The sequence below is a fragment of the Bubalus bubalis genome, chromosome 3 (genome assembly GCF_019923935.1).
Source record: "Bubalus bubalis isolate 160015118507 breed Murrah chromosome 3, NDDB_SH_1, whole genome shotgun sequence".
Lineage (NCBI taxonomy): Eukaryota > Metazoa > Chordata > Mammalia > Artiodactyla > Bovidae > Bubalus > Bubalus bubalis.
In genome coordinates this window covers 27,180,031-27,240,978 of record NC_059159.1, presented here as the reverse complement: position 1 = coordinate 27,240,978, position 60,948 = coordinate 27,180,031, and the positions used below count along the sequence as shown (strand labels likewise).

Sequence of the window (60,948 nt, the reverse complement as noted above, 5' to 3'; positions counted from 1 at the left end):
CACCTAGGCGTGAGGTGTGGCCAGGTGGTCTCCCTTCCCCACCCCCAGCCTGGCACAGCAACTTTGGGTTCAGCAGTTGCCCCTCTGTGAATGGCAGTTGGCCTCGGCCCTTGAGGTGATTAATATTCAATCAGTACAAGAGTCCCTCTCACAGTTCCCCCTTTTTCTGGACTCTCCTGGGTGCACGGGAGGCCGATACTTGTGAGCTCATCAACGAGTGGGCTTTTCCTTGGCCGCAATCCCACATTCTTTGTCCATTCTCCCCTCCCTCTCGGGGTCTTGGGCTCTTCTCCCTGTTCACCTCGCCGCTACGCCCCCAGCTTCGCTCCCCTCCCCCCTTCTCCACAGTTCACCGCCTAGACCTAGAGTCGGTCGCCCCAAACCACTTCTGTCGCCCTCTCTGGCATGTCTCTCCCCCAATCCCTTTCCAAATTTTCTCTTAATCCCGCCCACAGTGTCTGGAAGATCATCGGTTCATTGGCCACCCTGGAGACCAAGAGGTGTGGCCTTGCCCACCCGGCCCTCCGCGGCCTGTCAGGACTTGGGCAGGCGGGACTTGACCAATGGCGTCCGGGGGCAGGGCAGGGGCGGAGCCAGCGGCCTGGGTCTAGGGTACCCGGTGGAAGGGCGGGGAATGGTGACGCCACCCGGAGCTGTGTGACGCGGGGCGGGCGCGCGCATCCCTACGGGAGGGGATGGGGGTGGGGAGGAGAATATAAAACGAGAGGCGGGGCGCGCGCCGCAGCAGAAAGAGTGAAGCTCTGGCCCGGCGCGGAGTGGGCGCTCTAAGGGGACACTGGACCGGGCACCCTGGGCCGGGCACCGGGCTGTGTGGAGAAGTGAGCGGGCTCGCCTGACCCCGTCCTTGCCACCCCGAGCCAGAAGGGGCGAATTCCTGAGGCCCCGGTCCTCCGCAGCCTCCTCCCGGCGGCGTCGGCGTGCAGTCTGCCCGGTCAGCTCGTCGCCGCCGACCCTTCCTTGCCCCCGCCCCGCCTCCCCTTCTCCGCCCAGCGGCCGGGTCTGTGGTGGAAGCAGCCCGTAAGTATCTAGGGGCGGCGGGCGGGGTTAAGAGGAGGAGGGGCTGCAGCGGCTTCGAGCCCCGGGCCCTCGGGGCTTGGGATGGCGGCGTCGCGGCCCGGGCGCGGTGGGGACCGGCTCCCGACACCCGGTCGGAGGCGGCTCCTAGGGTCTCCGGCGCGCCCCGGAGGCGGGGCTGGCCGGCGAGTCGGGATCGGCCGGGCCGGGTCACCGGGGAAGGGCTGTCCGGGGCGAGCTGAAGGGAATCGGGTGTTGGGGCGCCCAGGAGCAGCGGCGAGCTCGAGGGGAAAGCTGGAGTCCGCGGGGCCGCCGGGCCTGAAAATGGTGCCGAGGAGCTGGTGCTCCCCGGACTCTGGCTGGGTCCCAGGAACCTCGGAGTGGGGGGCAGGGAGCGGCGGGTCGGGTTACGGCGGGGGGAGGGGAGCGGCTGACCTGGTGCGACCGGCGCCGCGACCCGCCGGGTGTCCAGCCCCCGGCCCCAGTGGTCCCTTTTCCATTTCTCGTGGCTTTCCTCCACCACCTCCTCCTCTAGCTGCTGCTGCTGTAGCGCTTGGCTCCGAAGGCTGTGAGCAGAAATCTAATGAGACCCAACTGGCTGTTTATGTAATTCTTCATGCTCCCGTCTTTAAGGCGTTGCTTTGAAACTACCTTTCACCGAGCCTGAATTTCGCTCGACTGCACCTTCACGCAATTTGGCTTAATCAGCTGCCTTTGCCAGCACACGAGCTTGGAAAGTGTTTGTGGTTTCGGGGCAGCCTGGGATTCTTTTCCCTTTATCACCACGAGTATGGAAAATGAAACAGATGGGTTAATACCAACTTGATTTTTTTTAATGTCCTTTTAAATCAACCTAAGTGTACAGATAGATCCCTTTTGCAAATATCTTGTTTGCCCTTGATCTTTTCTTATCCCCACCCAGTGCTGATCCAGCAAACGTTTAAAGGTCGACCTTATCGTACATGCCTCTTCGGCTGTTCTCTTATCGTGAGAGAGGGAGTTGTTTTTGAAAATCAGAATAAAACTCAGAACCCCTACCCTTTAAACAGAAAAATCAGTAGAGTTTGAAGTTAGTTGTTTCTTTTGTTATACTTGATGAACAAGAAGTATTTTCAGATTTAGAAAAATACACATTAAATAGTATAGAGAAAAGGTTGTATCATGTACTTTGAAAATTTTCCTTACGTCTCACATTTTGGGATTGTTTGATAATAAAGCAGATTTAAGCAGTATATGTCCAAAATTAACTGAAATACAGAATTCATTTCTAAGCTAGTGAATAGGAGTATGACCAACGTTTAAAACAAGCATATACAGGTATATAGACAGATGTGCTTAGTATGGTTTCCAATAAATATTCTTTGAGAACTGCAAGAAGAAAAAGAAGGAATATGCTGTATATTCTGAAAGTGTTTTTCCTCTTAGAACTCTATTCAGAAACAAAGTAAATAATAGGGTTTTGTTTTGCACATTTTAAACTGTAGATCTTGTTTTCCCGAGATTTTGGTCTTCAGTAGACAATTTTCTATTGGTAAGTGTTGATTAGATTTTTCAGACTTTCTAGCTTATTAGACTTTTTCGAAACTGAAATTACTCTGGGGGTAAAAAAAGGTTGTGGAACTTAACATTTATCTTACGTGGACATGTTTTCTTTTGTTTTCTATGTTTTCTTTAAGGAACAAGACTGCTTGAGGTGAAGGATATCTACTAATACCAGCACTTTGAATGAAAATTTGTTTTTCTGCCACAAACTGAACTTTTTTGTGTGTGTCTAGGGGGGAGTTGAAACAAACCTAATTTTGTGGCGTAGCAGCTATGCAGCTTGAAATCCAAGTAGCACTAAATTTTATTATTTCATATCTGTATAATAAGCTTCCCAGAAGACGTGTCAACATTTTTGGTGAAGAGCTTGAAAGACTTCTTAAGAAGAAATATGAAGGGCACTGGTATCCTGAAAAGCCATACAAAGGATCAGGGTTTAGATGTATACATGTAGGGGAGAAAGTGGACCCAGTGATTGAACAAGCATCCAAAGAGAGCGGTTTGGACATTGATGATGTGCGTGGCAATCTGCCACAGGATCTTAGTGTTTGGATCGACCCGTTTGAGGTTTCCTACCAAATTGGTGAAAAGGGACCAGTGAAGGTGCTTTATGTGGATGATAATAATGAAAATGGATGCGAGTTGGATAAGGAGATCAAAAACAGCTTTAACCCAGAGGCCCAGGTTTTTATGCCCGTAAGTGACCCAGCCTCATCAGTGTCCAGCTCTCCATCGCCTCCCTTTGGTCACTCTGCTGCTGTAAGCCCTACCTTCATGCCCCGGTCCACTCAGCCTTTAACCTTTACTACTGCCACTTTCGCTGCCACCAAGTTTGGCTCTACCAAAATGAAGAATAGTGGCCGCAGCAACAAGGTTGCACGTACTTCTCCTATTAACCTCGGCTTGAATGTGAATGACCTCTTGAAGCAGAAAGCCATCTCTTCCTCAATGCACTCTCTGTATGGGCTTGGCCTGGGTAACCAGCAGCAGCCGCCGCAACAGCAGCAGCCATCTCAGCCACCACCACCACCGCAGCAGCAGCAAAAAACCTCTGCTCTCTCTCCTAATGCCAAGGAATTTATCTTTCCTAATATGCAGGGTCAAGGTAGTACCAATGGAATGTTCCCAGGTGACAGCCCCCTTAACCTCAGTCCTCTCCAGTACAGTAATGCCTTTGATGTATTTGCGGCCTATGGAGGCCTCAACGAGAAGTCTTTTGTAGATGGCTTGAATTTTAGCTTAAATAACATGCAGTATTCTAACCAGCAATTCCAGCCTGTTATGGCTAACTAAAAAAAGAAAAAAATGTACAAGTTAAAATGGTTGGGCCCAAGGGGGATTTTTTTTTTAATAACCTCCTTGAGTTTTTTTTTTTTTTTTTTTTTTTTAAAGCTTATAGTAAGGATACATTCAAGCTTGGTTACAAAAATAAAACATGCATCATTTTTCATTGCCAACCAAGCACAAAGTTATTTTATACTGACTGTATATTTTAAAGTATACTCTCAGATATGGCCTCTTACAGTATTTAAGATATAGCAAGGACATGGCTGATTTTTTTTTTTATAAAAAATTGGCACTAATAAGTGGGTTTATTGGTCTTTTCTAATTGTATAATTTAATTTAGTACAAAGTTTGTAAAATATCAGAGGATATATATATTGTTTCTACGACATGGTATTGCATTTATATCTTTTTACTACAGTGATCTGTGACAGCAGCTTCATGTTGTATTTTTTTTACTGAAATTGTAAAATATCCATCTCAAAGACATCACCTATTCTAAAAATTGTGTACAGGATACTCCTTTAGTGGTGGAATTAAAATGTACGAATATTTGCTTTTTCAAAAAAAAGTATTTTCTGTTAAAGGTTTAAAAATTTTTGCTATATATTATGGAAGAAAATGTAATCGTAAATATTAATTTTGTACCTATATTGTGCAATACTTGAAAAAATGGTATAAAAGTATTTTGAGTCAGTGTCTTACATGTTAAGAGGGACTGAAATAGTTTATATTAAGTTTGTATTAAAATTCTTTAAAATTAAAAACATTTATTGTGGTCTTTGTTTTTAAGTCTTTGCCAAAGATCTAATTCTGGAATTATGTTGTAAATGCTGATACAGCAGAAAGATCTGACTCATTGGATCACAAAGTTATAATGGAAAGCAGAAGCTCTACTAGGGCACAGATAGTAGCTTACCTTATAAAAAGTTGTGCTTAACCTGAGCAACGCTTGGGACAGCTTTTTTTTTTTAGCAACAAGGGTGGTATGCTTAAGGCAAGTCAACCTTATTAAAATTGTGTCACACTAACATCTAAGATGGAGTCAGGTGATAAAATGAAATTCTCTCATGTAAACTGAGAGGATTTATTTGAAATGTATATGGAGAAAGAAAGCATTGGATCAATTTTCTTTTTCTGCATGGGAGATAAATAGCTCAGAAAACTTGCTTGACAAAGCAGCTCACCTGACTGCTTAAAAAAGATGATTTAGGTCTGTTTTTACTGATCCTTACACTTAAAGACTAGACATTGTAACTGAAGAATTTATGATTAACATCTATTCAAAATTGGACAGGTTGTTAAATATTAGTATTTCTGTGCATTTTCCTATCAAAGTTTACACACAGGTTTTGGGTTGGTTTTTTCCTGGTTTGGTACTTCAAAGTCATAATGTGTCAAATTGTAGTGGCTCCTTAAGGAGGGAGGTGGTTTTTTTTTTTTTTTTAGCCCATGAGTTGCAAGGGTGAGACACATTGTTAAAGTAAAATAATGAGTCATTTCACTGAATGTCCATTGATACAGTGTTGACATTAGAAAATTGTCTTGAATTGGAATAACTTTCTCTGCTTTTTTAGTGAGAAACCAGCACTGTCCAGGTTACTTGTGAAATAAATTTGGTCTCAAATGAGTTTTTTTTTAGACACCAGTCTACAGAAGCCTTTTGTCTGTTACCCTTGTAATTTAGAGGAATAAAAAGTTTTAAGGAAACAAGCCCTGAAAATAACAAGAACTAAGCTGTTCTGTCAGCTCTATGGTGAGGCCTTTGTCCATTAGTGGACAGAATGAGGTTATGAAGAAGTATTGAGATAGTGACTGGAAATGGGAGAGATTTTTCTTCGTATGCTATCTATTATGTGCTTTTGTGATAGAGTTTGAAAAGCTGTAAAAGAACGATCAGATTAACAGTTTTAAATACTAGTTTCTGCTAGAAGCTTTTGGATAAAGTTATAGGCTTAACTTGGAAGAAAACTGGTCTTTTTATAAATGAAGAAAGGCTCAAGTTAACTTTTCTAAAAGCAACTGGCCAAGAGACACAAAATAGTTTGTAACAATCAAGAACACTAATACACATATTCAGGGCTTCTTCCCTGGTAGTTCAGATGGTAAGGAATCTGCTTGCAATGCAGGAGACCAGGGTTTGATCCCTGGGCAACCCACTCCAGTATTTCTGCCTGAATTCCATGGACAGAGGAGCCTGGTGGGCTACAGTTCATGGGGTCGCAAAGTCAGATGCGACTAACACACATAATACGTATGTATTCATATCTTAAATAATTGAACTTAATGTATGACTATCTTTCAGATCTTAGGTATGCGTGCACTGACAAAAAATCTGAGGGAAATTTCATATTGGTGCATACATTGGTTTGGTGCTGAAAACATTAACTCAATTTTATCATGATTGGGTTCAAGAAAATTAGTTGATTTGAAATTGATTTGAGCTTGGTATCCTTGAGGTCTTTTTTTTTTTTAAAAGAATGAACAAAGGCTCTCTGTTTTCATGCCCTTTTTGTTCATGAGGAATGGAAATTTTTAAAGGTGCTTTTGTTTAGCACAACTTAGAAAACCTCAGAAAAGTTTACATCTTAGTCTTTTTTCCCCCACTGCCATCACACTTTTTGACCTTATGTGTGGAGACTTTTAGCTGACAGTTTTGCTGAGTTAATTATATTAATAGATTTGTCCCTTTTTTTTGGGGGGGGGGTGGCTCTTCAATAAGTATACTGTGGCAGCCTCTGAATAGCCCTATCGTGGTGTCTAAAATGCTGCTTTACAAAGTACATAGATCATTGATGAGTCAAGATGATGATTCCAAAAAGTAGTTCTCTGATTTTAGAATATTCCTTTATTGTCCATTTTCTAAAATCAGGTGTATTGTTAAATCTCCTTTGGATAACTTTAACCTATCTTAGATGGCAAAATGAAGCCTTCAGTCAAAATGCCTCCTTAAGGATAATAATCTTGGACTTGCCTGGTGGTACAGTAGATAAGAATCTGCCTGCCAATGCAGGGAACACAGGTTCGATCCCTGGTGGGGGAAGATCCCACACACCAAGGAGCAACTAAGCCTGTATGCCACCGCTACTGAAGCCCATGAGCCTAGACCCTGTGCTTTGCAACAAGAAGAACCACCGCAATGAGGAGCCCATGAATCAAAACTGCAGAGAAGCCCCTTCTCGCTGCAACTAGAGAAAGCCCTCGAACATCATTGAAGACTTAGCACACACACACAAAGATAATAATCTTTGCTTACTGTGATTAATGTCTTAACTTTTGAAGGTGAACTAAAAGTTATCCTGAGTGTAAAATGTTTTTCCAGTGTGTATCAGTGTTATTCGCATGTTACCCGTATTATAATTGACTTAATCTAACAAATGTCCAGAACTTAGGTTATTTTTTAAATGTCAGTGTAATGCACAGAGAAAATGAAGTACAGTTGAGCCTTGAACAGCATGGGGGTTAGAAGCAGCAGCCACCCTCCACTCAGCGGAAAACCCATGTATAACTTATAACTTATAGTCAGTCCTTCCAAGTTCACAATGAGGATTCAACCAACTGCAGATCATGTAGTGCTATTGAAAAAAAAAATTCCCATATAAGTGGACCCACACAGTTCAAGCCCATACTGTTCAAGGATAAACTGTACCTCTTTTTGCATGTACTTAAGCTAATGAAGTAAAACGCTGGCTGGAGACCTTCCTACACAAACAATATAGCATAGACATTCATGCCTGCTCAGTATGTGTGCTCAGTGCTCAATCATATCTGACTATTTGCAACCCCATAGACTGCCAGGCTCCTCTGTCCATGGAATGTTCCAGGCAAGAATACTGGAGTGGGTTGCCATTTCCTACTCCATTGTCATTTCCTACTCCACAGGATCTTCTCGAGCCAAGGATCGAACTTGTGTCTCCTACATTGGCGGGCAGATTCTTTACCACTGAGCCACCTGGGAAGCCATAGGATAGGCACAACACATCAAATATATTTCATTGCCTGACTAGAATATATATACCTGTCAGAAGGAGGATGACAATACTCTAGGGCAAGATCAGATAAGGAAAAAGTCTGACAAGGCTGTAAAATCACTGTTGCTTAATAAAACCCATTCTATTGTTTAGTATGCCAATCAGCTGATGCTTAATCAATTTGACCCAGGAGTTCACTTTAGATCAGAGTTCTTCAGTTTTTTTTGTTATATTAAGAAGATATCTTCTTTTTTGTTGTTCAGTCACTAACTCATGTCAGACCGTCTTTGCAACCCCATGAACTGCAGCACACCAGGCTTCTCTGTCCTTCACTATCTCCCTGAGTTTGCTCAAACTCATGTCCTTTGAGTCAGTTATGCCATCCAACCATCTCATCCTCTGTCAGCCCCTTCTCCTCTTAACCTCAGTCTTTCCCAGCATCAGGGTCTTTTCCATTAAATCAGCTCTTCACATCGGAGAAGGTGATGGCACCCCACTCCAGTACTCTTGCCTGGAAACTCCCATGGATGGAGGGGCCTGGTAGGCTGCAGTCCATGGGGTCGCGAAGAGTCAGACACGACTGAGCGACTTCACTTTCACTTTTCACTTTCATGCATTGGAGAAGGAAATGGCAACCCACTCCAGTGTTCTTGCCTGGAGAATCCCAGGGACGGGGGAGCCTGTTGGGCTGCCGTCTATGGGGTCGCACAGAGTTGGATACGACTGAAGCGACTTAGCAGCAGCAGCTCTTCACATCAGGTGGCCAAAGTATTGGAGCTTCAGCTTCATCATCAGTCCTTCCAAAGAATATTCAGGTTGGTTTCCTTTAGGATGGACTGGTTTGATCTCCTTGTATTCTAAGGGACTTTCAAGCATCTTCTCCAGCACCACAGTTCGAAAGCATCAATTCTTGGACACACGGCCTACTTTATGGTCCAACTCTCACATTCTTACATGACTGCTAGAAAAACCATAGCTTTGACTGTATGGACCTTTGTCAGCAAGGTGATATCTCTGCTTTTTAATATGCTGTCTAGGTTTGTCATAGTTTTTCTTCCAAGGAGCAAGCGTCTTTTAATTTTTTTCTTAATTATCTTTTATTTATGTATTTATTTTTTAGCCATACCACATGGCTTGTGGGATCTCAGTTCCCCGACCAAGTACTGAACAGGAACCCAGGACACTGCTTCAGAATCTTAACTGCTAGACCACCAGGGAACTCCCACAGGAAGATATCTTCATGCTTCAGGGACCTAGGACCAGGAATTCCCTGACAGACCTAGGGAATAAAGGACCCAGAACCAATGTGCATACAGTTGGAAAATTAGTACAACACATACTTTTTTAATGTTTTAAAGTTAACAGACACTTACATATCACTTTCTGCTGCGCATGGTTCTAACCCAGTTTACAGAAGCGGGCTATGCCATGTGCTCAGTTGTGTTCGCCTCTTGGTGATGCTGTGGACTGCAGGCTGCCAGGCTCCTCTGTCCATGGGATTCTCCAGGCAAAATACTGGAGTGGGTTGCCATGTCCTCCTCCAGGGGATCTTCCCGACTCAGGGCTCAAACCCGTGTCTCCTTTGTCTCGTGCATTGCAGGTGGGTTCTTGACCCACTGAGTCATCCAGGAAGCCCAAAGGAGGGCTGAGGCACAGCTTGATATTGCATGGCCAATAAGTGGCAGACTTCGGATTCAAACTCAGGTAGCTGTTCCAGAGTTCTTGCTCCTTAAGCTCTATGCTTTCTTCCCTCTCCCTGGTAGCTATTCTGATTTGAAGTTACAGGAACAAGACCTTTTTTGATATATTAGCCACATCACTTGTAGAATCTCTCTACAAGAATGTCACTGAGAAGAGGCTAGTGGAAGGCTCTTAGCCATACTCCAAAGTCATGATTATGTCTTGAAAGATATACTTTGGAAATCCAGTGGCCATAAACTATAATCACAGTCTATCTGGCAATGTTTTTAGAAATCATTGTTATATCAATTCTATAATTTTTATTTTCTTAATTTAGTTGTGTTTACTTCTCTTATTTTGGAACCACTGGTGATGATTCCTTCAAATAGAGTAAGGGCTGTATCACTTCTAAGTAAAATTGTGAACATTGACCTCCTGTAGCTATTTTCATACACATTCCTTACCTGTGCTATCGATAAACAACATAAGGAAAGACCACGTAAGGTATCAAAATAGTCTTCAACAATGTTTCTGCTGCTGCTGCTGCTGCTAAGTCGCTTCAGTTGTGTCCGACTCTATGTGACCCCATAGACGGCAGCCCATCAGGCTCCCCTGTCCCTGGGATTCTCCAGGCAAGAACACTGGAGTGGGTTGCCATTTCCTTCTCCAATGCATGAAAGTGAAAAGTGAAAGTGAAGTCGCTCAGTCTTGTCCGACTTAGCGACCCCACGGACTGCAGCCTACCAGGCTCCTCTATCCATGGGATTTTCCAGGCAAGAGTACTGGAGTGGGGTGCCATTGCCTTCTCCGAATGTGTTTCTAGTACCTATGATTTAAGTTACTTTGAAAAACTATCTTAAGGCATACCTTTGTAGTATACATGACTTCTATATGTATAGATGTTGTGATAACTAGTCTTTTTGCTTTTAGTTTTTAACATTAAAGAAACCAGATGACCTCATTTTGAACTGATTCTGAAAGATTTTCTTTAAAAAGATCAATATATTTTGGTTTAAAATAAGAAAGGGGGCTTTCCCAGTGGCTCAGTGGTAAAGAATCCACCTGCCAGAGCAGGAGACACGGGTTTGATCCCTACTCTGGGAAGATCCCACATGCTGTGGAGCAACTAAGCCCATGTGCCACAACTACTGAGCCTGTGCTCTAGAGCCTGGAAGCCACGACTGCTGAAGCCTGAACCCATGCTGTGCAGCAAGAGAAGCTGGCGCACTGCAGCTGGAAATAACCCCCAACTGCCACAAGCAGAGAAAAGCCTGAGCAGCACTGAAGACCCAGCACTGCCAAAAGGAGATAAATTAAAATTATTTAAAATTAGTGGTTACATTTTAGAAGGATAAGCTATTATGGAGGAGCTTATATTCCCTTTATTGTTTTTTGTGCATATGTGTATGTTTTATTTTAGGCCATGCTCTGCAGCATGTGGGATCTTAGTTCCCTGACCAGAGATTGAAACCATGCTCCTTGAATTGAGAGCACAGAGTCTTAACCACTGGACCTCCAGGGAAGTTGCATATATTCCCTTTATTGTTGCTATTCATTTTGAACACATTTAAACTGCACAATAAACAAAAGCCCACTTAAAAAATAGCTCAGAAGAGTTTCTGTAATTTCTATATGTATTAAATCTTGTTATACTAAAGGCCTAGTATTTTGATTTGGGGTTAAATTTAATTGGACCAAATATTGCTGAACCATTAGATGGGCTTATGGAGGTTTAGATTGGGCTAAAAGTCTTGTCAGTAATGGTATTTGACTTGTGAATAGTGAAACCTCTACTAACCATTTCTCAATGTTTGAGTTTTAAGATTTATATTTAAGAAGACTTGCTTTATACATATAATCTATAAGTGAAGCTTTGAGATCATCTTATAATTAGGCAAAGCTTAGAAAAAAGGACATTGGGAAGCAGCTCATGTCTGGAGGCAATTGAAAATTATGAGTCTAGTTCCTTTCTTAAGCATATTAAGAAATTTGACTCAGATGGCTCAATTTCTTCATCTGCAAAGTAAGTACAGTGATATCAATACACTTCCCCAGAGAATTATGAGGAAATAATCACCTTCTGTCAGGAATTGTAATGCATTCTTGGAAACCACGAGGTCCAGAATTTTATTCATATTTGTTGTGTTGCCCCTTGAAAGCAAGAATGTAAATTAAAACCATAACTGTCTTTATTCAACATTTTGTTGTCCAGTCTATTATTTGCATCAACAGAGAATTAAAATTCTACAGTAATATCCCAAAAGCTATTTTATCCATGTTTCCATAACAAATACCACTGAGTTTGTATTTCTAGTTTTGAGTCGCTGATAGGGAAACCCGTGTTTCAGCATTCTTTTTTATACAATCAGCAAGTTGATTTAAACCTAGTGTACAAGTTGGCATTCCCTTTTGGGAGCAGTCAAAAATGTTTGCTGAAGTGTCCACACTGTTGTGAAAAGTAATGAAGTGGTTGATCCTAAAGAAACAGGAAGAGTTAAAATGTAGCTTTGAGGGTAGATGGGTCATGTGGATAATGTCTCTAGCTTTATTTTAGTGCAGGTAGAAAAGAAGAGGAGGTTTGCTTTACAGAAGGGAAAAACATTGAGGACTTGGAAGGAAAAGCACATTCCTCATCTGGCATTATGAGTACTTTACTTCACTGATAAAGTATGACCAGTGTGCAGAACAGAGAACAGGTGTAAAATATTTTTAGACAAATCTTGGCATATGCTGTAGGTCGCACCCCTTCTGTCTATACACTCAAGTGTTTCAAAAATAATGTGGAAAAACCACATTAGCAAAATAAGATATTGCTTTTGTGGGGTTTTTTTGTACAAAATGTTAAAGTCAAACATAAGCTTCTATCCCAGCCATCAGGTTGCAGCTATTTTTAAACACTAGCTCTCCACTGCCCTTTGACAGCTTTTGAGTCTCCTTTTCCTTCCTTAGTGCTGTTGAGAGAGCCGGGAGAATATGGTTTCATAGCCTCTTTTGGAGCATGAAAGCTAGGTTGTGATATTTCCCCAAACCAGATTAGTCTCAACCACTAATTCAAAACAATTTTGAACGTCCTTTAGCCTAGAAAGGTAAGACAAGCATGGACATGGCATTGTCTAGCTGGGTTTCTAGCAGGTGAGTATAAGTTGATGACTTCTGGATACTGATAGACAGGAATACTGATATTCCTTCTATCAGTATGGTTTAAGAAATGGAATCATAGGACCCTACAACTGTCTCTTTTAGTCCAGAGTTCAGAGGTTCTGTGACACGAATTCAGTAGTTCTAGGGACAATTCCTTTTTCTGTTTTGAACTGAATGCAAGCACTCCTTTCAGATGGCTTTTCCTGGCCACCTCTCCAAAGAAACATGGATTCATTTCTAGTAAGGATGAAGGCTGGATTTTTATTTGTTTTGTAATAAGTATGTCTGCTGTTTCTTCACTGATTCTTCAGATCTGCCTACTGATCTCAGAGCTCTTTTTTTTTTTTTTTTTTTTAAAGAACAAGCACCTTCCTTGTTTTGTACACTACCTGCCATCATTTTTTTTTTTTTTTTTTTGGCTGCACCTTGCATGAACCTACACCCCCTCCAGTGGAAGTGTGGAGTCTTAGCCACAGGGCTGCCGGGAAGCCCCAATTCATTTTCAAGTTCTATAGAGTTCTGTGACTGACTTTCTGTTAATTCCTTTCTATTTCCAGGAAACATGATGGGTATCCCTAAACCATTTCAATCCAATGCTTAAGACAGCTGCAATCCCTGGACAGCCTTTCTAGAAACTAAGGTGTCACCAGGGGCCATTTAACTAAAGACTGAGAACAACCCAGTTTCCATAAAGATATAAAGGGTTTTGAACCCGAGGCTCCTGCATTGCAGGCAGATTCTTTACTGTCTGAGCCACGTAAAGAGATTTAGCTGGAGAAATTTCATGGTTTTGAATCTTACAATAGATTGGAAAATAGATTGGAAGAAAGGGAGGACCATTTTTTTTTTTTTAACTTAGGAAGAAATATTTTTTGGAAGGAGACTCTTATTTAGTTCAAAGAACTTTTGGGGTTCTGTATAAAAGGAATAGAGAAATAAGACCTCATCTCCCCAGGAGCTTCTGCCAGAGGAAAAGAGTCCAACAGCAGATAGAAAAGGGTTAACAAATGTCCCTTCCATCTGCCCTTCCTTCAGGTGTGGGAAAGGTGAAAGAACAGTAAAAGAGCCTGTGTGTGTGCAGCTGCGGGACTCCTCCTGAAGACCATTTCCCTTGATGGATATTTTGCAGAAGTTTGGAGACCCCGGACAAGTCCCCTAGTGCAGGTACACCACACTCACCTGACGATTACAAGTTTTCTTTAACAATCAGTGGGTAGTGGCACCGGTACTTTGCATGCTACCTACTTGAATGATTTTGATACTATCAAAAGTCTTGTGGAATTGAAGTGATAACCAACCTCAGAAGGTCAGTAATAATCATCAACATTTTATAGTATTTACTGTGTGCAGAATATTGTTCTAAGCAGTTGTACCTTTTAGCTCACTAAATTTCATAAGAAGCCTCTGAAGGTTATGCTATATCCTCATTTAGGGAGGGAAGTGGAGTTTGGGACATAGTTACTGCCAGTAGAGTCAGGATTCGAACTGTGGGAGTCTATTTCCAAAAGTCCACGATCCTTAACCACTATACTATACTACTCCTTTGACCCCCATAGGCAGGCTTTATGAAAGAACCACACTAGATTACGTGGGAGACAGTATCTAAACTATGCTTTGTGTCATTTCCCTCCCCAAACACCTGGCCTGGTCCTTTAAGTGGTCGTTTGCTCAGCAACCCTAAACTTGTGTTAATATTAGCCTTTGCCAGGCATAGTTGGGGAAAGAAAATCTGCTGCAGAAATACAGCGGGGAGTGGGTTGTAAGAGTTTGCATGTCATGGGCTAGTTTTCAGTATCCACATCCTGCTGCTGTCCGGGTGCTCAGATTCTCTTTGAGGCACTTCACATACCTGAAGTCTTTGGTCCTGGGCTTTACTAGTCCTTACAATAGACAGCAAAATGGTCAGGCTGACTTGACGGTCAGATTCCATTCAAGTTTTAAATTGTATCAAAGTGCTGCTGCTGCTAAGTCACTTCAGTCGTGTCCGACTCTGTGCGACCCCATAGACGGCAGCCCACCAGGCTCCTACATCCCTGGGATTCTCCAGGCAAGAACACTGGAGTGGGTTGCCATTTCCTTCTCCAATGCATGAAAGTGAAAAGTGAAAGTGAAGTCGCTCAGTCGTGCCCGACTCTTAGCGACCCCATGGACTGCACCCCACCAGGCTCCTCCATCCATGGGATTTTCCAGGCAAGAGTACTGGAGTGGGGTGCCATTGCCTTCTCCTGTATCAAAGTGAGGTAGCATTAAAAGAGCCCCTACGTTCACCCAATCAACACATTTATCGAGCATCTACTGGGTTAGGAGCTGGTGATACATATATAAGCCTGGAGAATCCCAGAGACAGAGGAGCCTGGCGGGTTGCTATCTATGGGGTCACACAGAGTCGGACATGACTGAAGCGACTTAGCAGCAGCAGCAGCAAGGGCTTATACTCTAGCAAATAATTACACACACACCAAAATAATCATACACAGGAGAATGTGGAGGTATGAAAAAAACAGAGAGAGATGACATCTGTCTGAGGGATTCTAGCCTGGGAAGGAGTAATCAAGTTATGAAGAATGGGTCACCTGGGGAAGCATGGGCTCTCTCAAATCCCCAGCCCCAGTGGAGGAAAAATTTGGTCCTGGTTCTTTTGCTTTATCTGATGTGTCCATAGTGGGAGAATTTGTGCTAACTCTTAGGGAAAAGAGCGGAGGCATCTGAACTAGAAGGCTTGCTACCAGCCCCGCACTCCTAGGAAAAGCTACTTTTAACTTTGGGTATTGTCATTTTTTTTCATTGTTCCAAGCTTTGAACAGAAGTACTGTGAAAGAGAGGTGGTTCGAAATTTATTTACTTGTGAGACCCAGGGGTGACATAGGGTGGTGAAGGAAGAAGTCCAGGGTAGAAGTGGCGGTAGTGAGGAAAGAAAGCGCAGGAAGGGAAACTATCCTGGTTTCAGCTTTAAATGCTCATCCTAAAAACCACGTCAGGCTAGAAGCTCCCTCTAGGGGTCACCTCATTTGTTTTCCCACCTTTCGAGACAAAATTTCTTGTTTTTTGTAATTATCAGGGTTCAGAGCAGGCAGCACCCTTCCAGAAGCTGGAGTGGGTAGAATGTGTGTGCTCACTGCACAAATCCAGACACCCCCAGCTCACACCCGCTCACTGTTCCCATCACCACATTGTACTCCTGGCCAAGGTAGCTTGTGTTTTCAGAGCTCAGCTGTTTCACTTTCCAGCTTGGCTTTTTGGTTGCTTATAATATCTTCCAGTTTGAGCATAAATCATAGAAAGAGGCTTTGGTGAGGAAGCTTTATAATTTCTAAGCAAGAGATTAATAGCCGCAAATAACTTTTCCCCTGGGTCACTTTCCCTGAGCAATGCCTTTGCCAAGTCTCCCCTAAGTTCCCTTTATGGCTAAGCACTCTCTCATCCTCTGAAAATACCACACACGCTGGCCAAACCCCTTCACGTGACGTGGGACTGTCCAGAGAATGTTACTGCTCTGTACGAAGTTTGGCTCTTGCTTTGGAACAGAAAACACCAGTCTCACCCCAACATCACCAGTATGAAGAGAGAGGTCTAGGCCCCACAGGTTTCCCTCCAGACTCCTTGGTAACTGTTAAGAGCTAAGTAATTTTCTACAGGAGTGTAGGGACTTCATTAAGCCTCCAAATAAAATGACTCCTAGTAACCCTGTCACTAGGCTTAGACAGCCCTAGGGTCCAGACTTCCAACTGAATCCCAAACTCACCTTGGAATAGTTGTGCCCCATGAATCTTTTTCAGCTTCAGATTTCCTATCTGAGAAAGCCTACTTGTTACAGTTAGTGTGAGGGCCACTAAGGCATATGAAGCATTGACCGTAATCCTCTTCCCCACAGGGAATGACCTGAATACTCTCTACTCTTCTGTGAGAGGGGCTTACATCCTCTCCTCTTTTAAACATGACTTTTCATGAGAATTCTACACAGTGAAACTTCCTAGTGGATTAGCAGGGAGACGGGAGGAAGCAAAAGAGAAAACGAACGTACTTCACTATTCTTGACTCTGTGGTGAAATATACATGTGGTTAAATGCATGGGCTTTGGAGTCACAGAGACTGACCTAAGCTTGGTTTCGCGCTTGGCCAGGGGCCTTCAGCAAATTAATCAATCTCTCTGAGCCTCAGTTTCATCATCTCAGAAATGGATGACATGCACACCAGAGGGTTGTAAATATTTAATGAGATAGTGTGTGTTGAGCACGTACTAGGTACTGCAGGCTATTAATAATGGAAACTACTAACCCTGTTCTCACGGCATCTAGGAGGTAAAGAGCAGGGGTACCTTCCATGAGGCCTGAGGTGGGGACGGGTCACCACCTGTCTCACTGAAGCTGCATTCTGCTCATCCACGAGCACTGGCCTTTCCTCTTATTAGGGTCATAGGTGAAATAGTTGGTTGTGATGATTGAGAAGATTACTTGGAGTCTGAATTACTGGTTATAGCAAGACTCTGAGGCTGTTTCCCCTTTTATTCTTTTGTCCTTTTTGGTGCATTGAGAAGGCGAGTGGTGCTTGAAATAAAGGACCAGTAAGAACTCAGCTCCACGCTTGAAGGTATTAGAGCTGGGAATGGTAGGGAGATGCTCTTAGGGCCTTCTTGGAGGTCCCAGATGTTCCCCATCTCTACCCCATTGCTACACTTACCTCTCACTGCTTCCAGTACAACTCAGGATGTGTGTCTCTCTCTCCTCTCCTCTCTGGCTACCCATATCCTAGACTCTTCCTTTGTCAGCAAAGGAGACTGTATGTGTTCTTACTTTGCTATCCAAGGACAGCTCTGGAGAGAAGGGCCTGTTCTCATCTCCTGGTTCTTTCCGGCCATGAGTGGGAACATGCAACAGCAATTATCTCCAACCAGCTGGAGCTACCAGGCCCAGGGCTGACTCCTACTAGAGAGGCACTGTGGGAACAGTTATTATTCATTACTTACAGATGAAGATACTGAGGCATGAGAGCTTAACTTACCCAAAGTCACAGAGCCAGTGTTTGAGCCCAGAGAGTTTGACTCAAGAGCCCATGCTCTGTCTGCCATGACTCTGGCCTTCCGTCATGGCCACTCACCCTGTATACCATGGAAATTGGAAGGCTTAAGGCCTAAAACATCTGGTGCCTCTTTTATTAATAATAGTCTTATGCAATTCAGTTCTAACAGCAATGGCCATAACAAAATAATTCTTAGACCTTTAGTCAGCACTTCCATGGCATCGCTGAAGACCTGTGGAGTACCTGGCCCACCAGTGGGAGCACTTCACCATTGTCATGGGCGCCGTGCCATGCCATGAGCATATTTAGTCGATAGCCCCTGCTGTCTGCCTCCTATCAGCAGCCCTTCTCCACCATATTTAGCCAAAGTTTTGGTAAATTCATCTTCTCCTGAGCGCCACACTGCTGGGGCTTGGTGTGTATGGACTCCCTTGTTTGCCTGTTTTGTGTACCTATTCTGGGATTACTTTGGCGGGTGGGGGTCTTCACTGCAGTACACAGGCTTTCTCTAGTTTTGGTGCCTGGGGACTTCTCTCCAGCTGTAGTGCATGGGCTTCTCTTGTTTCAGAGCACAGGCTCTAGAGCACGTGGGCTTCAATCATTGTGGCCCACAGATTCAGTTGCCCAGCAGCATGTGGGATCTTAATTCCCCCAACCAGGCTCAAACCCGTGTCCCCTGTGTTGGAAGGCGGATTCTTAACTGCTGGAGCACCAGGGAAATTCCAGGGAAATTCAGGAACTTCATTTGCAAGAAGGCTTACAGGAGACTTCTGTGAGAAAAGATGAGGGGTTTTTTTTGAGGTTGAGATCAGAGTCCAGAGACAGTGGGGTAATTCCACAAGCCCCTGTGGGACTAGGACCCATGAGACTAAAACCAGGAGCTGCCTAAGGAAGCAGGAATCCCGGAGTCCTTGGCAGGACGGGAGCCTAGAGTCAGGACCCCCACCCCTACACAAGATTTCTGAGAAAACAAGAATTACAGTTTAATCCTTTGTAACAGTCCTATCCAACAGAATTTTCTGTGATGACTGTCCAATATGGTAGCCACCAAACACATGACATGTGACACTTGGACTATAGATGGGAGGCTGAGGAACTGAATTTTTAAATTTTATCATTATTTCCTATGAAGCCATTTACATGAACTCAATACTGTTGAAGGGTGCAGTTTTATAACTTTCTGTACAGCCTTGGCACTCCTGGAGGAGTAGAAGTGGTGGTTATGGATGTTCAGGAGGGGCTTGGCCATTAGGGGCCCTCAGCCTTAAGCCAAATGGTTAAAATATATATGTCACCCTGGAAAGAATATGGGCACTAAAGTCAGACAGACCCAAGATCCACACAGATCCTGGCTCTTGGGTAAGTTTCCTTTAAACATTAAAGGATTAAGGATTAAACTGGACAACAAATGTGAAGTGCCGATCAGAGTTGTTCGCACTTGGGGACTCCCTGGTGGTCCAGTGGTTAGCAGTGCGTTCACTGCTGGGGTCCCAGGTTCAATCTGTGGTAGGGCACTGAGATCCCACAAGTCCCATGATGCAGCAAAAAAAAAAAAAAAAAAAAAAAGGACTTCCCTGGTGGCGCAGTGGATAAGAATCCTCCTGCTAATGCAGGGGACACAGGTTCAATTCCTGGCCCAGGAAGATCCCACATGCTGCAGGGCAACTACGGCCGCGCGCCACAACTTCTGAACCCGCATTCTAGGGCCTGCGGAGCCACAACTAACGAGCCCGGGTGCTGCCACTACTGAAGCCTGTGCACCCAGAGCCTGTGCTCCACAGAGCAGACCCCGCAACGAGAAGCCCATGCACCAATGAAGAGTATCCTGTGTGCGCCACGACCAGAGAAACCCGCTCACAGCAGCAAAACCCCAGTGCAACCAAAATAATAAAGAAGAAAAAAAAAATTTTTTTAAGGGGTCCCTGAAGAGCAGCATTAGCAGCCCTTGAAATCTTAAAAAAAAAAAAAATTGTTCCTGCTCAAATGCCCACCTCTTCTCTTCTAGCACCATGCTCCCCCACTGCTGGAGGTCCTCACTTCTACCCCAGGCCTTGTCTCTACTTCCTGGGTGTTCACACAGAAAGAAGACAAAACAGTCACCTTCCTCTGCCAGATCTGGGTGTGTGCCTCACACCAAGACAGAAAACAAATGATTGGGGTGGGTATATCATCATCCTGTCAGGTCTCTGGCGGCATCCTGAAGACTTGAAAAGGACAGGAAACACCCAGATACCTCATCTCACCTCAACAGATGCGCTGGGAAGAGGCCCTACCAATGGGAGGGTCCAGTCCTCAAAGTGTTGGGGATGAGGCCTGTTTTCCCCTTGTCTGGGAGGCCAGGGTGTGACTGGAGACCTGGATGCCAGAGCTCCACATCCTAGGGTAAGCTGGGGTAGAACACGGAGACTTCATCACAGCCCTAGAATAGGAGCTAGAGAGGAGGGAAGGAGAGGGTGGTGGGCTGCCCACCTGCCACCCCTACCCTCTCCCTTGGGCATTGCCAGCTGGAGGGTTAAGCTTCCTTCCTCCTGACACACCGCTTGAGTGAGGAGTGTCGCTTGACCTCAGGGCACATTCCAGAATAAGGTCACAGCCAAGAATAGGACAGGGGAACCCTGCCCTCCATCCTGCCTGTATTAATCACTCCCAGAGCCAGAGGGAGACTTCAGACTCCTTGAAGAGGTGGGAGGAGGAGGAGGGGACAGTATCAGGAAGCAGAGCTGGGAAAAAGGAGGGAAGACCCCAGAGGAGCCCTTCACACTCTCGCGGTTGTCCGGTGCACCGCCTGGCCCTTGGTCCCAGGGCCATTTGTTCATCCAGTGAGTCCTTCTGGAACTCTGTGAGCTGGGCCCACGGGCCTCCCAGAGCCCTAAGCCGTGACTCTGGCCAGGGAACAGTGCAAGTGTAAAGGGAGACAGAAACTCGGAGAAGAGTGTTTGTGCAGCCTGGGGACAATGGAGGCACCCAAGGAGCTGAGTCCTGAAGGATGAGTAGGCTCAGGAATCTAGGCCATGACTGCTCTTGCGTGTGATAGAAATACCACGTGACACGTAGGATCATACGCATGGGGTGGTGTGCATGAGGCTGACGATAGGCAGGCTCTTTGGAGACATTTGAGTTCCTGATGGGATTCCACACTGCCCAGCCCAGAGCTGTGTGTGTGTGTGTGTGTGAGAAACAGCATAGCGTGAGCACAAGAGCCTAGAAATCAGACTGCCTTGGTTCAAGTTTTGGCTCTGTCCCTTAATGGCTGGGTGATCTTGGGCAAGTTTCTTATCCTCTCTCACCTCAGCTTTCCCACCTACAAAACAGCATTCTGTCTCCCACGTTTGTGATGGAGATGACAAGAGAAGACACCCAGTGCCTGTACTGTGTAACCACCCACTCGATGCTGAAGTTACAGAAGGACAGCTGGACACAGGGCATCCTCCTCAGCCTGAGGAAATTGCGATGTGGCTGTGTGTTTATTCTCCCCCTTTCTTCATCAGGTTCTGCCCCTACTCCCCGCTCTCTGGCCCCCTATCCAGGGGATGACATCAGACTATGGAGCAGCTGGGCAGACAATGGAACGGAGTGTCCTAGGAGATCAGAGGTGCTGGGGGAGGCAGAAGGTGGAAAAAGCCAAGCTGCCATGCCCCAGAGGCCTCAGAGCTGGTCTGGAGACAGCCAGCACCAGAACAAGCCTCTGAAGAGGCAAATGGAGAGACCAGAGGAGGATTGCAGGGGGTGGGGGGGTGCGGGGCAGACAACAGATGCTAGGAGGGGAGGAATGAATGTCCATGTAGACAGGAAAGCAGGTGAATCTGACTTCAGACCTGAAGGAGGGCTCAATCCCCCTATGTCCTGGGGCCAAATCTCCCAGTGGGGCAGCCTCTCGAGGTCACTTGGCAACCAGGCCCTGGGACTTCAGTTCTTCCTGCACTGAGCACCTTTCAGAAGTCAGTTCCTGTGTAAGCAAGACACACAGACTGGTTTCAAGGACAAAACAAATGCCATGTGGTAGGTCCACAAGGATGACTGACTCTATACCACCCTTTCCCCAAGTACCTATGTTTTACAAATCCCAAACCAGCCTGTGTGGAGCAGTCAGTTCTGAGCAGCAGAATACAATATTTGAAACGCTATGGTCTCTGAGCCTGCAAAAGTCGCGATCTGGGTGGAAGAGCAAGGGGAGGGCTCAGGTCTTGGGGGCCTGCTCTCAGCCAGGGAGCTGCTGAGGGTGTGGAGGGGCCCAGGGGCAGCATCTGTGCCAGGTTCTGTTTTCTAGGCTTTGCAGTTTGACACATAATATGGTCGAACTCCCCAAGTCTCTGTGGTGTTCTGTCCTACAGATGAGGAAACTGAGGCTCAGAGAGATGGCAGATATGTGTCAGAGCCCAGATTCAGCCTTAGGTGGGTCTGACTCCACAGGCTGGGCCTTCTCACCCTGCCAAGGTGGGGCTGGAGTGTGACAGGGACCTTAAGTCTGTGGCTATGTGTCAGCAGCGAGCCTGTGAGAGGAAGCCTGAGATTGGACCCCTGAATCTCACACCTCCACCACATAGTCACGGGGCTCAGCCCCACATCTATGCAAGTGGAGGTGACTGATGCTGGCATGTGGGTGCTTGCCCCCTCAGACTCGAAGGTGATGTGCTATTATTAGGGCACCTGGACCTAGAAGCAGGTACAATAGAGTGTCCTCACTCTGAGGGAGGGTGAGGAGCCAAGTCCTCACCCAGGTTTCAAGACCTGCATGGGTGGGTCCTGAGCCTGTGCTCACACCTTCTTGGTTAAGTTCTATGCTCAGCATTTTCTTGGTGGTGACTTGAGAAGCTCCCATTCCTCTGGCCTCTCTTCTCTCTCAGGGAGCAGCTTGTCTTCTTGATCCCAACCTCTCCTCATTGCAGGGAATTATCTCTACAGAGGGATTGGCCTGACTGGGCTGAACTGAGCCTGAATTCTTCCTTTGGGCTGTGGCCCAGAAAGACCAGAGAAATGCAAAGGGATCAGGTGTCCCTCGTGCTGAGCTGGCTTCCAGCCTTGGGGACAGACAAGCTGGGGTCATGCCCTGGCTGCAGGCTCCTGAGCACATCCCTGGGAAGGGGAGCAGCCAGGAGCCCCTGAGACCAAAGGTGCTGCTGCTGCAGACTGGAAACCTGATCACATGCTCTGAGCACCCAAGGCTTTGGGATCAGGCCTTACCCAGAGACCCCCTAGGGAGTCACAGCCAGACAGAAAGGTCCTCCTGCCCACTCCTGTCTCCTCCACTTTCACGGCCCTAAATTCATCAACAGTGGGGTCTGGAATCCACCATGACCCACTGTGCTATTGTGAGGGGGCGGGGGACTGAACTGAGTACAAAGCAGAACACCTGGGCTTCCACCCCATGCCTTCCTGCCCAAGTTCCTGGCTGAGTCACCTGGCCTCAGCTCCCCTGTGCCTAATGCACAAAGCTTCAGTGAGCACCACAGTCAGGAGTCATGGAGCTGCAAAATGGGCCAAGTGTTAGCAGTGTCTCTCCATCACTCAAATGGGATCCACTTGGCTGGATTCCCCCTGTGCTCCCCCCAAGGTAGGTCACCAAAGCAAATGACACTGCCCACCACTCCCCTCTCCCATCTACACATTAGCCCAAGTGACTCACACAGGAAGGGCTGTCGATACTATGGGCTTTTAATTGGTGTCTTCCCCCTACATTTGAGGAAGAAATGAGAATGCCCCACAATGATCTTCTTCAGCTTTGGAGGAGCATGGACATAATGAAGGCTGAGGAGGATTGAAGAGGAGTAGATGAAGAGCTGACAGTGCCTTTCTCAAATCCTATATCTAGTAGTGGGGTAGCGGACTTGTCCTGGAAGTCCCGAAACAGAAATCAACAAGCTGCCACATCCTCAGACTGGCCCTCCCAGTCCTCACCTCGAGTCTCCCTCCAGGTCCCTGCAGCTCCAAAGACCACCACCAGATGGGAGCATCGAGCGGCATTCATTTCCCTTCCCAAGCCTACCTCCCGGTCTTCCCTCTTCTTTCACCAACCCACTTCCCTGCCTTGCTTTTCCTCTTCCTTTATTTCTCTTCCCATCAGAACAGATCCTGGGGCTTCTACTGACTTTATGTCTGAGGAAGCGAGGGGCAACTGAGAGCTCACTATCTGTTGAAGGGATCTTTTGCCAGCTGGGAGCTCCAGCCATTAATCTGCTGCTGGGAGAGCCCTGGGATCTAGACATTCGTGTTCAATCACTGTGAGCTGGGCAGTAGCTAACATCTCTCTGTGGTCCTGGCACCTGGCACCCAGTAAGTGTTCAGAAAACATCCATTGACTTGGACTGAATAAAACTGAATCAATAAATCAATAATCAATAAACCAATCAATAAACCCAGGGAGAAGAAGCATGACAAACATGTTCTGCTTATGCTGTGGTGGCCTCAGAGACCGCTAGGCCAACATGATCAAAGCACAGGCTGGCCACCACCCAAAGGACTTGCCTGGCAGCCTCCACTTAAGGCAAGCTGTGTACTGGGCTGGATCATGCCTCCTGCTTCCTGCTTTCCACAACCCTCACCATGAGGTGGTCTCTGTTCATAGTGCTCTGGAGGGCTGTGGGGAGTTTATCCAATTAGTTCCTGGGCCCTCCTTTCTATCCCCACCTACCTTTTTAGCAAACCAATTCATTCAATTTTTCCTGTTACCATCCTGCAGCCAGCCGCCATCTCTAGAATCCTGCCTGGGAGTCTGGCTATGGGCAGGGAGTCTGGGAGAGCCAGGGGAGGGAGTAGTCAGCCATAAGAAGATAACAAAGTCAGAGGAGACTGGTCATCAGGAATAACCTGCAAATGTTGGTTGGCTTCTTTTGTTCCCCCCAGCGCCCCCACCCCATTATCAAGCCCAAAGAATAGAAGCTGATTTAAGATCCTCTGGTGACTTTTTTCTGATGCATTGACTTCTATTCCCCTGTTGGCCTAAGACTGTCTAATCTGACCTTGCCCAGTTTGCTGACTGAGGGGCACCAGGAATGGGTAAATAGAAGAGGATCAGAAAGAGGGCTGGGGAGGAGCAGAGGGCTTCACTGCAATCCTGGGAAGTCCTTAAGGACATCGCAGGTTTTCTTGTGCATGACCTCACGCAGCTTCCGAGCCCGCCGGGTGCTCGAGGCTCCCACAAAGCTGTCGGGCCGCAGCATGGCCATGCCGCCGTCCACCTCGCCCATGATGATGAGCGGCATCTCGCCCACTGTCACGTTGGGGCAGGGGCAGGTCCAGTCCATGTGGAGCAGAGTGACCTCCAACGGCTCCTGACCCAGGAACTTGAGGCCCATCTTCTCATCCTTTAGGACCTCGTCCACAGTCACCAGGGCACGGCCTGAATCGGGCTCCTCGGTCAGCTCAGAGATTCGGCCCAAGATAACAAAGTCACTCCGACAGAAGCTGGTGACAAGCTTCTGCCTTGGCTTGCAGGCCCGGCAGCGCTGGTTCCCCCGAGGGAACGGGCAGGACTCCTCGCAGTCCTCACGGCTCTCAAAGTTGTTGCCGTTGCCCTCGCAGCCGCCATAGACAAAGGACTGGCACTGGCCTGTCTGGCTGTTGTAGGCCCAGCGGGGCGCATAGGCCTTGCAGGGCCCCTGCAAGGCAGGCAGGCTGCACACGGCCAGCGACCCACTCATGCAGGCCAGCATGCAGGCCTCATAGGTCTCAAAGTGGTTGCGGTTGCGGTGGCAATGGCCGAAGGTGAAGGTCAGGCAGTTGTTGGCTTGGGCGTCGAAGTACCAGCGGGTCTGCTCCTCACCGCAATCATCGCTGTCAGGGGGCTTCAGGCACTCAGCTGTGGGGAAGGCCGTGCCATTGGGGCTACTCTCTGCGGTGGCTGAAGCCTGACCCCCACTGACCACCGACAGTGGGAAGTCAGCACGCAGGACGCCAGCAGCGTTGCGGGCTGTGCAGGTGTAGATGCCAGAGTCCTGGGGCTGGGCGTTGTAGATGACCAGCTGGCCGATGTTGGTGACCACCACGTTGCCGCGCACGTGGTTGGGTCTCATGACCACATTCTCCCGGTCCTCCAGCTGTTTCTCCCAGGTGATCTCAGGCCGGGGCCGGCCCACCACATCACAGAGAAAGCTCACCGTCTCACCCACAGTGACTGACTGGTGCGCAGGGTGGTTGAGCAGAGCTGGGGCCGTGGCGTCCAGCCCAGGGGTCTCTGGAGGAGCCGTGGTGGGGTGCACAGTGGTCTCGGGGGGTGAGGGGCTGGTGTTGGGCCAGGTGAAGTGATAGCGGCAGGTGACGACAGCCAGCGTGATGCCCTTGGAGCAAGCTTCAGCGTCCATGTAGCAGCGGTTATAGTAGGTGAGGCCATCGGAGGCGCAGGTAAAGCTGGGCTCCTTCTCACAGCGATCTCTGCATTTGCACACTGGCTGGCCATCCCAGATGTCACATTCAGAGCCCTGCTGCAGACACATGAAGTGGTCGCATGTGGCCTCCTTGGGCATGCCCACGGGGCCCTTCTTTCCCTTCACATCCATGTAGCGGGCTGCCACGCAGCTCTTGGTCCCACACACGTTGGGGCAGCACTTCTCATAGGTCTCACACTCCTGGGGAGAGCCAGATGGAGAGGTCTGAGCAAGGAGGAGAAGGAAGAGAGCACAGGCTTCCCCCAACTTCCCCCATGGTTTACAGGGAAGGGAACTGATATGTGCTCACCTATCATGAGAAAATCATTTTGATATAATAACTAATGTATTCGTAGCACCCACTTTTTGCCAGGCCTTCTTCTAAAAATGTTTACAACTATCAACTTATCTCATGCTCATTACAATGGGTATAACCATCATTCTCACTTCACAGGCAATGATAACTGAGGCACCGAGGGATAAGGTAACTTGCCCAGGGTCACACAGCTAGCAGTGTGGGAAGAGGCAGATCACATACCCCATGAGGAAAAGTCTTCCTACTACCATGAGATGAAATGAGAATGTGAAGACTAAGCGAGGTGACATTCAAGCCCTCAGAGCTGGGAACTGGTGGGAAAGGACTTCAAGCTCCAGGTGGTGGGATTCAGAAATGAGAGTTTTTTGTCTGCAACTTATCATTCCCACAGTGAGGTGTCACCTGGAACAATTGAGCCCGCCTTTGTGTCTTTTCCATTGGGAATGCCCTGGCCAAATGCTAAGAAGGAAAAGGCAGACACTGCTGGGACAGCTGCTCAAAGCTGTGCATGTGCACAAGACATGCACGTGTACACACCAGGCAGCCCTCATGCTGGCCCCTGTTCATCCAAAGCCTAGAGGAAGGGCAGGCAAGACAGGCCCAGGACATCAGGTCTCACCACTGTGGGCTGTGCTAGTTCCAACATGTGAGACTTTGCATGGGGAAATCAATAGCAAAAAAAAAAGTCCCCTTGTGTGGCAAAGGTCAGCCAGGCCGTCATCGAGGACTTGCCAGGCTGTAATTCCTTCTGATTCTCTGTGGAGCCATGAAAGGCATTAGTCTAATTCCTCAAAATTAGCAACATGCTCTGGGGCTGACACAAACAAGGATTTCACGTGGTGTTTTCTCCAGGATGTGGGCAATGCCCCTAATCCTGAGCCCTGGTCATGGCTCTGTGAGCCGCTCCCCACCAGGGCCGGCCTCATGCAGCCGCATCAGCTGAGGGCTGCATGGAGCCTGCCTACTAGACTTGTTTACTGTTTTTCCCTCTCGGCTCAGAATGGGGACTTTGTTTTGCAGCCCTTGCTTGGCATAGGCTTCTAGGCCACACCAGGGAGGCTCTAGGGCAGGGATGGACAGATTTCAGAGCCGGGTTCTGAGGGAGAGGGACCTAGTGGAGGTGAGGGCAGGAGGGGGCTGAGCAGCAGGAGAACCTGCTCCTTGCCGGAGCATCCCTCGGTTCCTTGAAGACTCTGGCCTAGGAATCTCCTTCCGGACTTGGAGGTCCATGAAAGACCAGGTGCTTGGGGAAAGGGAAAGGTACTTCTGGGCACAGAAAACCTGGAGGGAATTTTCAGAACAGTTTTTGCTTAAGGGCTCAGAGTGTATCCATAGGCTAAATCCCCAGCCTCACAGAGGAGCTTCTCCCCAAGACATAAAATCAGCCAGAATCTCACTGTCTCCAAGCCCCACCTGATTTATCAGGCCAGGCTGTGCCCCTGAAACAGACTTGCCTACAAATGTAGCCAACTAACCACCTGACCTCAGCCGGATAGGAACACTTTTCCACCCCTACCCAGGCTTTATCTTCCTTTCCCTCGGCTCCCTCATTGCTCATGAACAGCGAAAGGCTGGGATTGTCCCCTGGGCTCTCTGAGGGACAGGCCACTCTCTCTAGGACCAGTCTGTGCTCTCATAGGTTATGCACATTTGGCAGAGGGAGCACCCTGGTGATGCCCAGACTGGCCCGAGCCCAGCAGCTGCCAGACTGTCAGGAATTACCTCTGCCTAGGCAGGTGCCAGGTACTAGCATGCACTTCACCCTGGGAGAAGTAACAGGAACAACCCTTGAATGCAGGAGCAGGGAGAGAATTGTCCTAGAACCAGGTAGAGCCAGGCCTGCCCTGAGCACTGGGAGGATTGAGGGATCACCCAGGTTGAAACCTAGTCCCCTTCCCTCTCGCAGACACCCAGAGAGTCTATTCAGACCCACTCCTGCCCACCCTCCCCATCAGCCTGCACTGATCTCAGGGTCAGGGTTCTAACCCCAGAGGTGGCCCAGAGGCTGGATGAAGCATCAGCTCTGTGGTCAGATGGATGCGGATCTGACCTCCCTGGCCCTGGAGCCTTGTGCTTGTCCTGAGTTTCTCTCTCACCTGTTGACAGGGTGCGGGTGGGTTGTGCCAGTCTCTCTGATGTGCCTGGCATAGCGTTGGCTCAGAGCAGCCCTCAGCAGACCTGAGACCAGGAATCTGAGGATTTCCAGTCCCTGAGAAATTCCCACATCACGCCCATCTCTTCTTCCAGGCCTCGAAGTTAAGACATCACACCCTGTTTATGTCCGTGTGGCCCAGGGGCCAGGTTCTTTCCCGTTTTGAGACATTCTCACCACCCAGCTCCCACTCTGCCTCGCCAACAAGACTGCTTGGCCTGGCTCAGGCCTCGGGGTTCACACTCACCTGGTCCGTCTCACACTCCCGCTTGCAGGTGCTCTGGGCATCCACCCAGAGGTTGGGATTCATGTCGTTGGGACAGATGCCGGCGTGAGAGTATCGGAGGGGCGGCAGGGCCAGGCCTCGAGGGGGCACCCCAAGCAGCAGCAACAGCAGGGCTGCCCCCTGCCCCCAGCGGGACCAGGAACGGCAGCCCCGCAGGGCCCACATGCTGAGGTCTGCAGCGGCCAAAGACCTCCCCTGAGAGGACGCCAGGGCTGGGCCCCTGGGCCTTCTGCTCCTCAGGGCTGCAGACACCTGCCCTGCCGACCCCAGTGGGCCTCCGTGGGCTGCTGCGGCTGCTGCGGCTGCCTCCACCGAGTCTGTGGAGTCCGCCGGGCTGCAGAGCCTCAGATAAAGGGAGCTCCCTCTCCGGAGTGTGCCGGGAGAGGAGCCGCACCGGGGCCAGAGCCTGGATTTATGTCCTGGGCGCGCCACCCGAGTGGGAGCGAGCTAACCTGACGCCTGTCACAGGCAGGCTGCCGGCTCCTCTGTCCTGTGGCTGATCACAGACTTGTTGCAGAAAAAAAAAAAAGCTGGAAGCAGTTTAGGCGGCGTATCTGGCACGGTGGGACACCTGCTTGTTTTTGACTCCAGGAGGCCTTTAACCCCTTCAGGGGCCAGAAATGGCATGTGCTTTGGGGGGAGCCGGCTCCAGGACACGCCAGCTCACTGTACTACATGAAGAGGCTTGCTTCCCTTCCCCCCACCTCTCGGCCGGGCCCCCTCCTCCCGTTGGCCACCTCCGAAGAACACACACTCACTTGTTACAAGGAGGGACCTGCAGCCGCAGGGTTAGCATCGCCGGCCCGATAGTACATCTGAGAGCAAATGACGTGGAAAAACAACAAGTTCACGGCCATTCCAGGGCGGGCCTGAGCAGCCTGTGCTGTGTAAGCCGACTCCCACCGCAGCACCAGGTCCCAGGGTTAGGGGGGGGGGCGTGCGGACAGCCCCCTATCTCTCTATCCTGGGCAGTTTGCGTCTCAAGTTCCAACTTCGGTGAATTTTCCCCAAATCATTCCAGAGACACATACCAGCTATGCTCCAGCTCCCCCAGCTCCGGGACGTATCACATTCCTGCTCCTCGACTGACACACTCCCCGCTCCAAGAGAAGCTACGTGGTCACAGTGTCTCAGGACGGTGCTGGGCAGCCGAGCCGCCTCGCTGACGACCATGAAGCCTTTGCCCAGGAAGAGCCAGTTGGCTGTCATCTCCCCACTTTATGAAGGAGAAGGTCACCCCTGGTGAGCAGCAGTAGGATATTTCCTGGGGTCATAACGTGGGCCAGACTGTGTGCATTGTCTCATTTAATCCTCACAACAAACTGTGCCTTCGTTCTAGATTTGAGGAAAAGATAGGGTAAGCAACTTGCCCTGTGTCACACAGCTATGTGACCCCACCATTAATGCAGGGATCCTAGTTTGCAGGGCCTTTGAAATCAACCCTCCCCACCAAGCCGTCAAACTGCTGTCAAGGGGGCAAACCGACTCTAGTCTCTACAAGCTGGACAAGAAGTTTGTGAAACATCAAGGACAGTATTGAAGGAGGAGCCAGGAAAAGAGCCAGAAGCTGCCAGGGGGTGGGGAAGAGAGAGGTTACTTTTTCAAGGCCGACTGCAAAGGATTTGGGGAGCAGTAACCAAGCTGCTGTGTCCCAGGGGCAGCAGATAGTGGTGCGACCCCAATCTTTTCACAGATGGGGATACTGAGTGCCAAGCCTGGGGCCACTCTCCCCTCAGGCCAGACCTCAACCTCTAGCTGCTCTGTAGAAGGGCGTGCCCCTCCCTCCACCCTGCAGATTTTGCTTCTTCCTCTCGAGCAGGGTATTGCCTCCTCCCCTGAGCCAATTCTTTCCTGTCTGTGGGTCATTCTGCAAGATCTGTCTTTTCTGCTTATGTCAAAGAGCTAATGAAGGGTGTCAGATCCTAATCCCCTAAATTATTGGAATAAACTTCCCTCCAAGGCTGGTCCCAGTAATGAAGCCAGACAGCAGGCGACGCCGGCTGCTTTGAATTCCCTGTAATTTCATAAACCCGTGTTCCAGCTGCTCCAAGTTGGGCCTCAGCACAGCCCTTGATGAACGTGGTTTGTGCTGCCTCCTTTGATACCACAAAGGGAAATGGACAGTGACACATTTCTGAGCAGGACTTGGAAAACCTGTCAGAGCCCCATTACATGAGACAGGTATCTAGGCAAAGGAGGCTGATTTCTTGGGAGTCACTCGAGACCATTAGGAGGGAGGTGAGTGGGGAGGGGCACAGGCCAGAGGTGGGGGAGGAGAGGGGAAGTCCCCGCCCAGCCTGGTCCTATTGAGAGCTGTGGGCCTCCCCTGCCCAGGCCCCACTCCTGGCCATTCTGCTCTGAGAACTCTCAAAACAGCACTGGGGAAGAAGGGGCCCTAGTATACTCGGCTCTCCCTCTTAGCCCTTCCAAGTCTCCCACCAAAACACAGCTCAGAATAATAAATAACATCTGATCAGGGCTTGGCGCCCACACAGCACTTTCACCTACATCGTCACGCTGACCCTCACGCCAGTCCCGGAGGGAACCCAGGTGTGGCTGTGAGCTCAGTTTTATGAGAGAAGAAAGCCAGCCACAGAGAGAGGAGGTGGGCCTGGCTGGGGTCTCCAGGCTCTTGCTTCGCCTCTCTGACCCCTCCTGTCCTCTGCTCTTCACACAACCCCATGCACGCTTCCAGCCCCTCCAGAAGGGCCCCTGCTGGCCGCCTCACCAGCTCAGCTTGTTTATAAGCTGCTCAGGGAGTGCTTTGAAGTCCTCTCTCCCTGAGCATTCTCTCGCACGGTCCCTGGGCAGCCGAGCCGCCTCGCTGACGACCATGAAGCCTTTGCCCAGGAAGAGCCAGTTGGCTGTCATCTCCCCACTTTATGAAGGAGAAGGTCACCCCTGGTGAGCACCCCTGGGTCTGGCTCCCTCTGGCTCTGCTCCCTTCATGCCCTTCTCTGGAGGGTGGTGTGGAAGCCATGCTCACCAACTCCCCGGGACAGCTGAGGGCTTGGTTGTCTGTTCCCACCCCCCTAGGCCTCTGGGGAGTGGAGACGGGGTGGGGCAGCCTGAGCAGGGCCCTGAACTGGCGGGTGTCCTCTGCCTTTCACCCTCGCCAAGGAATCAGGCGCAGATCTGCCTGGAAGGGGCTTGCTCTTGACCTTGTCTCAGAAGAGCCCCACCACTGTGGGAAGGCAGAGGGCCCATGGACCCTTCATACCTTCTAGGACGGGTTCAAAGCCTACCTACTCCAGGTGCAGCCAGTAGCAAGTCACCCAGGACAGTGAATTCTGGATGACCCTTGACCTCAAGATCACCCTTAGCAGAACAATTCCCAGACCACTAGAGTGTTGACTACACACTGACACTGCTTTCTAAATGGGCCAGAGACTTCAGCTATAAACACGGTGGGGACACCTGGAGACCCACAGGGACACCAAGCAGCATCCCAGATGCCATGTCCCTCATGCACAGCCCAAACCTTCACCTCTTGAAGCATCTCCTCCCACTCCCTTCTTGATGTTTTCTAAAGTGCCTACTATGGGCTAATTTGTGGGTACACAGGGATAGATGGCCATCCTCATCCACAGAGAGGGCACAGTCTTGGCCAGAAAACAAACATGCAAAAGCATAAGAATCGTATTCAGTCTTGGGGGTCCTTACAAGTGCCGAGGCACAGGCAGGAGGGAGAAGCCTGGGGTGGCTGTTGGGCCCATGATGTGGGCTGGGTCTTGAAGCCTGAGCAGGAGCCTATTTCCTATACTTCTTCTTGGATGCCTCCTCAGCTAAGACCCTCCTTCTGGGGGCATAGGCCTCCAGAAACAGAGGTGAGAGGGAAGTACAAGGATTTAGGAAAGGCGGTGGGGTGGGAGCTGCAGGTCGGCTTCTGCTTGAGGTGGCCCCAGCAGAGTCAGAGCAGCAGCCCATTCTGGTCCATCCTGCTTGGGCTTCCAGACCTGAGGCAGTCACACTTTCTCCCAGATGGATGCCAACCCCCTGGGAGCCTCCCTGCCCTGATCCTGGTTATTTAAACATATCTGAGGAGGAGGAAAGATTTGAGGCACAGGAATTGGGGTGCTGGGGAGAAGGAAGTCCTCAGCAATGGTACTCAAATGGATTCTCAGAAGGCCAGGCAGTCTTGGTTAAAGGCGGTGATTAGTCAGAGCCAAGCCAAGGAGTTCAATAAAGCCGGCGGCTCATTACGCAGCTGGGGACCCCCTGCCTGAGCAGCCCAGGGCCTGGGTTACATTACAGGGCTGTGTGAACTCTCCCCTCAGAGTGAGACTGTACTGGCCTTGCAATAATTATGGGGCCTCAGCAGATGGTGGAGGCAGACAGGAGAGACCTTCAGCTGTGGGACACGTGGCCTGTCAGCGTCTGTGCAAAGCAGGACATGGGAGGGTCCACCCTGGGGCTCGGGGGAGGCAGCACTGAATCCAGATCTGAGAATGACGAGCTTGGCCGTTGGCGTGGCCTGGCCAGTGCTCTGGGCCAGCCAGGCCCCTTTACAGCCTGTCCAGTCCAGGGGGGCCTGCTAGTGGGGCCAAGTCCCTGGAAGCTTGAGTGCCAGAGTCTGAATAGATCTGCGGGTCATACCACAAGAGCAGGAGACCCTTCTGGCAACTGTGAGTCCTTGAATGCCTTCCTGGAGCAAGTGGGCATCAAGGAGCTTGGGGATTTCAGACACCTCACTGCGAGGCCCCATGGTGCTGAGGCTGAGCACCATGCAAGGAGTCAGAGGACCCCCTGAACAAACCGCTCAGGCCCCTTCCCTCTCCCTCCTCTGTGATCCTTCGTCCTGACTCCTCCAGCCCTGCCTTGACAGAACAGGCTTCAAATATCCTCAGGCAGCTCTCAGCCAAGACAAACACAGGAGGGAAGGAGCCAGAAGGCTGTGGGGCTCCACCTCTCCACTCTGCTGAGGGGAGAGTGAGGGCCTGGGGCTCCAGCAATGAGACTAAAATGGGGCATGGCCCCCATTCCATTCAGGCCTCACCTACCCAAAAACCTTCCCTGACTGCTCCACTCTCCTCACTCCCAAGCTCTCTGCTTCACTGTTTCCTCCTTTCGGATGAGAGAGAAGAAAGGACGGCTCAGATTCTGTTCTCTCTGCTCACCCTCACGCTGCTGAGCCAAGGGGCACATATCCTTTAGGACCAAACACAGCCCTAGTTCCCTTTCCAACAGCACAAAACGTACAGTGACTGAGAAACAGGCCCCTTTCCTGAATGATCATTATTTCATGACCTCTGGCTTAAAGACGGCTTCTCCACTTTCATTTAGCCTGTACTACCATGAACTTCCACCTCCGTTTGCTTCTCCATCTTATGGTTCTCCCTTCTCTCTTAAACCCTGGAAGCTGCCACGTTGCTCTTTCAATCTTTAAAAGTTCCACACAGAATTTCCCTTTAACCTATGTGAATGCTGTCTTCCCCATGGAAGACGTTCCTTCCCTGACCCATTCCGTCTGATCCTGGCCAACTGCTTCCCAACCCATCTCAGAAGCTGCACCTTCTAAGGAAGCCTTCCTGACCTCAGAAGCTGAGGGAGGCCAAAATCACCCTGGGGGTTCCAGGTAAAGTTTTTAAAACAAAAAAGCAAAACAAACAAAAACAAAAACTGGTATACAAAATCTGTTGCAATTAAACATTCAACCCTGTCAGGATGTATGTCTGTGCCTGTGTAAATGGTAAATAGGTTTAAATGATAATGTCAAAAATCCACAATAGATGGAGGGGAGGAATAAATGAGGAATATGGGATTAACAGATATGTATTACCACACAGAAGATAGATACACAAGGACTTACTATATAGCCCAGGGAACTACATTCAATATCTTATAATAACCTATAAGAGAAAATAATTTTGAAAAATAATATAGCAGAAGATGGCAAGATTGAACATCAACATCTTTAGGAATTAGTGAACTAAAATGGACAGGAATGGGTGAATTTAATTCAGATGACCATTATATCTTCTACTGTGGGCAAGAATCCCTTAGAAGAAATGGAGTAGCTCATAGTCAGTAAGAATCTGAAATGCAGTACTTGGGTGAAACCTCAAAAATGACAGAATGATCTCAGTTCATTTCCAAGGCAAACCATTCAATATCACAGTAATCCAAGTCTATGCCCCAACCACTAATGCCGAAGAAGCTGAAGTTGACCAGTTCTATGAAGAATAATCACAAAAAATGATGTCCTTTTCATCCTAGGGGATTGGAAGGCAAAAGTAGGAAGTCAAGAGATACTTGGAATAAAAGACAAATTTGGCCTTAGAGTACAAAATGAAGCAGTGCAAAAGCTAACAGAGTTTTATCAAAAGAACATGCTGATCATGTTGTTCAGTCACCAAGTCATGTCTGACTCTTTGCTACCCCATGGACTGCAGCACACCAGGCCTCTCTGTTCCTCACCATCTCCTAGAGTTTGCCCAAGTTCATGTCCATTGAATCGGTGGTGATATTCAACCATCTCATTCTCTGCTACCCTCTTCTCCTTTTGCTGGTCATAGCAAACACCCTTTTCCAACAACTCTACACATGGACATCACCAGATGGTCAATAGCAAACTCAGATTTTTTGTAGCTGAAGATAAAGAAGCTCTATACAGTCAGCAAAAACAAGACTTGGAGCTGACTGTGGCTCAGATCATGAACTCCTTATTACAAAATTTAGGCTTAACTTGAAGAAAATAAAGAAAACTACTAGGCCATTTAGATGTGACCTAAATCAAATCTCTTATGATTATACAGTGGAGGTAACAAATAGACTCAAGAGATTAGATCTGGTAGACAGAGTACCTGAAGAACTATGGACAGAAGCTTGTAACATTGTACAGGAGGCGGTGACCAAAACCATCCCAAGAAAAAGAAATGCAAAAAGGCAAAGTAGTTGTCTGAGGAGGCTTTACAAATAGCTAAGGAAGAGATGCAAAAGGCAGGGGAGAAAGGGAGAGATATACCCAACTGAATGCAGAGTTTCAGAGAATAGCAAGGAGAGATAAGAAGGCCTTCTTAAATGAACAATGCAAATAAATAGAGGAAAACAATAGAATGGGAAAGACTAGAGATCTCTTCAAGAAAATTGAAGATATCAGGAAATATTTCATGCAAGGATAGGCACAATAAAGGACAGAAACAGCAAGGACCTAACAGAAACAGAGGAGATTAAGAAGTGGCAGGCTTACACAGAAGAACTATATAAGAAAGGTCTTAATGACCCAGATAACCATGATGGTGTGGTCACTCACCTACAACCAGACATCCTGGAATATGAAGTCAAATGGGCCTTAGGAAGTATTTGTGGCTCAGCTGGTAAAGAATCCGCCTGCAATGAGGGAGACTTGGTTTGATCCCTCAGTTGGGCAGATTCCCTGGAGAAGGGAGAGGGTAACCCACTCCAGTATTCAGACCTAGAGAATTCCTTGGACAGTCCATGGGGTTGCAAAGAGTAGGACACGACTGACCGACTTTCACTTCCCTACAAACAAAGCCAGTGGAGGTGACAGAATTTCAACTGCGCTATTTTAAATCCTAAAAGATGATGCTGTGAAAGTGCTGTACTCAATATGTCAGCAAATTTGGAAAACTCAGCAGCGGCCACAGGATTGGAAAAGGTCCGTTTTTATTCCAGTTCCAAAGAAGGACAATGCCAAAGAATGTTCAAACTACCATCCAATTGCATTTATTTCATGCTAGCAAAGTTATGCTCAAAATCCTTCAAGCTAGGCTTCAGCAATACATGAGCCAAGAACTTCCAGATGTACATGCTGGGTTTAGAAAAGGCAGAGGAATCAGAGATCAATGCCAACATTTGTTGGGTCATGGAGAAAGCAAGGGAATTTCAGGGAAAAAAAAGTCTATTTCTGCTTTATGCTAAAGTGTGTGACTGTGTGGATCACACCAAACTGCAGGAAATTCTTAAAGAGATGGGAGTACCAGACCACCTTACCAAACTCCTGAGAAACCTGTATGCAGGTCAGGAAGCAATAGTTAGAACCAGACATGGAACAACGGACTGGTTCAAAATTGGGAAAGGAGTATGTCAAGGCTGTAAACGGTCACCCTGCTTATTTAACTTATATGCAGAGTACATCATGTAAAATGCCAGGCTGGATGAATCATAAGCTGGAATCAAGATTGAGGGGAGAAATATCATCAACCTCAGATATGTAGATGCTACCACTCTAATGGCAGAAAGTGAAGAGGAACTAAAGAGTCTCTTGATGAGGGTAAAAGAGGAGAGGAGAAAGCTGACTTAAAATTCAGCATTCAAAAAACTAAGATCATGGCATCTGGTCCATCACTTCGTGGCAAATAGAAGGGGGAAAAGTGGAAGCAGTGACAAATTTTATTTCTTGGCCTCCAAAATCACTGTGGACAGTGAGTGCAACCATTAAATTAAAAGATACTTGTTCGCTGGAAGGAAAGCTATGACAAACCTAGACAGCATATTAAAAAGCAGAGACATCACTTTGCTGACAAAGGTTGTTGGTTGTTCAGTCGCTCAGTCATATCTGACTCTGTGACCCTATGGACTGCAGCATGCCAGGCTTCCCTGTCCTTCACTAACTCCTGTAGTTTGCTCAAACTCATTTCCATTAAGTCAATGATGCCATCCAACCGTCTCATCCTCTGTCATCCCCCTCTCCTCCTGCCCTCAATCTTTCCCAGCATCAGAGTCTTTTCCAATGAGTTGGCTCTTAGCATTAGGTGGACAAAGTATTGGAGCTTCAGCTTCAGCATCAGTCCTTCCAGTGAATATTCAGGACTGATTTCCTTTAGGATTGACTGGTTTGATCTCCTTGCTGTCCAAGGGACTCTCAAGAGTCTTCTCCAGCACCACAGATTGAAAGCATCAATTCTTCAGTGCTCAGCCTTCTTTATGGTCCAACTCTCACATTCGTTCATGACTACTGGAAAAACCATAGCTTTGACTATACGGACATTTGTTGGCAAAGTGATGTCTCTACTTTTCAATACACTGCTTAGTTTTACGGAGAAGGCAATGGCAACCCACTCCAGTACTCTTGCCTGGAAAATCCCATGGATGGAGGAGCCTGGTAGGCTGCAGTCCATGGGGTTGCTAAGAGTCTGACACGACTGAGCGACTTCACTTTCACTTTTCACTTTCATGCATTGGAGAAGGAAATGGCAACCCACTCCAGTGTTCTTGCCTGGAGAATCCCAGGGACGGTGGGGCCTGGTGGGCTGCCATCTATGGGGTCGCACAGAGTCGGACATGACTGAAGCGACTTAGCAGCAGCAGCAGCAGCTTAGTTTTATCATAGCTTTTCTTCTGAGGAGCAAGCATCTTTTAATTTCATGGCTGCACACTGATTTTGGAGCCCAACAAGATAAAATCTGTCATCTGTCACTGTTTCCATTTTTTCCCATCTATTTGCCATGAAGTGATGGGACCAGATGCCATGATATTAGCTTTTTGAATGTTGAGTTTTAAGCCAGCTTTTTCACTCTCCTCCTTTACCTTCATCAAGAGGCTCTTTAGCTCCTCTTCACTTTCTGCCATTAGCGTGGTGTCATCTGCAAATCTGAGGTTATTGATATTTCTCCCTGAAATCTTGATTCCAGCTGTATTTCATCCAGCTTGGAATTTTGCATAATGTACTCTACATATGAGTTAAATAAATAAGGTGACAATATACAGACTTGATGTAATCCTTTCTCAATTTTGAACCAGTCTGTTGTTCCATGTCTGGTTCTAATTGTTGCTTCTTGGCCTGTATACAGGTTTCTCAGGAGGCAGGTGAGGCCTGCCTCCTGACTCCTTGCTGACAAAGATCCTACAGTCAAAGCTATGTTTTTTCCAGTAGTCATGTATGAATGTGAGAGTTGAATCACAAAGAAGGCTGAGCACCAAAGAACTGATGCTTTCAAACTGTGGTGCTGGAGAAGACTCTTGAGAGTCCCTTGGACACCAAGGAGATCAAACCAATCAATGCTAAAGGAAATCAACCCTGAAAGTTCATTGGAAGGGCTGATGCTGAAGCTGAAGCTCCAATACTTTGGCCACCTGATGTGAAGAGCCAACTCATTGGAAAAGACTCTGATACTGGGAGAGATGGACTGCAAAAGGAGAAGAGGGTGGCAGAGGATGAGATGCTTACTCATCCAACTCAATGGACATGAATCACCAACTCAATGGACATGAATTTGAGCAAACTCTGGGAGACAGTGGAGGGCAGAGGAACTTGGTATACTGTAGGCCATGGAGTCACAAAGAGTTGAACACAACTTAGTGACTAAACAACAAAATGTATGTATGTATACATACATACACACACACACACACACACACATATATATGAATTACTTTGCTGTGCCCCTGAAACTAATGCAATATTGTGAATGAACTTTGCTTTGATTTTTTTAAAAAAATCCATACAATGAAATGTTACTCAGCTTAGCCTCCAATTAAAATAAATAAATTTAAATTAAAAATAAAATAAAATCCTCCAGCATTTCAGAGAAAAAAAAAAAGAACAAAATAGTGCCATTTGCAGAGATGTGGAAGGAACTAGAGGTTGTCATACAGAGTGAGTTAAGTTGGAAAGAGAAAAACTAATAAAATGTGGCTTGTATGTGGGATCTAGAGAATGGTGGAGATGAACTTATTTGCAAAATAGAAATAGAGTCACAGACATAGAGAACAAGCTTAGGGTTACCAAGTGGGGAAGGAAGGGTTGGGATGAATTGGAAGACTGGGATTGAAGTTTATACCCTATTGATACCATGTATAAGATAGATAGCTAGTGAAAACCTACTGTATAGCACAGGGAACGATACTCAATGCTCTGTGGTGACATAAATGGGAAGGAAATCCAAAAAAGAGGATTTGTACACTTTGCTGTACAGCAAGAAACAGAATATTATAAAGCAACTACTGTTGTTTAGTTGCTAAGTCATATCCAACTGTTTTGCGACCCTATGGACTGTTTGTAGCCCACCAGGATCCTCTGTCCATGGAATTTCTCAGGCAAGAATACTGGAGTGAGGTGCCATATCCTTCTCCAGGACATCTTCCTGACTCAGGGATAGAACCCACTTCTTTTGCATCACAGGTATATTCTTTACCACTGAGCCATCAGGGAAGCCAAAAGCAACTATACTCCAATAAAAATTAATTTTTAAAAGTCCACATTTGAGGCCCTTTTTGAGTACACCCTGGCCCAGTGACCCTCCTGGGATTGCCTGTGATACACCCGGGCATAGTTTGTGTAGTGATGAAATTACTTTCCCATCTATCATCCAGACTGGCCTAGAAACTCCTGGCAAGCAGGGACTGTGTCTAGTGCATGGTTCCAGCAGAGAGCCCACACTGAACGGATGTACACTGGAGGAATGAGTAGATGGTCCCATGAATGAATGGATTCGCCAAGCAGACCATGTGCTTACAGGACAGGAGCGAGCATTCCTGGTGTCTGTCACCCCTGAGAGAGACTAGGTAGTCCTAGGGCTATAAGTCAGGACTCCAGAGACCAGCTGTAAGTCAGGCCAGGTAGGGTACAGCCATCCCTGGGCCCATCAGCCAATTCTAGGCAAAAAGGTACTGGAGTCTGCAAGGAGCAGCTGGACAGTGGGGTCAGAGAAAGTTTGGGCATCACATGGGCAGCCCTAGGGGTAGAAGGAAGGTACCCAATGGGACCCACCACAGCTCCCACACTGCTTTTCACATATGCATCCCTTCACTTCTCTCCAGACCTCTACGATTTCATATTTAACAGCAAAGAGCCCCCCTTCAACCATATTCTTCTCTGCTTCCAGAGTTACCTTTTTAATTCCAAAATTGAACATGTTGTTTCCCTGTTGTAGTGGGTTGAATGGCGTGTGTGTGTGTGTGTGTGTGTGTGTGTGTGTGCACATGCTCAGTTGCTCAGTCTTGTCTCTTTGCTACCCTACAGACTGTAGCCCACCAGGCTCCTCTGTCCATGGGATTTTCCAGGCAAGAATACTGGAGTGGGTTGTCATTTCCTCCTCCAGAGGATCTTCCTGACCCAGGGATCTAACTCTTGTCTCCTGTGTCTCCTGGATTGCAGGTAGATTTCTTTACCGCTGAGCCATCAGGGAAGTCCAAGTTGAACGGTAGCCCCACCAACAAAGATATGTCCATGTCCTAACATCTGAAATCATGAATGTGAACTTATTTAGGAAAAAGGTCTTTGCAGATAGGATTAAGTTAAGGATCTTGAAAAAAGACCTTTCTGGATTATCCAAGAGGGTCCTGAAAACAGTGACAGGTGTCCTTAAAAGAGAAAGGAAGAAGAAGGCTGAGATACAGAAGAAGGGTAGGCCATTAAAGATGGAAGCAGAGATTGCTAACTGCTACTGCTAAGTCACTTCAGTCGTGTCTGGCTCTAGGGACCCCATGGACTGCAGCCTACCAGGCTCCTCCATCCATGGGATTTTCTAGGCAAAAGTACTGGAGTGGGGTGCCATTGCCTTCTCCGGAAGCAGAGATTAGAGCAATGTTATCATAAGCCCAGAGATGCCTGAGCCGTCAGCAGCTAGAATAGGCAAGAAAATGATTCTGCTCTGGAGCCCTTGGAGGAAATGCAGCCCCGCTGACACCTTGGTTTAGGGCTTCTGGCCTCCAGAAAATAAATTTGTGCTTTCTTGAGCCACCAAGTTTGTGGTCATTTATTATGGCAGCCCTAGGAAACTTACACACCTGCCTCAAAGTCTTCAGTGGCCCCTCCTGGTCAGGATTAAATGGCCCAGGGAGCCTGCTAGGAGCTGATCCTGCCACCTCTCCAGCCTCGTTGCTCACCCTGCATGTTCCAGCTGTACAGAATTACTGATGGTCTCTGAGCATCCCACCAGGGTGATCAGGCATCCTGGTTTGCCTGGAACTGGCCTGTTTTTGGCACTGAAACTCCTGCATCCCAGGAAAGTCCTCGGTCTTGGGCAAACCAGAATGTTTTTTTCCCTTTCTGCCATGCTGTCTAAATCTTAATTCAGGCCATTCCCTCTGCCTAAATTGTTCAAAAAACTCCACTTTGGGACAAGACCAAAATAAGAGTCAACAGGGGCCGTCCAGAGGTGAGGGGTGGGCCACCTACACCTTGGGGAGCCCAAGCCTGGATCACGCTATGAACCATAAAGACAACATTTATCCTGCCGGGGACCCAGAGTCAGCTGGCAACAGAGCCTCGGGCATCAGCAGCAGTGAGGGGTTGACAACCTGGGTGTGGGTCTAGCCCCATAGGAAGCATCACAGTTGGCACTGGTGTGGGTGAACTAAGGCAGTGGCCCAGAGGAAGTGGCTATGGATGGGAGTCACTGCATGGCTGCTGGATAAGGAGGAGACACAGGCAAGGGCTTTTTTGGCAGGAGGAATCCAATGATCCTGAGGATTAGAGACAAGCAGTCAAAATAACAGTTAGGAATGCATTTGGCAGCATGTAACAAAGCCTGAGCAGCTGTGGCTTAAATAATTAGAAGTTAAAGTTTCTCACAGAATAAGAAGTTCAAGACCGCTTGGCTAATTTATCAGGGCTGTGGTTCTTATCTTTTCTCTCACCTTCAGCATGTGGCTTTTCCCTTAATGTCTGATGATGGCTGCTCCCATAGATACGTCTTCCTTCTGGACCCAGATTAGGGGGAAAAGCCAAAACCCCTGGAACCATATCTGTTTATTCAGGGAGGGAAGTCTTCTTGCTCTTTTTTTTTTTTTTCTTTTAATGCAATAGCTCTACATACTTTTAAATTTATTTGTTGTGTTTTTTTGCCTGTGCTGGGTCTTTGTTGCTCCAAGTGGGCTTTCCCTAGTTGCAGCAAATGGGGCTACTCTCTCGTTGCAGTGTGAGGCTTCTATTGTGGTGACTTCTCTTGGTGCAGAGCGCAGGCTCTAGGGCACATGGGCTTCAGTAGCTGTGGTGCGTGGGCTTAGATGCCGGGCTGTATGTGGAATCTTCTTAGATCAGGGATCAACCCCACATCCCCTGCATTGGCAGGTGGATTTTTAACCACCAGACCACCGGGGAATTCTGGAAGACCTCTAAGAACCTCAGGCCACAGCACTTCAGCAAGGAAGTGTGTCACATGACTCTAACTGCAAGGGAGCCTGGAAAGGTGATGGTTCCCACTTTGCAACAAGGGAGAATGGAGTTGTGCTTGGCTTTTGGGTAGGCAATCCACAATATCTGCCACAGGGGACCATTCCTAGGACCCACTGGCTGGTGAGGTGTTTCATTTTCACAACCCTTGGTCTTGTCTCCGCTGTAAAGTAGTTTCTGCTTCTAGGATTGAAGTCAATTGACATGCAGGACAATGTGATGTTAGGTAAAGATGGATGAGGATTCTCAGAGATGCCTGCAGTTCTGTAGGATACCAGTGAGCTATGATAAAGCTGGACTGAGGCAGCCCCACAAGGCCCTAGAAGCTGTCAGGGTGCTCTGCACAGCAGTGGGTGTGATCAGCTTTGTCATGTAGGGCTTACTGATGACTGCAGTCTCAAGGGAGAAGCTGGGCAAAGGGATTGCCTGGAGAAGGGACCTTTAACTCAACTCTTTTGACAGTGAACATCTCACAAACTGAGCCCTAAGGAAGGAACAGAGACTGTTGTCGGGTGATGCCAGAGCTTTAAGGATGAGTTCAAGTTCACTGCCCCAAATCTGGATGAAGACTGAACCCAGACACTGAGACAAGTAGTGGGAAAAGTGGTTTAGGTGGGAGGGTGAATTGTTGTACTATTCACAACATAACAAATATTGAGATGATTTTGGGGGGCTGCTGGACCAGTCCCAGGGAAAGGAAGTTATCATTCAATAGTCATTCACTCAGTAAAATCTGACTTTATGCCTGCTGTGTGTCAGGCTTTGTATGAAGCAGTAGAGATACAAACCAGGAATATAGTCTTTGACCTCAGGAGGTATACAGTCTAGGTAGAGAGAAAGGTGTAAAACAGCTCATTATACAGTCAAGAATCCAATTATAGCTGAAGCATGCTAGGAAGGAGTCCAGGAGGCAGGGGACATCCAAGGAGGGGAAGAATGGGTCAGTCAGAAGAAACAGGATCTAACTGAAGTGAAGAAAGCCTTAGGCAGATCAATGGCAAGTCTGCTATGGCTGGAGCCCAGAGAGAGAGAGAAGTAGCTGGTGGCCCCAGTCTGCCAAGGAAGGCAGGGATTAGATCCTAATGGGCGTTAGACTGTAACGAGGGGTTTGGACTTAATTTTAAGGCTGGACTAGGCCCCTGTGACTCTGAAAGGTGGCAAGTATCGGATGTTGAAAAGAGGCAATGGGCAGGAGCCCATACTTCTCATGTGGGCCCCGGGTTACCATCAAACAGAACAGAAAGAGTCAGGCTCTGCTCCCAGACCAAACTTAGGACGTGCAAGCTGTGCCTGGTTCCTGGAAGTGACAGCTGGCTGGCAGAGAAACAGCTCCATGGAAGCTCGGACTGACAGGCTAAGGATCGCCCTCTGCCTTCTTTCAGTAATGAAATTTACGTAGGAAGGAGCAGAGATGGGAAGGGAAAGAGAGAGGAGGAACAGGTGCTGCCCCAGAAAGTGAAAAAGAAATTTTCCTCATAGGAAGCTTGCTGAGAAAATTGTTAGGTTTCATCACAGCTTCCTTCAATCAAGCTGAGGCTGGTAAAGGGCCACAAGTTTTAAGTGACTCAGATGCCAGACACCTGCTGGACCTCACTGAAGCCTCTGATGCCCAGTGAACAATAGGACTTGTTATAGTCAACTATAGAGTTATACAGAGTTGTGCAAACCTGTGAACTCTCTCTACCTGATCCCAAAGGCCAGAGGTCAATGCCTAATTCACACAACTGCCATGACCTGGCCCTTTTAGTTCCTCCTAAACTACTCTGTCCAACTCTTTGAGACCCCATGGACTGCAGCATGCCAGGCTTGATAATGGACAGGGAAGCCTGGTCTGCTGCAGTCCTTGGGGTTGCAAATAGTTGGACACGACTGAGTGACTGAACTGAAACTACTCTTGGTTGCTTCCCAGGAGTGTATTCTCTTTGTTGATTTACTCTTTTACAGAGCCTCATGGTCTAGATGGTCTCAAAATAAAGACATCCAACAGGCTTTGAGGGGCCAGAGCAGTTGAAAACTGAACCCAGGAGCAAAAGCCTTGCTCTACCCTGTAAGGCAAGACAGCGGATAGCATTGAACAAGTTTTCGGGAAGCAGGTGCTGAAGAAGGGGCTGAGCTGAACCAAGCCCAGTTTTAATCTGTAATCCTTGGGCTTTCACATGTTTTGACTGAAACACATAGTAAGAAATCGTCTTTTTTTGTGTGATGCAGAATTCACATTCCTATACACAATTGAAACAAAAGTTTTACAAAATAATAGTTACTTTTTCTACATGTGATGCACTCTTCAGTATTTCAAAAGTTGAAGATTACTTGGGAAGGTTGAGAAGAACAAAAGGACTGGGATTTGAGGACTTTGGTTGTCTCCATCAGCAAGCTCAAGGCTTCAGGAAACCAAGTTCATGTACACAAGTCAATTATTTTCCTTTATTCCATCAATGAACATTTAGAATTTGAAATTGAACAGCCGCTAACCACTTGGAGAGAAACATGTGGAGACATGGAGAAGCATCATAGTGAATGTCTTTCTTGGACCTTCCAGCCCAGCCCAGACACCATCCGAATGTGGTTGAGTGAATACCCCAGACAACGCCGCACTGAACAGAACAGCCCCACTGAGCCCTGCCCAAAGTTCTAAGCCACAGAACCATAAGAAAATAAAATGTTTACACCCCCTAACTTTAGGGATAGTTTTTAGAGCAAATTATAAGTGGGATAGGTGTGCAGAGATACTGTGGAGGCCAGCTTCAGCTGCTCAGCTCATGACAAGTCAGGAGTTAGAAACAAGGATGCTGTCAGAGTGCCCTATGGAGTCTGAGATGGAACACTTGAATCTGTCCCTGCAGCCATGTCTCAAGGAGCTGTTGTGTGTCCTGTGTTATATTTTAAACTGGGGAGATGGTGGGAAATGAGTTGCAGCCTCCATTTTCAAAGATTTGAAATTTAGGTGTAGGTTACAGAAACTAGACAACTGCACAAATGAATATCAACAACAGATGATGGAAGGTGCTTAAAGGAAACACACAGGATACCTTTCAGCAGGCAACAGGGCTTGCGCCCTCCCTCACTGGTCCATGTACTCCACCTGTGAAGGGTGAGAAGTCAGCTGGAGGAGCTCTGAACACCTGGCCAGGCAGATTCAAAGGGAGAGAAGTAAGAGCAGGAGCCCTGTTTCCAATGTAGAGTAGGGGTCAGGGAAGGACTTCCAGAGGAAGCAGTGCTGATGCTGAACCCTGAAGGATAGATCACACATAGCTAGGCAAAGAGGGAATAGCACATGCAAAGGCTGCATGGAACATCTGAGGCGCTGGAAGACAGCCAGGGTGGCTGGAGAGGAGCAAGGCCACACAAGTCCTAGAGGGATTTGATTCGGAGTGGGGAATCTCTGGCCCATGCTTATACCACCACCAAGAAGGAGGCCCTTATTTTATCATCCATTTAAAAATGTTTCCTTTGCACTTTGGAGTCTGTTTTGGGCAGGTATTGGGTGAGGAATTTGAGAAAACAAACGTATAAAACAAACCCAGGCTGCAGCTAATTAAGAGGAGGTTGCAGAAGAGCCGTTGGCAAGGCACCGCTTGCAGCAGACAGAAAACATATGGAGTATTTGGACATCTCCTAGGAGCGTGCAAGAGGTTAGTGGGGGAACGCTACTTCCCACTTCCTGGCAGAACAGATAAGGACACAGCCAGACACAGACCAGGGGCAGAAAATGGGTCAAGCCCATTTGTCAGGAGTCACTAGGACTTCCTGCCAGTGAGGGATACAAAGACAGGTGCCTCTCTAACATGGAGCCAGCTGGGTGGGCATCATGACTGAGGACAGAGGAGGCTGTTTCCAATGCCAGGGCAGCACAGGGAAATGGGGTGAGCAGGAAGGTGGAGAGGGGGAAGGACATACCTGTTCAGTGGTCAGCCCTACACACCTTCCGGTTTCAACCCATAGGCAGTGGTCTTGAGCCTGCCTGCTGTCCAGTGTAGCCTCAGATAGCAAGGATCCAGGAGAGGCAAAGAGCCCACCACTAGGGGCAGAGAGCGTGAGGGTGTTGGGATGAAGGCTCGATACCTGAACCCTGTGACTAAGCCACCCCCTGATTGTTTCTCAAAGAAGGGGTGGGCACACACAAAAGACAAGGGCCAATGGGACCAGGGTATTCATCAATCTTAGTCTTAGGGGCTTAGTGTCTGAGACACTGCGGAGACTCTCCAGTACGACAGATCCTGACTGAGAAGAGGGCCTGGGTCAAGGACCTCAGGGATTCATCTCCCAGCTTCCCTCTCCAGGGTTCAGGCTGTGGGGTTAAAGCTGGTTTACCAGCTAGACACCTAGTTACACATGGAGAAAGTGGACCAGGAAGAGAGGACAGCCAGACCTCTACCAGGCCACCCATCACTGGGACAGTGGCTCCAGGTCTGGCTGCCATGAAGAGAAGACGGAAGAAAGGAAAAGAAGCAGACTGCTCTCGTGGGAAAGATGACATGGACAGAGTGCATGGAGCCCCATCAATGAGTAAACTACTGGTGAGTATGTGTTCTTGGAAGCGCGCAGTGAGATGACCCCTGCCCTTGCCCTCATCCTCGCCATCATGCATCCTATCACAACAACACTGTTTGTGTCGGGTCCCCACCCTTCTCTCCCCTTCCACCTTCTTAGGAACTTGCTGCCATCAATTACACCTTTTATTTTCCAAACATCCACCAGCTCTTCTTAACTGGGTCATTTCTATCAGCATCTGGACACTCCCAAGTCTCTCCCATCCTCAACAAATGACTAAATCATTCCCTTGACCCCCACATGTTAGGGAACTGTTGACTAAAACTGCCTGCCTTGGCCAGGCATGATGATAACCACTTGCCTGAGTTGTCTTGCAACAGGAAGTCTGATAAAAAATGTGGAGTTTCTAACCGGGAGAATTTGGGAGGGGACAAAGAGAAGGGAGGAGACCATACATCCTACCAACCTCCCAGAAACCCTCACGCTGGAATCCAACTGGGCTGAGAGATGTGTGCACAACCAGGGAGGGCCCTGAGTCAGACCAAATATGGGCCCAGCAAGATGAGCGGCTAGAGAAAACCAGAAAAGTAACCCCATTACAACAAAACCTGGGACTGTGAACCACAGGGCAGAGCAGTTCTCCTGGGTTCCCTTACCTAGCTGCTTTCCACCTGGGTGCCCGTTCCCAATAAAGGCTTTTGCTTTGTCAGCACTTGTGTCTCCTCGGACAATTCATTTCCAAGTGTTAGACAAGAGCCTATTCTCAGGTCCCGGAAGGTGCTCCCCTTCCTGTAATGTACATACCCTCTCCATGGACAGCACTCATCTCCAAAGTCAGTCTACATTTTCTGTGTCCATTTTCTCACCTTCCAAGTCCTGACTCGCTTCTCTTCTGTGCACTCTGATCTGGCTTTGCTTTCATCGTTCTGCTGACAAACCTGCCGCTAAATCCACCAGTGGCGGCATGGCCCTAAACGGCACACGCAGCCCTGCCCCTCTCCATCTCTGCAGCATGCGGCCTGTTGACCACTGCGCCTTTGCTAGGACCCTCCGGCTTTTCACCCACTTCCCTGGTAGCTTCTTCCCTATCTCCTTTCCCCAGACTTTGTGCTGCCTCCACAGCCCCTCCTCCCATAGACAGGGGTTTTCAACACTGGCTGCATATTAGAGTCACCTGGGGACCTTTTGGAGAAGGCAATGGCACCCCACTCCTGCACTCTTGCCTGGAAAATCCCATGGACGGAGGAGCCTGGATGGCTGCAGTCCGTGGGGTCGCTAGGAGTCGGACACGACTGAGCGACTTCACTTTTACTTTTCACTTTCGTGCATTGGCAAAGGAAATGGCAACCCACTCCAGTGTTCTTGCCTGGAGAATCCCAGGGACGGGGGAGCCTGGTGGGCTGCCGTCTATGGGGTCACACAGAGTCGGACATGACTGAAGTGACTTAGCAGCAGCAGCAGGGGACATTTTACAAAGTACCAGCACCTGACTGCTCCTAATTAAAGCAGAGTCATAGAGAGGTCAGATGTGGTAGCTTTAACAACTCCAAAGTGATTCTGAAGGTGCAGCCAGGGTTTCAAGTCATTGCCCTGTGTGATTTCTTTCATGCCTCAAACTTTGTGGCCATCTGGGTACTAGTAGTCAGGCCCTATCTGCAGGCTCTGAGATGTCCAGAAATACCTTTGCTTCCCCAAAGGCAACAGGCCAGATGTCATCTTATACCGGAAATTGATTCCTCTCAGCTTTTGCAGAAACCATTCCAGAGTCTAATACACTTATGTAATGCTAAAGTCATTTATCTATATATAATCTACCTTCACATTTCCATAATGAATTAATTGGGAAGACATTTTCCTTCTGGCCTAAGGAAGACTTTAGTAGCATATCCAGAAGCAGGTTTATTATTTTTATCTCTTGAATTATGAATGAAAAAAATCTAGAATGCTAAAATACCTATGACTAAATCATGACGCTTTGTTTTGGTTCTCTGTCTCTCTCTCTCACACACAAGGGAAAAAAAGTCGCTGCTTTCTGCTTCCTGGTGCCCTGACCCTGATCCTGCCCCTCCTACGAGTCTATTCATCACACTGGAATGTGATTACCTGTCTCCCCAGCCAGACTCCAAGGCCTTTGAGGGAAGGGACCATGTCTTAGTCATCACTGCATCATCCATGCCTACCATTGTGCCTAGCAAAGGGTAAGAGTTTGTTGAATGAATGAATAGAATTTTACAGAATAAGCCACCACTCTGGTTATTTCTCCTAAATTGATTCATAAGGAGGAGACATAAGCTCTCAGCTTAGAAGCCATAATTGGAAGGCAGACTTGTATTGTCTGCAGATAGGATACGCTCCTCCTCTGGGCATAAACTTGAAGGAGGGTCTTGTAGAGAATCCCAAGCCTGGCACACATGAGAGTCACTTGGATGGCTGGTGAAACTTATCCTGATCTCACTGGGATAAGGAACCTGTCTTTTCACACACTCCCACTGGCTGCAGACCAGAAATGGAGGACAGTCTGGCACTCCTCAAAGGCAAAGTTTCCTTTACTCAAATATTTGGGAAATAAACTGAGGGGAAAAACACTGAAACAAGGAAATTCACAAGTAACCCAGGTAGGAGACAATTTTCTGCAGTGAGACTTGTCCCAGCACCACTTGCTGGGGTGGAAAGCAAAAACTGGGCACAGAAGTGATGCTATAGATGGTGTACAGGGGCTCACCAGTCTGGCAGCCTCCCTTATGAGACAAGGAGACCCCATGTCTCCCCGGGGAGATAAACTTAAGGGGTTCCCACAACCCCCTCCTCAGTTTTGATAGTTTGCTAGAAGAGCTCCCAGAATTCAGGAAAACAGTTTATTTACTATTTATTGCCAGTGCAGATGACCACCCCATGGCAGAAAGCAAAGAACTGAAGAGCCTCTTGATGAAAGTGAAAGAGAAGAGTGGAAAAGCTGGCTTACAACTCAACATTCAAAAAAGTAAGATCATGGCATCTGGTCCCATTACTTCATGGCAAATAGATGGGGAAACAGTAGAAACAGTGACAGACTTTATTTTGGGGGCTCCAAAATCACTGCAGATGGTGACTTCAGCCATGAAATGAAAAGATGCTTGCTCCTTGGAAGAAAAGCTATGACTAACCTAGACAGCATATTAAAAAGCAGAGACATTACTCTGCCGACAAAGGTCCATATAGTCAAAGCTATGATTTTTCCAGTAGTCATCTATGGATGTGAGAGTTGGACTATAAAAAAAAAAACTGAGTGCCGAAGAATTGATGCTTTTAAATTGTGGTACTGGAGAAAACTCTTGGACTGCAAGGATATCAAACCAGGTCCTAAAGGAAATCAGTCCTGAATATTCATTGGAAGGACTGATGCTGAAGCTGAAGCTCCGATACCTTGGCCACCTGATACGAAGAACCGACTCATTGGAAAAAAGCCTGATGCTGGTAAAGATTGAGGGCAGGAGGAGAAGGGGATGACAGAGGATGAGATGGTTAGATGGCATCACTGACTCAATGTACATGAATTTGAGCAAGCTCCAGGAGTTGGTAATGGACAGGGAAGCCTGGCATGCTGCAGTCCATGAGGTCGCAAAAAGTTGAACATGACTGAGCAACTGAACTGAACTATTATAAAAGATACAACTCAGGAACAATCAAACAGAAAGATCATAGAGCAAGGTGTGAGGGGCTTGCATACCACTCCCAGCACTTTGATAAGCCAGAAGCTCTCAGAAACTCCACCCCACCCCCACCATAGTTTTTTATGATTTCTTTATGCAGGCGTGATTGATTAGATCATTGGCCATTGCTGATTAACTTGATCTCCAGCCCCTCTTTCCTCCTGGGTGATCAGGTTGGGGCTAAAAGTCCAATCTTCTAGTCATTTCTTGGTCTTTCAAGGGCCCCCAGCCCCTATCCTGAAGCCATCTGGAAACTATCCCTCACTGATGCTATCCTGAAGCTAGTCCCACTCCTCTGGCCCCTCACCCCAACCCCTCCATCCCATCATCTTATCAGCCAACAAAAGACACTCATCACTGGAGATTCCAAGGAACTAGGGACTAAGACCAAATATAATAAAAGATGCTTCTATCAGTCAGGAAATTATAAGTGTTTTAGGAGCTCTATGTCAGGAACGGGGGACAAAGCTCTAGAGGAAGAAACATGGTGGGGGTACCTTTCGAAGTAGAGACACCCCAAAGTGTTTCTAAGCCCCCAGGCCCCACTTCCTCACCTCTCCTACTGGCATGTCACAGGCCACCAAGGGCCTCCCTGTCACTTATCTCATAGGTCCAATTTGACCATTCCACAGGCATCTATGAAGCACCTGCTGGGTGCGAGGTGCTGTGTTAAGTGCCCGTGACACTTGTGGACCCAGCAGAGAAGGGGCAGAGGAAGTGGAGGCTGGCAAAAGAGCCAGAAGAAGGCAGCCCAAAGACCACAGGGGGAGCAGGCTGAGGGGTGGTTCAGCGGGTATGGGAAGAGTGTTCCAGGCAAGGGGCCCGACAGGCTGAGGGTAGAGTTCAGAGGAACCTTTGAGAAAGCAGAAGTTTAACACAACTGGCCAGATTTTAGAGACCACAGTGGTTGAGGGGGAAAGAAGCTTCCAGAGACATGAGCAGGAGACATGGCTGACCGAGCTGTGTGATCTATGGTGAGGAGGAAAATCTGAGTCCTCCCTTCTTCACCCTCTCTGTCCAACTGACACCGAGTTGCCTCCAAGATAGCTGTTGCCTATTCAGTTCTCTCTGTCCTCCTTGTTCCAAATCTGGCTTATGAGATCATTGACCTAATTCCCGGAACTTCCAAATAGTACCTTACACAGCAAAAGGGAATACCATCTTTTGCCATATAAGGTATGTAATTAAGTTAAGGATCTTGAGAGGAGGACCTTCTCTTGGATTTTCTGGATGGGCCTTAATGCAGTCATGGGTATCCTTAGAGAGATGTGGATGAGAAGATAGAGACAGTGGAGAAGGCAGAGATTAGGATGATGTGCCTTAAACCAAAGAATGTCAACAGCCACCAGAAGCTGGAAGCAGCAGGAAACAGATTCTCCCCTGAGGCCTCCAGGAAGGGGGCTTGACTTCAACACCTTGATCTCAGATTTCTGGCCTCCAGAACTGTAAGAGAATACATACCTCTTGTTTTAAGCTACCAGATTTGAGTTGATTTGTTACAGCAGCCATAGGAAACCAATGCAGTGAGAATCTGTTCTTGCCTTCAGGGTCTAGAGGCCGTCTACATTCCTTGACTCATGTCCCCCTCCTCTATCTCAGAGCTAGCGGTGCCGCATCTTCTGGGCCCACCTGATAATCCAGGACTTCTCAAGATCCTTAACTTGATCTCATCTGCAAAGTCCTCTTTACCATATAAATTTATATATCACAGGATCCAGGGATCAGGACGCAAACATCTCAGGGCGTCAGTAGTGGGAGGAGTGTTATTCTGTGAACCACACTCAGGTACCCAGTGTCAAGGTGCTTTCTGAGTGCTTGTCTCCAGAAGTCTCCAGAACTGTGCTTAAGTTCCCTTCCCACCAGAAGACTCAGTCCTCTCCTCCAGTTCCTGCTCTGGAGGCACCTGGGGCCCCTTTGAGGTTGGTGGCAGAGATGTTCATGTGTCTTCAAACCCTCCAGCTGCTCCCCAGTCCCTGGGACTCGTGGCCCTGAGAGCCGCCCCTCCCCTTGGCTGCTTCTCTTCTACCTTTCCTTGGCATGCTCACTACAAAACCCTAATTTCCCACAATCTCCAGCCACCTCTGGGTCTACACACCTTGGCCTCCCGCTTTACTAGGGTCTTGGCCATTCTTCCACAAAGCTCACGCAGAACCATGTCCAGGGGTGGCACTTAGAGCGGGTGTAAGTGTTCCACTGTTGGTGGAATCACCCGGGTCAGGACTGTCAACATGGCCCTGTCACCTTAGCCCAAGGCCAGCTGGGGTCAAAGGAATGCTGAGCGAACGAGGGATTCTGCCTCAGTTTCCAGTGTCATCCTTTGGAGCAGCTATGTTGTTCCTCAACACCCAGGCCTCCTCTTTCTCTCTACGGCAGGAGCTGTTGCCTGACCAACGCCTCCGCCCCCCACATCATTCTGATGGTTGAACCCCAATTTTGTTCACTTTCTCTTCAAGGAAGAACCCCTGCCAAGCCCCAGAGGCATGAACTTTAATTGCTCCAAAGCAATCCTGGTGACTCAGATCTTTGGCCAAGTGATTGGTTAGGCATGGCAGGGAGGTGAAGAAATTCCAGCCAGTGAAACATGAGAAGTTAGCTTTGGGGAGTTTCATTTTTAAAAGGAAGCAAAGATAAAGAAGTTGCATCACTCTGCCTCCGAGTCTAGGCAGGTGCCTAGACCTACAGGGTCTGCCTTAGGAGTCCAGAAGAGCCAGGCAAAGGGGTGGACAGAAAAGACAAGCCACCAATCTGTGTCCCTGAGGAGGATGCCCAGCGAAGCACTGTGGCTTTACCAGCCCCAGGCCTGCCCTCCCGCCAGGGCTCCCTCTCTGTGTCCCCTCCTGTGTCAGCTCCCCACTGACTCCAGTGCTGCAGGTGGTTTCTGCTCCTTTTTGCTCATCACCCCCCATCCGTGGCCTCTGTGCATCCTTGCAGCAGCTGCTGGTCCTTGTTTAAAGCCACACCCCGTGTTGGTTTTGGCATCACAGTCTACCCTCTGTCCTTCAACTCCAAGGTTGGGGATAGGAGGATGGCCACAAATGAAGCTCCTCAGAACAGAGTTGCCAGGTGTGTACTCTGGCATGAAGTGACTAAGCTTGGACTGCTGCTGGGTGGGGTGGGAGAGAGATTAATTGGGAGTTGATGGCGCACTGGGGAGACCTTTTTAATTGTCCCTTGACTGGAAGATTGTTCTTCTGCTGAAAGCCAGGGTGGTCCATATAGCCCTTCTGTGACTGGAGGTGGTACAGAGAGAACCCCAGACTCCCAAGTCACTGGAAGCCACAGCAGGGCCTAGAGGCTGAGTCCACCCAGTTGGGTTAAGAGGAGAGACGCAGCAGCATCAGAAGTGCAGTGGTGGGACTCCGTGGATGGGCAATCAGGGTTGTAAAACATTGATGCCAGGAAGCTGAGTGTCTGCTCTGTGCTTACTGTGACCAGCTGGGGACAGAGGGAAGGGTCTGTGAGTAGCCCAGGACCATGACAACCAAGGCCAAAGAGGGCCCCAAAGGCCAGGACTGGACGAGGCACTGCTCTTGAACTCCCTTGCTGGTGCCACAACAGTCCCTTCCTTGGAACAGTTTGAAGGCAAGCCCCAATCTTCCCTCCTGTTTTTTTGGAGCTGGGTGATCACCTCAGGGTGCATGTCTCTGTGAGTGCAAATCAGTCACTCTCCTGGAATCACAGGCACCAAGTCTCCAGGCGAGAATCCTCAGCTATCCCTGAGCATGCTCTCCTCTCCACCTTCCACGAAGTCACTGGCTCCTTAAGAGTCCACCTGGGAAGACATACAAACACACTTAAACACAAACACACGTACATATATGTGCTTAAATATCCAGTTCCATGTACGTACATATATGCACATATACACAAATACACACAGCGCATGTGCGCTAGAACCTGCGGTGCTCAGCAGAAATGCTGCAACTCACCTGCCCCGCCTGGGGGACTGAGAAGCCCCAAGCAGGCACAGCCTGCAGACAGGGCCCTGGAGGACCTGGCATTTCTATTTTCCATTCTGAAAAACCAGTCTTGACTCACCTTCCAGCTTTCCAAATTCCTACTAGAACCCGAGCCTTGGCCTTGTTTAACTGGAATCTCTGGTCTTTCCTCTTCTCCCACAGTTCAGACTGGAGCTCTGGCTCTGGCTGCTTTTGGCTACTGGAGAGGCATGAGCCTAGAGTGTGTCACCCGGGCCATGCTTACACCCTCACAAGCAGATCTGACCCCTCTTGGAAACTACCAAAGTCATCTGCCAGAGGAAAGGGGAGAGTGGTAGGTGCTCCCAGCCATCAGTGACCTCTCTAGGCCATTCCACAGGCTGTCGTGCCCTTGGACAGCTTCTCTGGATGTGACAATTCACTGGTTGCCACGAATACCCAAGGCAGAGATTCTCACTCCTGAGTGTGTAAGAGGTTGCCTGCACCTTTCCAGATACCCAGCACACCAGGGCAGATGACAGAGATGGAGCTGGAGGGGTAGGCCAGTGGTGGTTGAGGGGTGTGGTGGCTGAAGGGGTGTGGTGGCCGAGGGACTGTGGTGGGTGAGGATGTGAGGTGGCTGAGGAACTATAGTGGGTGAGGGTATGTGGTTGTTGAGGGTGTGTAGTTGTTGAGGGTGTGTGGTAGGTGAGGGTGTGTGGTGATAAGGATGTGTGGAGGGTGAGTTAGTGTGGTAGGTGAAAAATGTATGGGGTGTGTGGTGGCTGAGAGTGTGGTAGGTGAGCATGTGTTGTGGGTGAGTGTGTATGGTGGCTGAGAGAGAGACGTTAATGAGGCTATGTGGTGGCTGAGGGAGAGCAATGGGGGAGGGTATGTAGTGAGCGAAGGTGTGTGGTGGGTGAGGGTGTGTGTGGCTGAGGGAGTGTAGTAGGTGAAGGTATGTGGTGAGTGAAGGTGTGTGGTGGGTGAGGGTGTGTGGTGGGCGAGGGTGTGTGGTGGCTGAGGGAGTGTGGTACGTGAGGGTGTGTGGTAGGTGAGGGTGTGTGGTGGGTGAGGGTGTGTGGTGGCTGAGGGAGTGTGGTACGTGAGGGTGTGTGGTGGGCGAGGGTGTGTGGTGGCTGAGGGAGTGTGGTACGTGAGGGTGTGTGGTGGGTGAGGGTGTGTGTGGCTGAGGGAGTGTAGTAGGTGAAGGTATGTGGTGAGTGAAGGTGTGTGGTGGGTGAGGGTGTGTGGTGGGTGAGGGTGTGTGGTGGGCGAGGGTGTGTGGTGGGCGAGGGTGTGTGGTGGGCGAGGGTGTGTGGTGGCTCAGGGAGTGTGGTACGTGAGGGTGTGTGGTGGGCGAGGGTGTGTGGTGGCTGAGGGAGTGCGGTACGTGAGGGTGTGTGGTGGCTGAGGGAGTGTGGTACGTGAGGGTGTGTGGTGGGCGAGGGTGTGTGGTGGCTGAGGGAGTGTGGTACGTGAGGGTGTGTGGTGGCTGAGGGAGTGTGGTACGTGAGGGTGTGTGGTGGCTGAGGGAGTGTGGTAAGTGAGGGTGTGTGGTGGGCGAGGGTGTGTGGTGGCTGAGGGAGTGTGGTACGTGAGGGTGTGTGGTGGCTGAGGGAGTGTGGTACGTGAGGGTGTGTGGTGGCTGAGGGAGTGTGGTACGTGAGGGTGTGTGGTGGGCGAGGGTGTGTGGTGGGCGAGGGTGTGTGGTGGCTGAGGGAGTGTGGTACGTGAGGGTGGTGGTGGCTGAGGGAGTGTGGTAAGTGAGGGTGTGTGGTGGGCGAGGGTGTGTGGTGGCTGAGGGAGTGTGGTACGTGAGGGTGTGTGGTGGGCGAGGGTGTGTGGTGGCTGAGGGAGTGTGGTACGTGAGGGTGTGTGGTGGGCGAGGGTGTGTGGTGGCTGAGGGAGTGTGGTACGTGAGGGTGTGTGGTGGCTGAGGGAGTGTGGTACGTGAGGGTGTGTGGTGCCTGAGGGAGTGTGGTACGTGAGGGTGTGTGGTGGGTGAGGGTGTGTGGTGTGAGGATGTGTGGTGAGTGAGGGTGTGTGGTGGGTGAGGGTGTGTGGTGGGCAAGGGTGTGTGGTTGGTGAGAGTGTGTGTCAAGTGAGGGTGGGTGGTGGCTGAGGGAGTGTGATAAGTGAGGGTGTGTGGTGGGTGAGGGTGTGTGTGGCTGAGGGAGTGTAGTAGGTGAAGGTATGTGGTGAGTGAAGGTGTGTGGTGGGTGAGGGTGTGTGGTGGGCGAGGGTGTGTGGTGGGCGAGGGTGTGTGGTGGGCGAGGGTGTGTGGTGGGCGAGGGTGTGTGCTGGCTGAGGGAGTGTGGTACGTGAGGGTGTGTGGTGGGCGAGGGTGTGTGGTAGGCGAGGGTGTGTGGTGGCTGAGGGAGTGTGGTACGTGAGGGTGTGTGGTGGGCAAGGGTGTGTGGTGGGCGAGGGTGTGTGGTGGCTGAGGGAGTGTGGTACGTGAGGGTGTGTGGTGGGCGAGGGTGTGTGGTGGGCGAGGGTGTGTGGTGGCTGAGGGAGTGTGGTACGTGAGGGTGTGTGGTGGGTGAGGGAGTGTGGTACGTGAGGGTGTGTGGTGGGCGAGGGTGTGTGGTGGCTGAGGGAGTTTGGTACGTGAGGGTGTGTGGTGGCTGAGGGAGTGTGGTACGTGAGGGTGTGTGGTGGGCGAGGGTGTGTGGTGGCTGAGGGAGTGTGGTACGTGAGGGTGTGTGGTGGGTGAGGGTGTGTGTGGCTGAGGGAGTGTAGTAGGTGAAGGTATGTGGTGAGTGAAGGTGTGTGGTACGTGAGGGTGTGTGGTGGCTGAGGGAGTGTGGTACGTGAGGGTGTGTGGTGGGCGAGGGTGTGTGGTGGCTGAGGGAGTGTGGTACGTGAGGGTGTGTGGTGGGCGAGGGTGTGTGGTGGGCGAGGGTGTGTGGTACGTGAGGGTGTGTGGTGGCTGAGGGAGTGTGGTACATGAGGGTGTGTGGTGGCTGAGGGAGTGTGGTACGTGAGGGTGTGTGGTGGGCGAGGGTGTGTGGTGGCTGAGGGAGTGTGGTACGTGAGGGTGTGTGGTGGCTGAGGGAGTGTGGTACGTGAGGGTGTGTGGTGGGCGAGGGTGTGTGGTGGTTGAGGGAGTGTGGTACGTGAGGGTGTGTGGTGGGCGAGGGTGTGTGGTGGGCGAGGGTGTGTGGTACGTGAAGGTGTGTGGTGGCTGAAGGAGTGTGGTACGTGAGGGTGTGTGGTGGCTGAGGGAGTGTGGTACGTGAGGGTGTGTGGTGGCTGAGGGAGTGTGGTACGAGAGGGTGTGTGGTGGCTGAGGGAGTGTGGTACGTGAGGGTGTGTGGTGGGCGAGGGTGTGTGGTGGCTGAGGGAGTGTGGTACGTGAGGGTGTGTGGTGGGCGAGGGTGTGTGGTGGCTGAGGGAGTGTGGTACGTGAGGGTGTGTGGTGGGCGAGGGTGTGTGGTGGCTGAGGGAGTGTGGTACGTGAGGGTGTGTGGTGGGCGAGGGTGTGTGGTGGCTGAGGAAGTGTGGTACGTGAGGGTGTGTGGTGGGTGAGGGTGTGTGTGGCTGAGGGAGTGTAGTAGGTGAAGGTATGTGGTGAGTGAAGGTGTGTGGTGGGTGAGGGTGTGTGGTGGGTGAGGGTGTGTGATGGGCAAGGGTATGTGGTTGGTGAGAGCCTGTGTCAGTGAGGGTTTGTGGTGGGCGAGGGTTTGTGGTGGGCAAGGGTGTGTGGTGGGTGAGAGTGTGTGGTACGTGAGGGTGTGTGGTGAATTAGGGTGGGTGGTGCATGAGGGTGTGTGGTGGGTGAGGGTGTGTGGTGCCTGAGGGAGTGTGGTAAGTGAGGGTGTGTGGTGGGTGAGGGTGTGTGGTGTGAGGATGTGTGGTGAGTGAGGGTGTGTGGTGGGTGAGGGTGTGTGGTGGGCAAGGGTGTGTGGTTGGTGAGTGTGTGTGTCAAGTGAGGGTGGGTGGTGGCTGAGGGAGTGTGATAAGTGAGGGTGTGTGGTGGGTGAGGGTGTGTGTGGCTGAGGGAGTGTAGTAGGTGAAGGTATGTGGTGGGTGAGGGAGTGTGGTACGTGAGGGTGTGTGGTGGGCGAGGGTGTGTGGTGGCTGAGGGAGTTTGGTACGTGAGGGTGTGTGGTGGCTGAGGGAGTGTGGTACGTGAGGGTGTGTGGTGGGCGAGGGTGTGTGGTGGCTGAGGGAGTGTGGTATGTGAGGGTGTGTGGTGGGTGAGGGTGTGTGTGGCTGAGGGAGTGTAGTAGGTGAAGGTATGTGGTGAGTGAAGGTGTGTGGTACGTGAGGGTGTGTGGTGGCTGAGGGAGTGTGATAAGTGAGGGTGTGTGGTGGGCGAGGGTGTGTGGTGGCTGAGGGAGTGTGGTACGTGAGGGTGTGTGGTGGGCGAGGGTGTGTGGTGGCTGAGGGAGTGTGGTACGTGAGGGTGTGTGGTGGGCGAGGGTGTGTGGTGGCTGAGGGAGTGTGGTACGTGAGGGTGTGTGGTGGCTGAGGGAGTGTGGTACGTGAGGGTATGTGGTGGGCGAGGGTGTGTGGTGGCTGAGGGAGTGTGGTACGTGAGGGTGTGTGGTGGCTGAAGGAGTGTGGTACGTGAGGGTGTGTGGTGGCTGAGGGAGTGTGGTACGTGAGGGTGTGTGGTGGGCGAGGGTGTGTGGTGGCTGAGGGAGTGTGGTACGTGAGGGTGTGTGGTGGGCGAGGGTGTGTGGTGGCTGAGGGAGTGTGGTACGTGAGGGTGTGTGGTGGGCGAGGGTGTGTGGTGGCTGAGGGAGTGTGGTACGTGAGGGTGTGTGGTGGCTGAGGGAGTGTGGTACGTGAGGGTGTGTGGTGGCTGAGGGAGTGTGGTACGTGAGGGTGTGTGGTGGGCGAGGGTGTGTGGTGGCTGAGGGAGTGTGGTACGTGAGGGTGTGTGGTGGGCGAGGGTGTGTGGTGGCTGAGGGAGTGTGGTACGTGAGGGTGTGTGGTGGGTGAGGGTGTGTGGTGTGAGGATGTGTGGTGAGTGAGGGTGTGTGGTGGGTGAGGGTGTGTGGTGGGCAAGGGTGTGTGGTTGGTGAGAGTGTGTGTCAAGTGAGGGTGGGTGGTGGCTGAGGGAGTGTGATAAGTGAGGGTGTGTGGTGGGTGAGGGTGTGTGTGGCTGAGGGAGTGTAGTTGGTGAAGGTATGTGGTGAGTGAAGGTGTGTGGTGGGTGAGGGTGTGTGGTGGGTGAGGGTGTGTGGTGGGCGAGGGTGTGTGGTGGGCGAGGGTGTGTGGTGGCTGAGGGAGTGTGGTACGTGAGGGTGTGTGGTGGGCGAGGGTGTGTGGTGGGCGAGGGTGTGTGGTGGCTGAGGGAGTGTGGTACGTGAGGGTGTGTGGTGGCTGAGGGAGTGTGGTACGTGAGGGTGTGTGGTGGCTGAGGGAGTGTGGTACGTGAGGGTGTGTGGTGGGCGAGGGTGTGTGGTGGGCGAGGGTGTGTGGTGGCTGAGGGAGTGTGGTACGTGAGGGAGTGTGGTACGTGAAGGTGTGTGGTGGCTGAGGGAGTGTGGTACGTGAGGGTGTGTGGTGGCTGAGGGAGTGTGGTACGTGAGGGTGTGTGGTGGGCGAGGGTGTGTGGTGGCTGAGGGACTGTGGTACGTGAGGGTGTGTGGTGGGCGAGGGTGTGTGGTGGCTGAGGGAGTGTGGTACGTGAGGGTGTGTGGTGGGCGAGGGTGTGTGGTGCCTGAGGGAGTGTGGTACGTGAGGGTGTGTGGTGGGCGAGGGTGTGTGGTAGGCGAGGGTGTGTGGTGGCTGAGGGAGTGTGGTACGTGAGGGTGTGTGGTGGGCAAGGGTGTGTGGTGGGCGAGGGTGTGTGGTGGCTGAGGGTGTGTGGTACGTGAGGGTGTGTGGTGGGCGAGGGTTGTGGTGGGCGAGGGTGTGTGGTGGCTGAGGGAGTGTGGTACGTGAGGGTGTGTGGTGGGTGAGGGAGTGTGGTACGTGAGGGTGTGTGGTGGGCGAGGGTGTGTGGTGGCTGAGGGAGTTTGGTACGTGAGG

The 60,948-nt window shown here is 49.3% G+C and overlaps 2 protein-coding genes and 1 long non-coding RNA gene across 5 annotated transcripts; 2 read left to right on the top strand and 1 right to left on the bottom strand.

Moving 5' to 3' along the window:
- Positions 1-729: 729 nt before the first annotated feature.
- TOB1 (transducer of ERBB2, 1) lies at positions 730-4,628 on the top strand. Of its 2 annotated transcripts, none has more exons than XM_006070163.4 (2): positions 730-1,038; positions 2,712-4,628. In XM_006070163.4, the coding sequence occupies exon 2, from the start codon at positions 2,851-2,853 to the stop codon at positions 3,868-3,870; it is 1,020 nt and encodes a 339-aa protein (XP_006070225.1). In that variant the 5' UTR covers positions 730-1,038; positions 2,712-2,850; the 3' UTR covers positions 3,871-4,628. The 2 variants fall into 2 exon arrangements, with proteins under 2 accessions (XP_006070225.1, XP_025136144.1); XM_025280359.3 differs by lacking the exon at positions 730-1,038 and adding an exon at positions 1,100-2,566.
- Positions 4,629-23,303: 18,675 nt separating this feature from the next.
- Positions 23,304-30,066, bottom strand: WFIKKN2 (WAP, follistatin/kazal, immunoglobulin, kunitz and netrin domain containing 2). 2 transcript variants are annotated; one of them, XM_025280357.3, is made up of 2 exons: positions 29,542-30,066; positions 23,304-26,230 (listed from the first exon to the last, which is right to left on the bottom strand). In XM_025280357.3, the coding sequence occupies exon 2, from the start codon at positions 26,159-26,161 to the stop codon at positions 24,710-24,712; it is 1,452 nt and encodes a 483-aa protein (XP_025136142.3). In that variant the 5' UTR covers positions 26,162-26,230; positions 29,542-30,066; the 3' UTR covers positions 23,304-24,709. The 2 variants fall into 2 exon arrangements, with proteins under 2 accessions (XP_025136142.3, XP_006070224.4); XM_006070162.4 differs by lacking the exon at positions 29,542-30,066 and adding an exon at positions 28,745-29,522.
- A 16,290-nt stretch (positions 30,067-46,356) lies between these two features.
- On the top strand, positions 46,357-49,494 carry LOC123332624. Its single transcript, XR_006549531.2, has 3 exons — positions 46,357-46,492; positions 47,141-47,377; positions 49,364-49,494. It is a non-coding gene; the product is annotated as an uncharacterized LOC123332624 (long non-coding RNA).
- Positions 49,495-60,948: the final 11,454 nt, after the last annotated feature.

What these genes read in the sequence shown, in the direction of transcription:
- TOB1 (XM_006070163.4), top strand. Translation starts at nt 2,851, where the DNA reads ATGCAGCTTGAAATCCAAGTAGCACTAAATTTTATTATTTCATATCTG.
- WFIKKN2 (XM_006070162.4), bottom strand. Translation starts at nt 28,948, where the DNA reads ATGTGGGCCCTGCGGGGCTGCCGTTCCTGGTCCCGCTGGGGGCAGGGG. An exon ending in GGGAGTGTGAGACGGACCAG is followed by an intron (nt 26,231 to 28,744) that starts GTGAGTGTGAAC and finishes GGCTCTCCCCAG; the next exon opens with GAGTGTGAGACCTATGAGAA.